Genomic DNA, 57518 nt, shown 5'->3' with positions numbered 1-57518 from the left:
ATATAACCCTCTTGACCTTTATGGCATGATGTAAATTAGATTCTTGTCAAACATTTATGGTAGCATTTTTTTTCTTTACCCTTACAGTGTGTGTGTGTGTGTGTGTGTGTGTGTGTGTGTGTGTGAAATTTATACGGCCTTCCAATCAAATCTCAGACTACCGAACCTTTTACGTTGATTGTTATTTACATTGTGACCTTGGTAAAAAAAAAAAAAAATCGTACAGCAACACAATACTAACAAAACTGTCAACATGGAGATATATATATATATATATATATATATATATATATATATATATATATATATATATATATATATATATTAATGGGGGAAGCATTTAGATTTGACAGTATGCTTCCCACAACCTCCTATAGTCTAAACGAAATCCTGATGAATTACACACACACACACACACACACACACACACACACACACAGCACAACCCTCTTCCCTCTATAAGATTTTAATGACTTCACGTGTATAGAATCAAAATTCTTATACGGCATTGTTGGTATAAATAATTATACTGTATTGAGTAGGCGAAGCCAGTGACATTTCGTTATCCTACTTCCGTATTTGATCCCTCTAATTTTAATGAAATTGATGAAGGAAATAAATAAGGAAAATTACAATACGGTTATGATACTGTGGTAGCTTACCAGACATAACAGATGACAATATGTTTAATAGCAACAGCAGCACAGCTGCGATGTGTTATTGCCAAACTCCGAACTTCCTTGGCGCCAAAATTCAGCTGCAGTCACGGGAGGAGAGGGTGGTTCTTTTCAAACTGATTTGGTTCTGTTAGCAAATTTTAGTGCTTTCTTTGTCAAACAGAAATGAATTCAAAGTAAAAGTAAATAATACGATACTGTTTCGTGGTAATGCTCATTATTCTATCAGTAAGAAGAAGAATTAGCCAATCAGCAACGAGTAGAGCTGGAAGTGGGCAGGGCATCAGCAGGGGACGGGACACATAACTCGAACAGTATAGCTGTAGTACGGAAATCTCAATTATTTTTTCTTTGTTTTCTATCTTCAATACAAGCCCAAAATATTCTTGGGGAAATATCAGTCATTATTATCCCGTATGATGACGTCTACTGAATCTTATTATTACTATCTCAATACGATTATAGTCAACTTAGTAAATACATCTATCATAATTTGGTTAATGAGCACTATATCTAATCTCTAACATCAGAACACTACCTAACTAAATTAACGCACCCAAACCTCTTTTAACGTCAAATGTAAATCGCAACTAGTCTGGATGGACACAACAGCTTTAATTCGTAAGTTTATCCTTCATGCTCTACCTGTGCACATTTTCTCTCACACACAATATACGTACGAGGCAAACTACTTCATATCGAGTTACGTGTGTGTGACTGAGATGGAAAGCATCGGTAAAATGTTGGTCGGAAGGAAGGAGAGGGCACAGGAATTAACAGGTGAAGAGGAGGTGAATGTCAGTGAAAGACAAAGGCGCGTGCAATCTATTCCACTTATAAACTCCAGGGGTGAAATATAAAGAAATGCTTGTGACAATTTTCCTTTCGCATCTAGTTTGTTTTCACGAAAAAAAAAAAAAAAATCAAGGGAACATTACACTCTCCTCTCTCAAGTGTCTTTGCTCCTGGTCCTCCTCGTAAACAATTTTTGGGCACAATTGGGAAACAATTATTTTCGTGCTCAAACTATAGTTCTTTCACTTTAACTATGGCCTGATTTCTGCCCCTTTGCTGCTAAGTTCCAGTAATTCAGGGACTGAAAAATATAATGTGCCTATTCTACATCCTTTCAATTCATGACTAGCATCGTAATCTAATATTAATCTACTGTTACAGCTTAGAATTTAAGAGGGGGACATGGTAGATACACTAAGCCTGAGTAAGACTGGGATATTTGTTTCAACAGGAAGAACATGCATGAGAATATTCTACACTTTTCTCCTCATGCCCTTGCTAAAAAATCATTATTCTAATTTCTTTTCCCCACCATAGGATCAGATGAGGAAGGGTCCAGAGAGAAAGGAACAAGAAAACACAAAGGCGAACAGTGGATGAAGTACGGTAGGGAAAAATGCAATGTACAACACTGCACTCCCTGTAATTACCTCAGCATATTATAATTAACCTACAGTAATATAGAAAATGTAAGGATAAGTAGAAGAAGTTACAGAATTATTGGCTACAGTTGCTTACCCCCTGGGGGTAGGGGGTTTTTCAAGAATACTCCCCCAGTATCCCTGCTTGTCGTAAAAGGCGACTAAAAGGGTTGGCGGAGGGTTAGTGCCCCTCCCCGGAAAACAACTAACTAAAAAAACAAACAAGAAGCCTCGGACAAGGACTGACCAAACGTTGACGACCCAGGACCGGACAAAGGACTTGGTAATGTGTACATGGAATGTAAGAGGAGCGAATGATGAGGTGAAAGAGAGAGAGATTGTCCAGGTGCTTGAGGATGCGAAAGTGGATGTATGTGGAATAACTGAAACAAAATGGAGAGGAGAAAGTGTGAGAGAATGGGAGTATGGATGGGGTATATGTGCAGGAGTAGATGAGAATGAGAGGGCAAAGGAAGGAGTGTGTATAGTTGTGAGTAAAAGATGGAAGAAGAGCATAAGACAGTATGGATCAGTTGGGTCAAGGATTGTGTGGGTAAAGTTGAAAGTTGGAATACAAATGTGGGCGATTGTGTGTGTGTATGCGCCAACGCAAGATCGTGCTAGAAGAGTGAGAGAAGAGTTCTGGACAAATGTGGAAGTGTGCATGGAAAAGTTTGGAAGGAATGAGAGAGTGTTTTTGATCGGTGATATGAATGGTAAAGTTGGTAATGTGAAGGTGGATGGAATAGTTGGTGAGTGGGGTGTGCCTGCTGAGATAGATGAGAATGGGAGTGCGTTAGTGGACATCTGTGCTGGGAGGGGGTTGGTAATAGCCAATACCCTCTTCAGGCATAAAATGATCCACAGGTATACATGGCGAGTGATGAGAAGGGTGGGTGGTGAACTGAATGAAAGGAAGGCAATGATTGATTATGTGTGTGGATGAAAGGATGCGAAGATGTATATTGGATGCAAGAGTTTATAGAGGTTGGGGGAGTGGCCTTTCTGACCACTACTTGGTGGTGGCTAGAATTAGGATGCAAGTAAGATGGAGGAATAGAAGAAGGGAAAGACGAGAGGAAGGAGTAGTTGCAAGGAGAGTGGAAAGGTTACAAGAGGATGAGAAAAAGGCAGAGTATAAGAGAGAAGTGGAGGAACGATTGGGCAAATATGAATTGGAGCAGATGGGAGACGTGGAAGGTGTGTGTAAGATATTTACAGAAGAAATATGTGCAGCATGTGATGTGGTGTGTGGAAGGAAGAGAAGACGGAGGGGGGTGCAAGGAACAGCGTGGTGGACTGAAGAGGTGAAACAGGCTGTGGCACAAAAGAAGAAAGCATACAATGAATGGATGAGAAATAGGGGCGTGGAAGAAGTTGAGAGGCAGAAGAGAGAGTTATATGTGGAAAGGAAGAGAGAGGTGAAAAGATTAGTAAGAGAGAGTAAGAAGAGAGTGGATCAGGAATTTGGAAGGAATTTGAGTGTAAAGTGGAGGGACTGTAAGAAAATGTTCTGGAGAGAAGTGAAAAGAGTAAGACAGGGTGGAAGTGAAGTTAGCAGGGGAGTGAAAGATAAACATGGTAGATTACTAGTGGAGAAGGGAGAAAAAGTGAGCAGATGGAGAGAACACTTTAAGGAATTGTTGAACGTAGAGGATGGAAGTAATGCGAGTATAAGTGGCTGGGGAATGGCTGGGAGAAGGAGGGAGGTGAGAAGACAGGTAGAAATCAGTAGGATAGAGGTTGTGGAAGCAATGAAGAAAGTTAAATCGGGGAAAGCCCCAGGAATTGATGGAGTGTGTGGTGAGATGCTGAAGCATGGGGGAGAGATAGTAGTAGAATGGATGTGGAAGATGTGCAGATTGGCCTGGGAGGAAGGTAGAGTCCCGGAGGATTGGAAGTCAGGTATAATTATTCCCTTGTACAAAGGAAAAGGGGAAAAAGAAGTGTGTGGTAATCATAGGGGCATTTGTCTTCTTAGTATAATAGGAAAAGTGTATGGTAGGATACTTATAGACAGAGTTAGAGAAAGAACAGAGAAATTAGTTGGAGAAGAACAGGGAGGCTTTAGGAAGGGAAGAGGTTGTGTAGATCAGATATTCATTCTTAGATCTTTAGTGGAAAAGTTTCTAGAGAAGGGAAAGAAGTTGTATGCGGCTTTCATGGATTTGGAGAAAGCATATGACAGGGTGGATAGACAAGGATTGTGGAAAGTGTTAAGAATATATGGAGTAGATGGGAAGTTGTTGAATGCTGTGAAGAGTATGTATGATGGTGCTAAGGCTGCAGTGCGTGTGGATGGTGAACTAAGTGAATTTTTCTCTTTGAAAGTTGGTTTGAAACAGGGATGTGTCATGTCTCCATGGTTGTTCAATCTGTACATGGATGGGGTAATAAAAGAGGTACAAGGTAGGGTAGTGGATGTTGGAGTGGCCCTGGTGAGAGAGGATAGTGTTTGGAAACTCCCTGTACTGTTGTTTGCAGATGATACTGTGTTGTTGAGTGAAGATGAAGGGGAGCTGCAAGGCTTGGTGGATGAGTTTGAGAGAGTGTGTAAGAAACGGAACCTAAAGGTGAATGTAGGGAAGAGTAAAGTGATGGTCTTTGAGAGAGGTGAAGTCAGTGAATGTATAGCGAGGTTGGATGGTGAGGAATTGGAAAATGTGAGTACGTTTAAGTATTTGGGTAGTGTGATGAGTAAGGATGGAGGTTTGGAGGGTGAAGTGCTTGAAAGGGTACAGCAGGGAAGAAAGGTTGCTGGTTCCTTGAAAGCAGTGATAAGAAACAGGGAAGTGAGCATGGAAGTAAAAAAGTTACTACATGACAGTATTGTGATACCAACTCTAATGTACGGAAGTGAAGCTTGGACGTTGTTGGAAGGACACAAGTCAAGAGTGAGAGCAGTGGAAATGAGTTATTTAAGAGGAGCTTGTGGAGTCACGTGGAGAGACAGGCTGACGAATGAGGATATAAAGGAGCGTTGTGGTGTTGATGTGGATGTGATAGGAAGCGTTGTGAGGAACACACTGAGGTGGTTTGGCCATGTGGAGAGGATGGAGGGTGAAAGACTGACGAAGAGAGTGTATGTGAGTGAGGTGGAGGGTGGAAGAGGGAGGGGGAGACCGAGGATGAGATGGAGGGATGGGGTGGAGAGGTATATGAGAGAGGGGGGTGTGAGTTGGGAGCAGGGTAGTGAAATGGCGGGGGACAGGGCGACTTGGAGGCGATTTGTTTGTGGCCACCCCAAACGGGATTGAGGCGTCTGGCAATAGATAGATAGATAGATAGTTGCTTGCCATCATGATATATTAGAGAGAGAGAATCATATGACTACTGGTGTTCCTCAAGTCTTCCCCCTCTACCCCTAGGCCTAACTTGACATGTGTTACACCCCTCTTCTCAGGTTCTTCACTTGTTTGGTTTCCATCTTAACTACTGTACATGGAAAAGTTTACTCACTATTACTCTGAATGAATTTCTAATGGGTACTAAAACTGTTATTGCAACTGCCGGCACCGCAACTAATTACAAGACATGTATGCTTATCAATGCACAATTTCCACAACCTACAGTAATATCCCATCAATCACAGCTGGGTCATTTCACACATAAACATTTGGATTTATATTTAAAAAAAAAAAAAAAAAAAAAAAAAAAGCAATCTGACAAACATCTGATTTAGTTGACAAGTAATATCATCCAAACTGAATATAATTAGTTATTTCACCAGGTCTATCTCCACAACGCCTCTGATTTGCTGTGGCTATGAGTACCCAGGGCACTTTACTATAGTGAGAACTGTTTACATCTCACATTAGTCACACTTGCACAAACAAGGAAGTGCTTCACAGACTAGTATACGAAATGCTATACAGTTACCTACGCACTATACAACATCACCAAAATCAAGGAGAAGCAGCAGAAAATAAGGGCATTTATCACTTAACCCATACAATAAGTACCATATCTTCTCCATTTTGTTTTTGCCACTTCCAGATGATATTCACTTAAAAGAAGATCACTTGTAGTGAAATGGTCACAAGCAATATCCAACTGCCCCTTCAGTATTATGGTATGTTTTTTTTATTCTTGATACCACCAGATATTACATTCAGCTCAAGCAAAACCTGTACTAAAGGGATTAATTTTAAAAAATCAAGATATATTGAACAAGGGAGTGATAGGAATACTGTAGTTCATCTGACTGCCAAACATGATCCACACACTCTGTTTCTACCTATCTCTCTATCTATAGCCAGACACCATAATCCCATATGGAGTGGCTGTTTGACTTTGAATTAGTTGCTTTACGGGGAGGTGCACTAACTCTCCATCAATCCACTTGTTGACACGTAGGGTACACCTATGTGTTGGTTATATGGTTACCACCCAGCACTGTAAATGGTTTCCTGGCTTACAATAAAACGATTTGGCTTGTCACTCAATGTAAAGCCTCCGGAAAAGTAAAGTAGAGTGAGAAATAGTGACAGGGAAGATGGAAGTAATAGGAAAAGAAGAGGGCAGACACACAAAAAGAATGATAAAGGTGAAGGAAAAAGCAGGCAGCACTACATCAAGTGGGTGGATGATGGTAACCACTAACTCCCAGTTTTCTTGGTAATACAACAGAAACCAAGCACAGGTGCATTCTCACTTTCAAAGACCAAGTACTGTAGTTCTGAAGAGTATGAAAGAAGTAGTCACGCAAGACACAGTTCTCACATGCATTTCATCACTTAATACTGTCTTAACTCCGAACCATCTAAGTAGGATCAGTCACCATGCATCCAGTTTCCTCCACAATACTATATTTGCTGATGTACTCCACTGTAATACTGCACTGTACTGCAATCTAACTTCTCAACTACAAAGAAAATTTATTACTGGTACTGTATGGAAAAATATGTTGCCAATGACTGCACTTCACTTCTTGTTCCATGTACCACATCCTTCCTTCTTACTCTCCTTCCTTATCTTCCTAATTTTTTGTTTCTGTTCATCTCCTTTATTCATCACTTATGCTTATTTTACTTTTTTTTCTTTTTTTTTTTTATACCTTGTCATTCCTGCCTCTGTCTCCTATTAATCACCTCTCTACTTTTACTTCTTTCACATTCAACAGCAAAAGAGGGAAGTAAATAAATATCTATAGAAAATCAGTTACCTTACTTTCCACTGTAGAGATAAGGGCACAAAGATGTCTTTTATATTTAATTCCTGCTGGTGTTTTGCTTGGTATCAGTAATATCTGAACAATCTGCATCAAAGTTGTGATGAGTGTCACACAAAACAAAGTTTACTGGCTCTGTAACGACACAAAAATAAGGCTTAGCTACACAAAATCTTCTGATTTCACATCACTGCTGCTGCCCACACCACAACCCACTACACTATATCATTCAAGTTGCCACACAAAGTGAACACATACAATCTACATTTAGCTATATCATCATCAACATAAACTTACTACCACTACCATTACAGAGTTAGTAAGACTCCAAAACATAAAAAAAGGCAAATGCACAAATGGGAGAATTATCATCACAGTGTCCAGTACATGTAAGCCATATCTACTTTTCCACATTATTCAAGATTTCAAAGCTTTCTGCTCTCCCTCAAGCTGAAACTCACTAACACTGTGTGTTTAATTAATCCACTCTTGCAACACCTGTGGTGTAGAGCCTATGTGTCAACTTCTGAAATAGCCCCTTTACTCTGATCAAAATTTTGCTTTTTATTCTTCCTTTTCTTTTATTCCCTTCTGTCAACTTCTAAGTTAACCTCTTTACTCTGATAAAATTTTTGCATTTTATTCTTGGCATTCTTTTATTCTTATTTTCTGCTTGGGAGGAATTTTTCAAAGTTGATGAGCTTGATATAGTCTTAGTTAAAGCCTTCACGACTACTGCTAAATAAATCACTGAACATAAATAAATAAAAAGTCTTACAAAGAGGGTGCCAGGTATCTGCAGTTCAAACGGTTCAAGATAACAAGAATTAAGGTAGGAGGGGGAGATCTGGACTCTCACAGTACCTTTAGTACAGTTATTTTCTATCTATCTATCTATTGCCAGACGCCACAATCCTGTAAGGGGTGGCCATTTGACTTTGAGTTAGTTGTTTTACGGGGAGGGGCACTAACTCTCCACCAACCCACTTGTTGACACGTAGGGAGCACGTATGGTTTGGTTATATGGTTACCACCCAGCACTGTAAATGGTTTCCTGGCTTAATTTTCTAGTGATAAACTAATTCATTCAAAAGAAACAGACCCTAACAAGTAAACACATAAAAATTATCAAAATTTACAGTTTCATGCAGTGAAAGCACTAATGGAGATATTTAACCCACTGAGCCCACGGACGTCTTTTTCATTACATTCTTACCATCTCCTAACAATTTCATTCGGCTTTATTGACTTTGTTATAAAAGAAGAACTATAAAAAGAGTACCTAGTATAATGTACAGGTACCATGTAATCATTAATTTGTTATGCAAGTCAGAAGTCATATTTTCTGCATCTGTCTTCAGGCTATACTAGTACTAAGTACAGTATACCCAAATTTCAGGCCCTCATTCAAACTGACTAACTAATTTAACTACACTACCTGATATTCTCTCAGCCATTCTGTTATAACCCATATTATGCCACTTGAAAGCAACTAGCACTGCTTGTCCATGGACACAGATTTCGTACGGTACCTGTACACTCACAGTCAACAATTTGTCCCTTCTCACACCCAATGGTAAGTGCTGTGGCTTGAATACTGAACCCAAGATCAAAGTTTTGTTAACAGGTAGTGAACTGGTAGCGACCAAAGCAGTTCCAAACTCATAGCTTGGATATGGATATGAGTAAGGAGGAACTTTTGCCCACTAGAGTATATACCCGGTACTGCATATCTTATCATATTTTTAGGTATTGGTCAAGTTAATTATGTAGTTCCATTTTCAGCTGAGAAAGCGATCCTATCATAATAAACCACTGCTTTCTCATATTACTGTATTTTACTACTTGGTGCATGACTCTTATGTACTTTATACCTTCTTGGTTTCACAGCAAGGTCAGGTTCCATTAGACTTGGTTTGCATATGGCTATAAATATACAAGACTGAAAATTATTCCCTCACTTTGCTCCTACTAGTATATGCTTCACTTATAAAAGAATGATGTTTTACTATGGGTGCAATAGATATCAGATGTTACAAAAAATCTGGTGTATTGTACAGTCTAAACATTTTTGGAAATCAGAAACAAAACACACACACAATATGCACCCTAGTAATTATCATGTGTGAATTAAAAAACTGGTAATGAATTCAGTAAATATCTAGAACAGCTCCCTTACAGATATCCCATGGAGAGGGGGGGGGGGAGAATACTGTACTTCCCCAGTATCCCTGCTTTGCGTATGAGGGGACTAAAAGGGACCTTTCAGTCTCCAGTCTTTCTCCTTACTCTCCTCCTCTGTCCTACCACTCTTCTTGATATTTCTGTGTTTATTTCGGCCTTTATTTTCCCTCTACTCCTACAGTGCCAAACACCCATGTTATTCCTTCCTGTAACGTACTGTATTTCTCAAACTAACAGGTTCTGAAAGTTACAGGAATATGTAAATTTGAAATTACCGGTAGCTATTAATTACGTACTGAACCTCTCAATTTTACACGTCAATCATGCCCAACACAACCTCACCTAAACGTGAAAGCAATGTTCTTTGGTCCATAACTTGGCATCATTTAGTCTTAATCTACAGAATTTTTGTACAAAAGAGATTTATACTACGATATATGAGCCTTATCATAAAATTTTCAACACCTACAAGAGGAAGCTCTCCCACATTTTGTCCAAGATTTTACTCTTTACTGCATACATTTCTCAACCTACATTTCACCCATGTGTGAAGTAGAGAGTTAAGGTATATCAATAGGCCTATTCATATAACAAAGTGATGCCCATTTGTCCAATGGTGCAGCTGCCTTTCACAGACAATAAAACACACCTTGAATGTATATAGCTAATACAGCAGCCAATAAGCATCCAGTGTATGATAGATATTGTTTCATTTTGTTTCATTTATAAAGGCTCCAACATGCATGCGTCGGCCCTGGTCACCTAATGGCGGCTCTCCATGCTGCTCGATTTCTGGCAGCCTCCCATTTATGATTAAATCATAGCTACCAGTACCACATACTAACTCTTTCACTATACATTTTGTATTACCTGATAATTATGGTACATAAAGCTTCAGAGACATTTCAAACTACAAGGGTTTCATAAACCCTTCCTGAATTCCTTCAGTAAATGAGGTCCCTACAGAGATTAATAAAATCATCTGGTGCACACACACACACACACACACACACACACACACACACACAAAATTCATTGGACTATATTGTAAATTTCTCCAAAATCACCACAAGGCCTAGGAGAAATATGAATAAAATTTTAGTCCCGCGACACAGCAGTTCCATATGTCTTATAATTCATGATACTAACTCAAATAATATTAGCTGATTATGTACCATAGCTACATAGTTGGCTACCTGTTGATTTTATACAACAAAAGGTGAAAAGGACAAATAGGCTATACTTATTCAAGGGGTATGTAAGGAAATTGCCTAGATGCCACTGGTAGCATGTTTACCGACAATTTTATCGACTGGGCACATCAGTGCACCAAACATACGCAAATGTGCGCAATTTAAAAAGCACAAAAAGTCATAGCTACACAACCTGACGCTCTAACCTACCCTGTCTTACGTTACCCTAACCTAGTTGGATGAGAGGGCTTCAATTCCCTAGAACAACTCCATGATTTTAACCCCTTATGACTGACACTAACCCTAACCCTAACCTTGAAAACCTCCCATCACCTATCAGGCCAGTTCTACCCAATTTCAGCTCTACCCAAACCTATCTTACTCTTCCCCAGTTAATCTAACTAATATCATAAGGACACTTGAATGCGGCTCCAAGAGCAAAACATTCATCATTAGAGTTTGGGAACAGGCTTAGCTGGAAAAAAGGTAGGCTACATGTGATACAGGTGTGGTAATTTATTTATTACTTATTTCAGAGGTAAAAATTTAAAAAAGCCAAGCACCTCTAGTAATCTATGAAACTGCAAAGAACCTGCAAAAGTAGTATTTCAATGGGAAATATGGGAGATTCACACCCGCATGGTAGAATATTTATGAAACACGTGTATTTATAACGTACTTACTGTACTGCACCACTGGATGTGCATGCCCATCTTCTAGTTAAATTGTACATACATACATATATACCAGTATATACTGTATAATACCACAGACTGAAAATACCCTGGTATCCTGCTGATACCTACAGTATTTCCGGCAATTAAAGAAAAAATATATATCCTAATTTCAAAATATACTGGTACTCTACTGATATACAGTACTCGTTTAATTAGAGTTTTAAAACCCATTATCCTGAGTTGAAAATAAACTGGCTTCCTGCTGATATAGCTGCTTTATTTCTTTATTTCTTTTTTTTTTAATCATTTTCCTTAGTTGAAAATATACTTGTACCCTGCTGATATATTTATTGAAATAAAGTATAATACGTAATTCAAAAATTGAAAATATACTTATAAACTGTTGATATATCTCTTTAATCTGGGTAAAAATAAAAATGAACAGAATCCTAAGGTGAAAATACACTAATGCCTTCTGATATTCTACTATAACTGGTTCCTGCTGACACAATGCTATCATCCATATTTAATTACCAAATTCCAAGTTACTACTGCCTTTACCGAATTCGTGTCAGAATGCTCCCTTAATTCCCCTGAGATACCTTTAATGAGGTGTAAGGGTTCGTAAGAAAACATAAATGGGGCTTATTGGAAAACGCATCTAAACCTATCAAATCAGCTATGACATCCAACTTGGTGAATTAAATGCAACTGATGAGGGCCAAACGAGTTCATTTCCGCGTCCAATGCCTAGGGTAAGGGTCAGGTTTTGGCAGGGATATGGTGCCAGTACTAGTGTCTTGGCTCCCCTATCTAAGGAGTCCACCGCAAACAACACCATTTTACACCACCCAGGCCAAAAGTCACCACCAACCTTATATATTTGCAGAGAAAATGTGCTGCCTGATTCTCGATCGTCCCAGAATGGCACCTTGGCAAACGTTAATATGTGGGTAATAACGTAGTAATAGGAAGAGATTATTGACAAACACAGAATAAAAACATGGCCGACTAGTCTCTACATTCACGATTGGAGGAAATGGTTTGTTTAGCCTATAGCTAGCATATTTTTAGATACATATTGCATACAGCCAAACATTGTGACCTCATAATCCTGAAATTAGTAAAATATTTAAACAAATTAAGTTGTTCAATGAATGACAAGAACATAAACAATCATCCCAAGCGTCCTCATAGATACGCTCGTAGACTAGAGTGTCCCGTGTCCACTGCATGTACGGTAGGTCATTATCACGAGACGATCCAAAGGAGCATATATTAATAAAGTGCAGAATCACGAACCATGTGATTCTGCACTTTATTACGACTGTCAAACTTAATATGTATACCTTATTTACATTCAGCTCATAATTATTTAACGATCTTCATTACCTCGTCCAACATGCCTAACTCCTGCAATAATATTTTAAAGGCTCAAGATGCAGTCCGTTCAATAAGGCATAGAACAGTGGTTCTAAACCTCGGGGGCGTGAGCAATTTCTATGGGAAGCGCGATGTCTCGGAGGAAAAGTAGTGCCCTGAAACAAGTGTGTAATTCACGGGGTCTGTCGGGATAACGTAATGGTTGTGATCATCAGAGTTTTACCCTCCCGGAAGAGAGCTGAGAGCTCATATAGTCCGATCTATGGGCAAAGCCTTGACCCTCACACACCCATCCTCTTGCTCATGGGGGACAGTACCCACACGCTTCGCCAGTGAAACTTTTGGCATCCAGAGCAAGGCACTAACCCCTATCTTAGCAGATGCTAGGAGAGAGCATTACCACTGAGCCGGCGCGCGCGCTCGCACGTGTGTGTTTGTGTGTGTGTGTGTGTGTGTGTGTGTGTGTGTGTGTGTGTGTGTGCGCACCTAATGCTTCAGTTTTCTCACTGGAGTGCTCTGGTTAAACACTGTCTCGTAAGCCATCCATTGCGGAGAAATCAGTAAAAAATAATTTCTTCGGTGGCGGTTTGATCACTGGGTAATTCTGATGATGGGTTGATGACCTTGAGGGGTGGTGGGTTGATGACCTTAAGAGATGGTGGGTTGATGATCTCAAGGGGTGGTGGGTCAATGACCTCAAGAGGTGGTGGGTTGATGACCTCGAAGAGTGGTAGGTTGATGACAAGGGGTGGTGGGTTGATGACCTCAAGAGGTGGTAGGTTGATGGCCTCAAGAGATGGTGGTTTGATGACCTCAAGAGATGGTGGATTGATGACCTCAAAGGCTGGTGGGTTAATGACCAAGCTGGGTCTTCCGGGGGGAAAAAACGATATAGCTTTGTAGTATTTGGAATAAGCTTAAAATTAATTTTTTTTACATTGGAATGAGAGAGAGAGAGAGAGAGTACAATGAACTGGGAAACAGTTTTGGAGATTTTTGTGTGTTCATATGTGTGTCACATACGATTATATTAGTATTTTGCTACGTGTTTGAGGGTGAACTTCTTGTCCTCTGAACACGAGCTACTGAACTGGGGTTCCCCTCGAGCCCGGGTCTAGAGCATGCAACTAGAGGAACAGGGCATAAATACTCTGGTCAACCAACCTTACACGTATATTACCTTAGTTACACCTCAAGAATGAATACAATATTAATATTAAACACTGAACAGGTAAGAGTCACAATAGGACGGGTGGACTCTGATTCAGGCTGCTATTTACTTGGGCTACTCACAGGTTTCGTCCGGGTGTGGGAGGAATCTCATCAGGTGTGCCCTTCCGCAGGAGGCATGGGACCACTGCCAGGGGCTGGGGCATCTGGAGTGGGCTGCCGGGCGGCATGGAGGGGGGCCCTTCCCTAGTGGGGCCTTGGTGGGGAAGGCGGCCCTCAGGATTCGGTCCGAACAGGGCGAGCAGGCGCACTTGTCTACGCCCGCCCTTGGAGGAGGACTGCTTGCCAATGGGGCTGGGGAGGTCACGCCCCAGAGTCCTGGGGACACCCCTGGGTGACTGGGGGCTGCGGCCTCGCTCTAGTCGAGTCGCAGTCAGGGGCTGCCTGCAGCGTCCCTTCCTCCTGGAGTCCGACAGTGAGGGGTGTTGCCGGGGCACTGGCTGCAGGGCACAGACTCCCAGACTCACCATGAGGACTCGCTAGATCTCCTCCAGCTGCAACTCTGCCTGGGAACTGCCTCTGTGGGGATAGAGAGAAGGGTGTCCCGCTCAACCTCTGGGTGGGTGGTGAGGCAAGCAAGGGACGTCCTCCGTGAGGGTAGTCACAAGGGCAGCAGACGAGGGATGTACGGTGGCCGATCCCTTCCCAGTGTGGACAGTGGCCATCGCTGCGGTTCCATGTGCCCCTGGGACAGCAGGTGAAGGGCGTACGGTGGCTGACCCTTCCCCTGCGTGGACGGTGGCTGTCGCTGCGGTCCTGCTCCCTGAGGAGGTGGCAGATGAAGGTCAGACTGTGGCCGATCCTTCCCCGGCACGGATGGTGGCCTTCGCAGCGGTTCTGCCCTTCTCTGGGGCCACAGCAGGGAGACGTACAGTGGTCAATCTCCCCTTGGTGTGGACAGTGGCCGTCACCGTGATGCTGTTCCCAGGAATGGCTGCATGTGAAGGGCGTATGGTGGCCATCCCTTCCTCAGTGTGGATGGTGGCTGTCACTGTGGTCCTGCAGGGGGTAGCAGCTGAAGAGCGTATGGTGGCCGATTCTTCCCCGACACAGATCGTGGCTGTCGTCGCGGTGCTGCCTGGGACTGTATCTCTACAAGTCCCACCCCGATCCTGGCGAGTGCTGGCCCGGTTGGAAAGTAGTCTGCCAGGGTAGTGTTCCTGCATCTGGCTACGTTGACGGGAAGAGGGGCGCAAGGTTGTAGGGGATATAGGCCCGTCTTGAGTGGGCCCTTCGCGTGCCCTATGCGCCTCCCTGTGGTCTCCCCTTGGGATTGGTGTTGCGACACCCTGTCTGTGGCTCCTCCGTGGGGTGGGTGTTGCGCCACCCCTTCCGTGGTCTCCTGTTGGGGTGGATATTTCATTCAGTATCCCTCTCAGCTAAATAATTTTCAGGATTATATTATGATTTCCTAACTTTGATCAAATTATTAATGAGTATTATCAGCCAGGGCAGGATTAAGGCAAAGGCAAGGTAGATCATATGGGCCACTCACCCAGAGGGAGCCCCACTCTCTGTACTCGTAGGGCCAGTTCAGTCACACACTCTTGGAGTCCCCAGTCTGGCCAACTTCTTTTCTGGTTACAAGTTACTCCTGCTTACAGTAAGGGTTTCTACTTCTGTTTGTTTCTTTGTCCAAGAAGCTCTCATCTTACGTATACATATTTCTCAGCATAACCTAGCCCTCATCTCTGTTGTTGTTGCTTGTTCCAGGCTTATCTGAATATAAACATGGTGGACTGCAGGGATGAACTTGCTCTTCATTTGGAGCACCCCACCCTCCTCTCTAGAGACCCTATCTCCTCTCAGGGGATAGGGAGAGAATTGAGGTCTGCTGCCTAGATATATTGGTGCCATCATGTGACAGCATCCCTTTTCAGCACCAGCCCTCATCTCTAAATGTCATCATCATCATCGTGGCCTCTTTGCCCACATTATGATGGAAAAGGCAGGATCCAGAAACAAAGGGAAGTACAGTACTGGACAAGAGTTGGTGTACCCACCTCACGAACCTAACCATCTGCACTGTTTTATTTGTACTTTCCTTTACAGATGCACGTAAGATGCTGGTACAACACAAAAAATACTTGTTACTGTATGATCAGGTTAGAAAAAAATAAAAATAAAAAGCATTCCTATGGCAGTTTATTATTTCCTAAACCTTAATCTCCTTTCCAATCTACCTAGCTGTTATGCAGTTTAATTGGTCCCATAACAATTCTCTTGCTTCATCAGTTTCTTCTGTGCTGTATTTTTCACCTTCCACCTTTCCAGCCTCTATCTACTTCTTCTATAGCTCACCCACCTTAACTTAGCACAAATTTTTGCCCTTTTGCAGAAAACATAACTAAGGCTATACATCTTCTTACAAACACCTTTTCACAACTAACATCACATACAGTATTTGTCTTAATCCCTTGTATCAGTTCAATATTTAAGATAAGATGTTAATATTAGGCCAAATTAAAGTGGATACAGTATAGTAGAGTGCTGTACTTGGCTTGAAAAAAAAAAAAAAAACTATTAGTCCACAAAAGTATTACTGTGGAATTCAAAGGTAATTTTACACTACCTGTGGGAAATAAAACACATTCATTTGATTCACAATATATTTACACTGAAAATAAAAGATCATTATCACAGAAAAGTAAACAAAATAATGCAGTATATTGGTCTTTTCTTTCTATTAAAATAAAAAAAAGGAAAAAAATGTGTGTGATCTCAGTTCAGTACAGCAGAAGTCACAGCATTATACATTACTCCCCACATGACAAGTTACAATAGACTCTTGGATATCTGTGTGTATTCAGTTCTCATATACGCATGGTATATTGCCCCAGTCAGTAGGATGATGTATTTTTATTTTTGTTACAGCCATATGATAATTTTTCATCTTACAGAGACCCTTCATAGTGAGGTTAGAAACATTTCCATTAACTTCACTATGATTATGTCTTTTATTTTTCATTTTGTATGTTTCTTCACACTGCAACACCACCAAGATGATATTATTCTGCAGACTTCCTCGCAGTGAAAGAGTTAGGAACAATTTCCACTAACCCCTTCACCATGATAAAACATTTTTTATAACATTCTTGACATCACCAGATAATTTTATTCAGCATAACACAGACTCGTTGTACAGTACACAAAGCAACTACAGTACAGCCAAATGAAGAGAGGTGTCCAGTCTACAAATGACCTCAATCACGGCATAATATAAATTCTCTTCGGTTAATTATAGTATACATTTTCTGTTACAAAGAGTACAATTTAGGTCAATACCAAATGAATATGATTTCAGTTCTAAGAATAATTTCAAAGGTTATTGCGTCTCGGGATACAGATAGCTTTTGGGCTGAGGGCACATGAAAAAGGTTGCAGCCCTTTGACCTGGCAATCAATGAACTGGCTCTTCCTCAAAGCTGTCATGAAAGTGACATAATGAAGTTATGTGCGGAATGTACTGCTTGTGAAATGGGGTGGAGAATTTCCCAGGATCAAACAGAAATAGAATTAACAAACTCATTTAACTGGGCACTCTGCTGATGGCTTCCTCTGCATCTTCCTTTTCCTCATTTTGGATCCTACCCATCCAGCAGAGGTAGTGAGAAACTGGATTTGAATGATGATGATATGTAATGCTAAAATGTCCCTCATACAAAAAAAATAATTTATTGTCAAAAATATCTTAAATTTTCTTATTTATTTTTTGGTGTATTCATTTTAAACAAGTACAAACTTTCCTCCAATACAGTACATTGCAACAGGAGAATATTCATATATGGAAAATTAATGATTCTGGCTAATGCAAACTTTACAGTATTCTCAAGAAAGATTCCATTCAGCCATAATGCTTTCAGCTCCTAATCTTACTGGATTCTACAAACCTAAATACCAATGTGAAACAGCTGTACTCATTATTCACTAACTGGTGCTTGTAACTTAAAGGTACTGTACTGCATCTCTTTTTCCTATTGCATAACTATGACCTACCAAATTTCATGCAACAACTCTGCACTGTACTTAAGTTATGGGAATGGCACAGCTCTGTTACATAAAAACAAGCTTACTATAGCACTCAACCCAATTAATGTACAATACAATGTAAGACACCAGTAGTACAAATTCTTTACCAGACAAGTATCATGAAATGGCAAAAACAAAACCCAGATATCCAAGGTTCTACCAAAAGAAACAGCCAGAACTTATGATTGCCTGAATACTCTAACCTGCATACTCAAACTTGCAGTCAACCAGTGTGTTTATGTTATTGTAAACTGCACAGCAACACTATCTTCCATAACAGCCAACATTACATACATCAAAACTATTTCACATTTAAACAATCTTTCATAAAATGTTCAGGGAAGTATGCAGACATATTGGTACTAATAAATAAATTACCATAATTTCCCTTGAAATACACTTTTCTCCAATTATAATTAAGAAAAAAGTTTTGACATTAATACAGCACTAAACATCCGATGCCTTTGCTCAGTAGTCAACACACTCCTGTCAAAGTAAGTACGTACAGGTAACCCAAACACTCAGTCATATTTACTCCTTCAATCCTATTATGTGTATTATATATTTTTTTCCCATTCCAGATTGTTTTATTCAACTTTGGGGAGACCTCTTGTACTGAAGGGGGGTAAATAAGGGCTATATCTAACCCCTCCAATTCAAAACATCTCTCCAAAGCTGAAAAATAATTGTTATAGATAGCAAGAATAAAGTAAAAAAAATACCTGTACATCACTGGCTTCAAGGGATTAAAACAGAGGGGAAACTGTAGCCAGGTCACCAATTTATGACATTCGTTTATGGAACATCTGTGAGCATTTGATGTGATTAGCCTGCATACATATATAACAGAATGCACATAGCAGTGAAATAGGAAGATTTCCAATTTCATACAATGGTAATTCTTCTGAAATACAATGAAGAGTGGTAAAAGCTTATTCAGACGCCTAAAGCTGTTCAATATGGTTTCGTCACTTGCAATAGGGAACAGTGCTACTAATACATTGCATGATACAATGCATTCAAACATCGTAAACTGATTTGCAGCATTGTACAAATGCACAAAAGTGAGGTGGAATCTCCTAAGTCATGTGGGCCCAAATAGCGGATTCATAATACACAGCAACATTGCAACAGTTTGCGCTACCAGTAATTCATGGAAAATACATGAAATTTGTGAATGTGGCCTCAAAAATGACGCTTTTTCCTGTGCCTCATGGAATACGTGCCACCATTACCTCAAACCTGCACGTCTAGCCAGACGTAAACCAATCGTGGTTAAGCATGGCAATTACTAAACCAATCACATTCAAGTATAACACTTATTACAAGTTAATCACAGTGCTTTCCTCCCACGGCAAGCATGAAGAACATGTGTGCTTGACACCTCAGAGCCCAGCTCAGTGCACTGTCTCCTCTCCGTTCTTAGTGTGTGGCCCACGAGAGGATTTTTAATTTCCTCCGTCCTTCCTGTGCCTGTCCAGTGTTACCAAGGCTGATCATAGCCCTCTTAGGCCTTCAACTTCTTCGAGGAAGGGGAAAAAGATGATGCCAAAGTTAATATACACCCAAAAGTTAAATGTAATAAGGATGATTGACAGTGGTGAGAAAAAAGCCAAAGTTGCCCACTGTTCCGGACTGAACGAGATAATTCATTACCAAACGGGTGCAGCAAGTCCACCTATAACAAACTCACAATCTCAAGTTAAGTAATTTTGGTACATATGCAACAGAGAGAGAGAACTGTTGAATTATGATTGCAAGAAGTGAATGGCATATATATATATATATATATATATATATATACAGTAATATATATATATATATATATATATATATATATATATATAATATATTACTGTATATATATATATATATATATATATATATATATATATATATATATATATATATACAGTAATATATATAATATATTACTGTATATATATATATATATATATATATATATATATATATATATATATATATATATATATATATATATATAAACCTACTTTGGGGTATTTAAGGAAGTGGGCAGGTCGCCCACAGCAGTGTTTACTGACGATCTCTCCAACTGGCCGCGGTGTTTACCAACCACCGCTCCAACTGGATGTGTCAGTATATCGCGCATTCTAAATTCTCATTTATATCTTTCAGAGGAAAGTTAAGAAAATGCCCAGTTGCTGTCGTAATCCAGGAATAATAACAAGTAACCTGTGAGACTCATTTCAATAGAAAATATGGAAAGGCCGCCCCTGCTTGGTAAAGAATTAATCTAAGCAAATCGACAACTCTTATGACAACACAGAGGCAGCTGAGGACGACGACAACACCACTTCTGTCTCCATGCTGAACTCGGGGGTTCCCAAGGGAGGTTGATGAGGAGGAAGCGGCACTGAGGTGGCATCATAAGGTAGCAGCACACTTGCCTCGTGCTGAGAGGCCATAGTTAACCTCATGCCTTAGAACCCCTCCCCCCTCCCCCATCCATTCAAGCAATGTCATCAGTCAGAGTCAGGCAAGAATCTTATAGTATTGTTCATTCCTATTAAATATGCTATACTAATTTCTTTCCCAGGTTGTTGGCTTTTGCTGGTGACCAATTTGATGTAGGTTTGGGGGTAAGGGAGGCAACTTTTCCAAGATGACAGACCCATAAGTAATTTTCCCCATAAGTTTAGTTCCAGTATTTCTAATTCACGGAATTCTAAAATAGTGGCATGTGCTCATTCCCATAAAGTCGCAGTTTAGGAGAGTCCACTATACATGGTTGTGTTGTATATAGCATACATGTTAAACACTTTGAAAAATAAAATAATATAATAACTTACAATACAGAGATAGCTTGAAAAATACAGGTACTGTTATGTCTAAAAGAAAACTGCTTAACTACAGGAGTTACAAACATGTATATACAGTGTGTAGTTGCTGCAATAAACAGAAAAGTGTACAATAAAGGACAAAAATTTGCCTACTATTCCACTGCATCTACTTCACATTTGGGGTATATTTATTACTTTCCTCTCTGTTGCATCATATCCAACACATATATGGGCAAAGAAACATAATCCCTCAGCTAAGGAATATCAGCCAACTGAAAAGTCAGAAGAAAGGAAACATTAGTCAAACTTTTGTCCTCAGCTATACATAAACAAATCATACACTGATTAAATATCATGTTATGGGACCGACAGACTAATCCATTTTTTATAACTTGTGTAATATAGTATCTCAGTTTTATAGCTAGCCTTTGTGCAAATAATATGAAAATGTGAAATGATATAAAATATTTGTGACCTTCAAAAGTTATTCTTACTGGCTATGAAGTGTCATAGCATATGATAAAAATTATTTTCTTCATTTCAATGCATTTAATACAGTGCTGTATTTTCACCAGTATGCCACAAGTAATACTGTATTTCGCTGTTACTGCAGTACATTATACTTCATGTAAATGAAGTAGCAACCTTTAACATATGCTAGAGTTCTCAATTTTTTGTAAGTTCCAGGCATGATAAATCCATTATTCATAAATATAGGTCACTGGTATTTGCAGTAAATAATAATCTGACCAATGTCACTTTGTACTGAACTGACTTTATGCCAAACTCCAATATGGATTACAATAATAGCATACCAAGAACTATCTCTCAAGGTATCTTTATAATAGTATGGCATCTGACTCATCAACCCTTTCAGTACGAAGACGTCTTTTTCATTTCGTTTTAGTTACTTTCACTTGGTTTCACTCAGTTTTGGACAGCTCTCTCATGATGAATGATTTAAGCAATTTCTATTAGCCCTTCCAGTACTTTATTCTTTTCACTTCAGCTCAGATTTCTTGAGCTGAAGGCTAATGGCTGTAAATATTGAAACTGAGTGCACGAAGGTGTCAGCAAGCTGCTAATTCATGTCTATCATTATTATAACACCTGTGAGGATAGCAGTAGTAGTAGTAGTAGTAGTTGCCTAAAGTTCATCTATAACATGAACCTAGTGTGCTGCAGGTTGAAGCTGCACTTCTCCAGCAGTCCACAGTCTTCCTTTAGGAGGACAGGGAGGGAGATGAATGAATAATGAGAAAAGCTAGCAATAAGCCTAGAGAGGCTATGTGGCATTAAGGTAGCAAAGCAGGAAGGACAATTAGATTTAGATGCAAACTACAGAGAGTAGAAAGAAAAGCAATAATATTAGAAATAGAAAATGTGAGAGAGTCATGAAGGAAATCAGTAAGCAATGAGGGAAGGGGTAATAATGAAAGGAAGGGAAAAGCAGAGCAACGGACATGGAGTATGAACGGGCAGTCGGGAAAAAGGTGTCAGATATCCAGGGGGCAGTTACAACATGAACAAAGTGGCAGGGGGTCACCGTGTGGAGGGAGATGACAGATGTATAACTGAGCAATAAATCCCCCCCCTCCCCACCTTATATCAGTGCCACCACAAGAAGGCATCTCTTTCCATCACTTGTGAAGGTAGGGAATGGATATACTTCATTTCCCTTTACATAATACAATCAGCAAGAGGGGACAAGGGTGAAGCTTTTATATTCCCCATCATGTGTCTTAATAACAATGTCAATAACTTTGAATCTGCTTTCCCCTTCACATTCTCAGGCTTGCTAATACAACCCTAAGACAAACCCTATTAGCTCTTCCAGTACCAATGACATCATCCATACTATTTTTACTCAAACTAGGCCCATATTTTCATCCTTTTGCAGATTGTTTCATGTAGCTGTGTTGACGAGACAATGCTATTACTGTACTGTTCTTTTAAAACTCTTCTTTGTGAAAAGCATCATAATCTAGTGTCAAACTTTTCTTCCATCTCAGCATTCAGGGTGACAAGATGGCAATTGTAAGCCAAGTTCGAGTAAAAAGAGTACAGTAATAGTTTATTCCTGCCACCTTCAGGCAACTCCAAAAAGACCTCTTGTATGGAAGGGTCAGAGTCAGTGCAGGAGGAAGCCCAGTCTACAGGGTGTTGTAAGTTCAGTTACATAGTTTCCCTCTCTCTCTGTTTTCCTTATCTGCTGTCTCTATCACCTCTCCCTTCAAGGCAGGAGAAATAAGAGAGAGGGACACACAAAATACAGTATACATTATCTGTGTCTGTGCCTATCTAACTTTAGCTGCATGCCTAATTCCCAGAGAGGTGGCTATTAATAAACCACCTCAACATTGCCCTGTCCGATAAATTCAGGCAGTCCTCACTCCATCGTACACAACTATCATACATAATACTCTCCGCCCTGTTTTTCCACCTCATCCTCAGCCTCCCTCTCTCCCTCCATCTCCCTCATATACACTCCATAATCCTTTTGCTTAAACTTGCCCAGATTTGTGTCCTTTTGCAGCTTATTTCATGCAGCTCAGTGGCAGACTAGGACAATACTAATGCTCAACAACCTTTCCATAGCACTTCATCATGACTAACGCCATACTCGTTTTAACCTACAAGTACAGCACGGCATTCAAGATAGAGAGAGGGTAATTTTAGGCCAAGTAAGAGTAAAATGAGTTAGTCATTCTCTCACTCCTCCTTCCAGTATATTCACAGTACAGTATCTAAGTAACTGAACTCAAGACACCCTTTGGTGTCGCGTAGGATATATGGCACGCCTCCAGTTTAAAGTGGGGGCAGTGTGAGCAACCAGAAGAAAGGTGCAGGGGCCCAAGGCTAGGCTAAAGTGGTCCAGTACATTTTAAGGGTAGATGACCAGCATACTTCCCTTGGTGGCATAAACTGGCTGGAAAATGAAAAAAAAGTTACCTCTCGGGAAATGAACACAAGACTGCCACTCTGACTGGGGCATTCTAACCACTAGACCACCAGGAAAAGGATGATGAGAAAATTTTGAAAAGCTGTGCAAAAATGAGACACAAATGCAGTGTCGTGGTTGGCTGTGAGAAATGCCTGGTTCATATTAGACCGGAGGGCCGTACCCTTGTATGATTATGAGGTTCTCTAGCCCCTCTTTCTCAGTGATATATTTTGCATATTATATCTCAGTTCTCTCATGGTCAAGGCAGCTTGAGCATTCTAATCCAGCTAACACCAGGCAATATTACAGTGTTCAGATGAGTGAACATTAATATTGGTACATTAATACTGGTACCATTAATCCTATCATGGTTGGCAGCAGGTCAGTTTTTTACTACCAAACAACTGATTCAGCAGAGAGTAAGCCATAGGAGTCTAAGTGCTAACAATTTCTTGCATATCATTTACATATTACCAGCACAGACTATATTTATCCAAGAATATTAATGTACCATATACTGTACAGTAGTAGACTATTAACCCTCACATGACAAAGGCAACTTGCTGTGGATATTTTGTTCCAGGTAATGCCATGACAATTCTATTCAACTGAAACTGAGTATGTATGGGCACCTAAGAGTGTTAATACTGTCCCCTTTAATCATCTCTTAGTCACAACAACACAGGTTTTCTATTCCAGCGTATTCTGCTGTGCAGTGAGTCAAGGTAGCCCCTAGAGAGTTAAGGTATCATATGCAAAAATAAACTGATTAGGATGAGGTGCTACTGAGCCTCCAAACTGACAGGAATACAAGCCAGACTGAGGTAGAGGAATGATTGTGTTTAGTATGAAGCATGTTAAGGGGTTTTTATGACAAAGAGATATGTATGGTTGTACAAGTCTGGGAAAAGGGCTGTACAGAATGACAAATACAGTAAATGCAATACAATGCAGACATTAAACCTGAAAAAGTTGTAAGCCATAAAGCAGTATTTCTAAGTACAGCACTTACATAAAATTTGATTGATACCTCAGAAATGATCATACAGTAATACTATAGCTATCAAACTAATTGTAATTTCATTCAACATGCAAGAATACATAGTGCCTGTAGACTTCTGTGATATTCCTCTTTAATAGGACAGACAAAACAAGGCTCAGAACTTCCAATTTGCTTCACATATTCTTGATGTACAGACAATCCACAGGACAAAATATGCCTTCACAGTATCCATCACATCAGACAGACCCCATCATTCATAAAGTAATGGAATGCTATTAACACCTTTATTCCAAAGACGTACTTCTGCTTTATTATTGCCAACAACATGCAATTACAGTCAGCTAAGGAGAGATTTTTCATACTGGTGGGATTTGACACAGCTATCAATAATCCCTTCACTACTAGACATCTCCCATAAACTGGTGGGATACCTGTATTTAAAAAAAAAAAAAAAAAAAAAAAAAAAAAAAAAAGTCACTATCAGAAATCTCCCCTAAACTGCAAAAATCATCTGTAATCAACAATCAAGTAAATACAGTAATAAATCATCTGACTGATGCACCTCAAGAAAAAACAACAGGGTATAATACAACAGAATTCAATTATCCACATCTACGCAGTCCCCAGTACAGATAAGGTATGAGTTCCTGTCATTACTTTTTACATGCAGTTCCAATTGTCAGCTCAATAAATTGCTATATCAACCTGCCAGATAGCACTGCAGTTTTAACCTCTTCAATCTGATTACCTGTTTTATTTTCTGTGTAGTTTCTAGATAATTTTACTCACACCATGATAGTCTTTTCAGGCTGAAAAGGTTGGACGTAACCTTCATTATCCTCTCCAATACAAGGAGACTTTACGAAGCTAAATCCAAGTGTGTAAGGTGGGTCTGATTAAAATGAAAAGTATTTGTCACTGGACTGAAAGAGATAACAGGCAATTTTTCTTTAATTTACTGAGGACTCAAAAAAAAAAAAAAAGAAAAAAAAAAAAAAAAAAAAATGTAATAAAAGAATATTTAAAATGAGGACTGTGTAAAAACACCACTATACTTATGGTGCATAAAACTACTGCATATACTGGACTCAAGGTCTAACACACTCTTTGGTCATACCTAGAGAGCAGGAATCTCTTGACACTACACAGAAAATGTATCTATGTGTAACTAAATGTTTGAACTGCATGACAATGAATACACGAATAAACATCATTCAAAATCATGCATTTAACCCCTTCACTCTGAAGATGATGGTAATTGTTTATGCCTGCTACCTCCATATTATTTTACTCATCTCAGAAAGGACCTTTAGTAATGAATGGGGTTACTGAAAGCTATATCTGTCCTCTCCAGCCTGAAAGGCCTCCCAACACACCCTAAACAAGAAGAATCACTATTACCATGTTATGACTGACTTCTGAAATTTTCTAGCTATAACCTCAGAGGATTTTCATATAAAGACTTTTTGAGAGATAGGTAATGTCAACACCTGCTCATGGAACAGAAAATATCAATGTCAGCTGAACTCTTTTGTTGTGCCTGGTGCACAAGGGTATTTTATTCAAGCTAATGACAGAAGATTTTGATCAACTGAGAAAAATTACAGCAGTCAGAGACTTGACAAATTATCTCGAGCCATGCTTCCCCCTCTACTGATTACATCCAAGAATCTACTTAGGCCAACACCAGCTGATGCTACTGAGAGAAATTCAAGCAATCAGAGTGTAAAGCTGCAGATGTATTCAACGGCAAAGAATATACTACTTTGGGACTTAAGTGGTATTTGTATTTAGATGTGTTTTCAGCTGTGATCTTTCAAGTTTTCCTCACTTTCTTACATGCTCATAAATCATATTCATCAAGGGGGCAGCTAGTGTGTACATAGCACCTGATATGAAGATGAGAGTCTGGAGGTAACAATAATACTGTAATAATAGAATACATAAATAAATAAATAAATGGATCCAAGGGTTAAATCCAGCCTTTTCGTAAAGTCACAACTCAAGGTGTAACTGTAAGAGGCAAGGACAAGGGAAAACATTTTGCACTGGAAATCCAGAAGGGCTGAGAAGAAAAATACTGTAGGTTGTTGAAGAGCACTGGTTATGTAGTACAAAGTGATGAACATTCATACATCATCTCTATTTCTGAGAAGCACCAGTATTTAATTTTTAACTCAGTGAGCCAGGGACATTTTTCATATTATTCTTGCCATTTTCTGACAATTTTATTCAGCTCAGGACAGACTTTTCCAACTGGAGGAGTTAGATATATCAAACCCCTACAATACGTGAGGCCTTTCATACGCTGAATAAAATCATCTACTGTTATGGCGGCAAGAATAAGTTCAAATCAATGTCAGTTGAACTAACTGGCTGACAGTACTGACAACAGCATTAATTTCCTTTTCTAGTACTGTATTACATATTAAGTAAAACATATGTCTGTCCAAAGCTATGGTATTCAGTCAGAGTGAATAGTAATAATGCAGTATAGTAAACTCTCAATTATCCATTGTAATTCAACCAAGCCCAACACTTGTTAAAGCAAAATGCTGGATGTTGCATATCTGGCGCATCATTCAGCTTTGGGCTTTCAGCCGGATACTGTGATTCTATCCATCTTGACCTGCTATCCTCAAACCTTTATCACGAGTAAATGATGAAAACTATGCATATAAAAACAACACAGTAATGATACAGTACAGTAATACAGTACTGTACACAGCATACTAGTGTATGTACCCACCAAGCGTTGGCATCAATTGGAAGAAACAGTACTGGGGGGTTCGCATATGTAAACAGCACAGTACACAATACAGCACAGGGGTAGATTAACAATCACAATAGAGTGATAGGGCATGAGCACTGACGGGTAATTAGCTTTGTAATACAATACAGTACAGTAGCTTGAACTCAGGATGCCATAGAGTTAGTCAGAGCACCAGGGTGTTGTGACTGCATCGTCAGAGGAGCAGGAACACGCAGACACATCTTGACTCTATGACATCCACAGGTGAGAATGAGAGCGTGGGGGTATTCTTGGCTGGCCGGACAAGCCACGACCATTACGGATTCTAACTGGCTGGCATGTAGAGGGTGTTTTCACAAGCTCCTGAGTTTTGGGATTTCCCCTGGCGCCAGTTGGCTACCATTTACAAGCCGGTTGAGACACCTCAACGCTGGATATTGCATTGGACTGCTGATTATGTCCCAGTTTGGCTCCGGATGTTGTATAAAAATTACTGGATATTGCTTTAATAAAGCCAAGAGCTGCACCGAATGTTGTGATGACGGATTATTGAGAGTTTACTGTACATCATTCCCATAAATTACTGCACTTGAGTTCTAGGTTATAGTTTATTCCCACACAGATGACTAGAGTCAGAATACATCTTCATTAACAGTTGTACTACGGACATACTCTATTCTTAAAATTAACAAGATAAAACTGTTGTTAAATATTGAAAGACTAAGTGATGAATACATGGTAAAGGAATTCACACTGTTAACTGAAACAATTTTCTGTGACTGAACAAATCAAAGAGAGTGTATTGAAATGGTATGGTTATGTGGAAAGAATGGATAACAATGGAGTGGTGAAAAAGGTACATCTGAGCGAACCTGAAGGAGGGAGGAGGCGAGGCACGCCAAGGAGAAAGACAGATATGGTGGATAAGTGTGTGAGGAAGAGAAGTATGGAAGTCGGTAAGGCTGGGGATTGACAAAAGATCGAGCTGGCTGGATGAATGTCATGAGAAGAAGTGCATGATCAGGGATTTGGCACCCCTTTTTAAAATGACAGCGTCCGGACTGACTCTACCGGATATGTTTACGTGAAGCTACAGAATGTGGTGAATGTTTTTGGCGCATCAGACAGAGCCAGGATTCCAGCAGCTTGAATGATGAGTGAATGGAAGTGTGGCCCACTGGACTGGGCAAACTTGGGCCATCTGGACATTGCTACTCCTCACCTTGCCCTACGGTGGGAAAGGAGGTCCAGATGATGATGATGACTGAACAAATTTCCAAAAGAATCTCATTCAACAAGCAAGTCACAAAACTTTACTGTCATCAAGAATAAGAATTACATCAGAAGCAAACTATACCCAGAGTAACTGCACTCAATTCTTCACTTTTTAGATACTGACTTTATGAAAATATCACTGAATATGTATCAGGCACTTCATAAAACTTTGTAGTTATACACAATGAATCACTGGCAGCCTATGAGTATAAAGAATATAATGAAAGTAATACCATAACAGAATGCTCTAAATGCAACAATAAATGCCTCAGTTAAAGATTTATGAATGGAATGTATATAGCATATTTAATAATTTCTAAACAGGAAAACTATATTTGGTCAGGGGTGATATATACCATTACTATACCGGTATATCTCTTATTTTTTAACAAGAGTACTCTGTTGGATACATGTACACTGAAATGATAAACTCTCATAATATCTACTAGACTAACTGATCTTGTGTTGATTTCCTCAACCCTCTGGCAGATGAGGAGCAACCTGACTCTCTCACCTGTAACAATAGCCTCACACAGCCACCCAAAAGAGTCACAGTTTCTCATTCAATAAATCAAAGGGATTAAATACTAAACTAAATACTAAACTGAACAAGACAGTACATCCAACAATTATACTAAATTAAATCTTAAAGCACTATAATATATTTGGTTAAACTTAAAAGAGTATCGTCAATATAACTTTGGAATTGTGTCAGTAACTAAATGAGCAATCAATACTTTATCAAATCATTAATTCAATTAAGAGAATACCCAATTTGTCAAAAGGTAATGCACCCGATGGAAATATTTACATTGGCAATGAAAGCTTTGTACTGCCTCATCCTTAGCAATATATTTTCCAACTTAGTTCTTATTACTTTCCATCCTACTTTCCCTTGTATGTCTTATATATCTGCATATCCCTTTGGTTTTCATTTATCTACTTTTCATTTTATTCCAGACAATGCTAAACAATTTTACTCTGTTCAGGAGAAAACATGGGCATTAAAACTTTTTTTTTTTTTTTTTTTAATAACAATGTTCCAACTGAGAATGAAGAACTTTGTAATTTCTTGCAGCTTATGACTGACAATTTTATTCATCCTTTAGAAACTCACTGCAGTCACAAAGTGAAAACTGACATGGTCTGCATCACACACATACAGTACGATTTACTGAGCAGTAATGTGGAAGAAAAATTGCTGAGGAAGAGGTGTTTCAAGTTTCTTCTAAGCCAACTACATATAAGACCACTGGAGGCCAACCTCCTATTCTAGTTGGATCCCAGTAGATAGAGGGTCGAATCCCAATTGTTACAGGAGGTTTCATAGCACCTTTTCTTCAACTATTTATTTTGCATATTACACCTTGATAATCTCTTTTATGTCATTTATATAATTTGAAGACTAACACACCTTACAGCAATAAAATACAGGAGGCTATTGAGGCATAACGTGCAGAATAAATTGCTGAGGAACAAGAATTATGAAATCTCCAAAATCACTTACATTATGACCCAGAGACCAACACCACTGACTGTGTGAATGCCACACACCTAAAAAAAAAATATTCAGTATATTAAAAAATACAATCATTCCTCCTACAACAATAATTTCTCATGCAAAATCTTGGTATTTTGTGTCTCCCTTGTAAAATAGACAATATATTTTTCTACAATGCCAAGAAAAAAAAAAAAATCTGTTTACTCTATCTGTACACACCATACATATACTCACTTTAACCCCTTAAATCTAGTGACATTTTTAAGTTAACTGTATCCTTGCTATTTCCAGATGATTTCATTCAGCTTTGGAGGGATACTTTTTCAACTGGGAAAGGGGAGATACAGATATTATAAGCCCCTTTCACTAATGCAGATCCTTTCTAAGTTCAGCAAAACAATCTGGAGATAGAAAGAATTAAAAAAAAATAAAAATACATCACTGGACTGAAAGGGTTAATGTAAACAAGCATGCCAAATTATACATTTCGCTGCATTGATAAGATATGCAACATGCCTAAGACTGATTGCTTCCAACTTGAGTCATGAGGTACTGAAGCTGCCTGTGACAACAGGCAAGATAAATCCACTAAGATCCCATCCCACTCCACTTTTCTGTTTTAAAGTTAGTTCTGATGGTGACATGCTTTTCTAAACTTCAATGACAAATGAGAAGGCAAGCCACCAAACTGTGACACCACGAACAGGAACAATAGTGTCGCTTTTGTTAAGCTATTTTATGGCATAACAGGGACAGATCTCTGGTCTCCCTGTATCATTGCTGACTGTTGTTAGATGCTGACTGACAGTATCTAATAACCAAAATCAGTGCATGAATAGCCACCAAAAAAAAAAAAAAAAAATAAGGGCTTGCCTATCCCAGTGCAATTTAAGTTATAAGCATATGACCACGAGCCTACTAACCCTTTCTCTGGATTACCGACGTATACTGAAATCTGAGGTACTTTGTATCCTTCTGTGTGATATCAATAATTATGTATATTATTTTATATTTTTTATTTACAGTAGCCAGCATACTTTATTCAATTTTTATTAAGCAGATGTTTGTCTATTTTACCTCTTCATCCTGGGACATCTCTTGCTGTTTTATTCTTGCTATCTTCAGATGATTTAATGAAGTTCAGGAAATAGTATTAAAAGAGAAGGGGCTAGATTCAGCCTTCATTAACCATTTCAATGCCATGATACCTCCCCAAGATTTATAAAATCATCCAGTAACAGCAAGAATAAAATCAAAAGCACATCACAGGACTGAAGGAGCTAATTTATTTTGAAAACTACTCAATGAGCAGATTTTCCAATGTATAATTTGGCTTGTATAGCACAACTTATTGTATATAATATGGTGCACAATATTAAATACTCTATACATATATATTATATATATATATTTATATTTATATATCATATATGTTTCTAAATCCAAGAGCTCATTATATATTGCTAAGAGGTACTAGCTGTGTGACAATAAAGACTAGAGTACATTTTACATATATACACCACAGTATACATCCATGTTTTGGATTGTGTTGATTCTCTCATGATGATGAACTTAAATTTACTAAACATCACTATCCTACTTTGTACATAATGTTTCTATCACACCAGACTCTATGGCAAGAGGATATAAAACAATATGGCATACAATACTCCCACAACACAAACTCAGCCATCCAATATGTTACTTGAGAAGAACAAGTGTTTCCTCAAAAACATTCATCAAGCTCCAGCATAGACACTAATGTCGTTGTTGCTGAATGTGAACCAAGTAGACTGCGGGCAGAAATTGCCGTTTTGTTACAATCTACCCTCTTTCTTTTGGGGGGACAGGTAGGAAGCTGAGGCATGTTTGTATAACCGGGCACCAGATCCACACAGCTACATTGATGCCACCATGTGAAGGCATCCCTCTCCACCACCAGCACAGACACTGCAAAGCAGAGGCTAAACAATACACCAACTCTATACCATCTACATACAAGCCTCAATTTGCAAAAAATTAAACCTACATATTGAGAGGTATACTCAAAATATACAACAGTTCTAGCCAGACTTGGATCCTCCAAATGAAGTCAAGTTGATACTGTTTGTATCTTCTGAATAAACAACTTTTCCATTTATGGTCATAACTTTTCCATCTGAAAAATTCATGGCACCGTGCAATCAAGACACAAGCCTCCAGTTGTTCAGTGTGTCAAAAATGATTCCAAAGTCTTCATTTGTACAGACAGTGAACTGTATTGGTACAGATTTCTTCACTTACTGGTATTTAAACAGTGAACAGCTACTGATCTCAAAATATAAATCACCTAGGACAAATTCTTTAAATTTAACTCTATTCATCTCAGTCAGTATCTAATCTTTCAATCTGCTGTATACAGTAATCCGATCTCTTATTGCCCCATAAGCAACAAAAGGGCCCAGGCCTAGCCTACTGAGACCTGACATTTTAGGGATGGGTGACCGGCCCCTTGCCCCCCCAGTGGCACTACGTGTGCTATACACCCAAACTGCTCCTTGAACTCAAAAGTATGGGCCACATCCAATTGGAGCACCTTTACCTCCTTAGACCACCAATAATTAAGGGGCACAGCAATTCTTAGCTTCATAAATTTTGCATACATAAACAGCCGGCAAACAAAAGTATTCCAGACAATCTAAACAAGCACAAAATGTAATCTGACATTTATAATTCATTAACTGCCCATGTGACAGATCACAGACTGAAACCTGAATAAGGACCATCTCTGAATTATGATCACACTTCAACAAGTCAATGAAAAGAGGGATACGGGTAAAGATACTAATACTGGGAAGCACAAAAATCATTACGATTCTTTGTCCTTTCTTTTTCTTCTTTTTAATATCTTAGCACAAACACAGGCATTGAAACATTTAAATCAATAGGGAAACTGGACTCTTAGCAACACCCTTCCCCTGTTGCTGAGGTAATCAAATAATTACTGAAAAATGGTATAATGTTCTCATCTTCAAAAAATGCTTGTAATAGTGAAGTAAAATTTAGTTAATGAAAGTGCTGTCCTGTGCTTATGACATAATTTCATGACCCTTCAGTGCTGAGAACAAAAGATTATATGTGTGTAACCGGGTCTTACACTAATAAACTTAACCTTTTCAATCCAATGACAATTTTTTTTTTAAATTCTTGCTATCTCCATATTCTATCCAGCTTAGAGGGAATGTTGTAAACTGACCGGTTACCTACAGCCTTACCTAGCCCATTCACTACTATGGATCCTTTTTAAAACTGTATAAACTGTCAGCAGACAGAAGACCATAGTATAAAAATTCGTCATTCAATTGAAGGCATTTATAAACCTTTAGTACTACATTCTTTTCAAGTACTACCACCATTAGAGCCGCCAATAATTTGTTCAGAAAAATATTTCCATAAATACGAAAGCTAAGAACAGTACTTCAATAACTATCAAGGTATATTCATCAGGAATCCACCAGAACAATCTGTATGTGGCCATAACCTTCAAATGACACACACACAGGTATCATGCACCAAATACTGTTGCATAAATGTCAAGGCAATTTGGCAGGGTGCTGTGACATCAAACAATAATGCATATTTTCTAACCTGACAAATATCCCTAACCCTTTTCAGCTCGGATGATGGCCAAGCGTACTTGGATTGGGGCAGTGATTTGACCAGTAACCAGTGAAACTCATCCCTCCCTCATATTTTTGGCTCATCGAATTTTATGCAACTATAACTTTATCTCCAAGCTGTGAAAGTGACACAATGCTGTCAGGCAAAAGTAAATCGACAGTAATTCAAGCTATAAATCAAATATCAAGTCTGAATGAAGCATGTTGCAATATGACTTAATCAGTTGTAAGACTATTAAAATCACACTGAACTTGGCACTTCTGTATGAGCTATCAGGAATGACATATGTAAAATACATTCCATCGACCCATCCAGCACAATGATGTCATATTTTAGTTTATTTTTGTTACCTCAAGACAACTGCATTTCATTTGGAAAAGACCTCTTGCACAGAAGGCGGGAATAAAGGCAACACCAAACCTTTCTAATTCAGAAAGTCCCTCCTAGACAAAAGAATATCATTTGGAAACAGCCTCTGCAGAATAAAAAAACAACGTCCATAACAAATGAGCTAACAATTTCAGCTTTTTTGTCGTACCATAAATGTAAATGACAAAAAGCTATGGTGACGTGGCCAATATATATCCCTTTTCCCTAAGTAATTTCACTTCAATGAATATTATTTGCCTAAGTGCGCCTGGATATAAGACAAACACACTTGGTTGGATGAACACAGCTGTAGTTGCTGTAGTTCATACCAGTACATCTGAACCTGACGGCAATTTTTCATCTTTATGCAGCTTATTTCCTGTAACTCAATGGTACACATGACAATATTACAACTCTTCATTCTTTCCATAATACTTCTTTGTGACTAGCACCATATTCTTGCACTGACTTCTTGGTACGGCTGGAAAAAAAAAAAAAAAAAGGCAATTTCAGGCTATATGTCACAAACAATTAATACTTATTTGCCTGAATGGCTTAAATGTCAAAAGAATACTGTAACTCAAACTGATTTTAAAATGTTCTAAACATTTTCCATAATTACATGTCATGGACTCAAACTTTCCATACAAAATAATGATTTAAATCACAATATCTTTTTCCCTTATACAGTGCTGTGTTACCTATGACTTGCTCTTCAGAGTAAAAGGCTTCTGCTAAATTGCATAGTTATGGGATTTTTGGCAAATTAAAAACTGGGTTCCTGAAGTGCTACTCTGTAAACCATTAAGTAGATAAGAATTATAAAATCACCAAACTTAAATGCTATACATGTTATACTACACCTTAAGAAACAAAACAATTTTGTATAATCACAAACAAAAGTTCACTGGAAATCCCCAGCCAACACTGTGTTCTGTCTTCCATACTGAATTTCTCATTTCTCCCTGAACATCAGTGAGTATCCATTTTTCTCACACTCTTTAGTTGTCTGCTTCAGATTACTATCATTAAAAAATTAATATTTTATGTAACACCTTCCACTGGCACAGCCAACAGGGAAGTAAAGGTAAACTTCTGATAGTGATAATACATTCCCACTTGACTCTGGATTGGTGTCAAAAACTTCATACTAACCTTGCCTGCAAGGTTCTACTTCCTCTACATGTATCACTGTTACAGATCTGGTTGCATATACAGAAGACCTTGGAAAATGAAGCATATTGCTCTGTAAGTTCCAGCTTATCACTCAAAGACCTTTTACTGTAAACATAAATATCAGGGCAGCACAATACAGGTAATGAACTACGGGAGAGCAGTTAGGAGTATTAATGATAAGTTATGAGTACATGCCAAACTTGCAAATATTTTACAAACAATAACCACATAAAAAGTGAGCTAGAACTGATAATCTACAAGTATCTCAGGTGGGGAGGGCCAAGCTGAAGAGGGTGGTTAAAAGTGAGAAATTGCTAAATAAAATTATGATTATGGTAACTACGGAAAACGGAAGACAAGCCACGATAAATCTGCACTGAAAAAATATCTTTAAATGATTACAACAGCTGTTTACTTCCACATATTTAAAAGACTGCAAGTATTATCATTTTGTAACTAACTTGCTGGGTGCAATATAGTATTATCATTGTTCATATTTTTTACCATCAATATCATACTGCCTGGTACTATACACATCAAAAATCAATAAGAAAATAATAAACAATACCCTGTGTCAATTAAACGAAGAAAAAATTTCAAGTTCAAGCTACTGTTATTAGCAATCAAAAATAATTCAAGCACTAATAATGCAAGACATTAACAACACTGATGCAAAATGTCAAATGATGATATGGTTTAATAATTTCAAACCAACATATGGCTGTTTTATGTTCATGCATCTAATAAGTCTTCAAAAATATATCACCAAGCTAACTGTAGAACAGCAATTAATTTTAAACAGCTCTCAGGATGCACAGCTGAAGGCTAGGATACAGATGGTATGAATGTGTAAGGACTCTAAGATTAAAACCAGAGTACAGTCAATTCAATAATTAAAGTCTAAGATGTGTGCAGGTACAACAATAATTTAAATGAAACAACTTATAGGTGAAACATCTTTTTGGTTCAGCTGAAAATGATGTCACTGGGGAAAGAGTTATGGTAATAACAAAAAACCTTAAATGGAGTAACTTAAAACAAGAACTAACTACTGAACAATGCAGTATGGAGATTTTGAGAGAGCAACCAGTGTCATGACTCAAGGTGTAGCAGCTGAGGGTGGGAGAAGCTGGGCCGCTATTAGGTCAAGGAGGTGAAGGGCGAGGTCAGCCATGAGGGCCGGGTGCTGCAGTGAATCCACTGCTCGTCCTACCCCCGTCTCCACCACACCTGCCAAAAAAATAAATAAACACATGTCTGGGGGCAAGGGTGGGAGAAACTGAGCTTCTACTAGGTTAAGGTAAGGAGATGGAAAATGCATGGTCAACTGTGAGGGTCGGGTGTTGCAGAAAGTCCATTGCTCATTCTACCCCTGCCTCTACCACATCTACCACAAAACCATTCATTCATTCATCCATCATTCATCATCCAATCCTACGTTGCCCCATGAAAAGCGTAGGGGCCCGGAGCTAGGCTAGTAGGTCCTGACATTTAAGATGAGAGTGACCAGCCTCACTCATCCCTGAGTGGCATTACGTGAGCAATAAACCCAAACCACCCCTTGGATATAAACCTACACAGGCTCAATCCGATTGCAGCACTGTAATTACCCACTAAACCACCAGGCACTGCCACAAAACCAACACACATAAAAATTATACTACGCTTTTCATTAAGGAATCTCCATAGTGAGGTTGGCCATGGTACAAATGATGTTCTGTGTGGACTTAAAGCTAAACCAAGTGCTAAAACCAGCTACAGTATTTACTAACAACTGTTGGAAGCTGTTGCATAAAAGAAATAAAAATGTGTAGTATGATCTGTGAAAATGTGAAAGCTTTTGACTGAAAGGTTCCTGCCTAGGAGTGATGACAGTCTGGCTACTCATCAAGCTTGTAGACATATTTCACACTCATGGCAATACTGTACCTCCCATGGTCAACAGCAGCCACCCAACTACTGTCTAATGCAACAAAAGCAGCCCACTATAATCACTGCAACAAAAGCAGCCCACTATAATCATTAATGTCACCATTGTCCTCAACACTGTTATTATTATCATCAACACTACCATCAATGTTGTCACTGTCATCATCATCATTACCATTATACGTGTTCTCTGCCCCACCCTACGATTGACCTAATGTCCTACTGAACAGCAAATCATTTGTCTAACCAACCACCTGACCTTCACCTACCCCTACTCCAATAACAAGCTCCTTCAGAAATGACCTCATAGGCTATGAGGTCAATCAGTGCCTTGTGTAAATGATCCTAGATGTGAAGCTTGACAGATGAACATATATACTGTATACAGTAATCACACATCATACCTATTCCACTTAAACTCATACCTATCCATATTGTGGTTGTTGTTTTTGCTGTTGTACCTCGAGGCTCATTAGTATGTGGACATGGTTGACTACAAGCTGAGGCTGCCCTTTTCCCGCAGTCCAGCATCTTTCTTTCAGGAGATGAGGAGGGAGCTAAGGGGTGCTCGTATAGGCAGGAAAGGGAAGTATCTGGTTATATCAGTGCCACCACATGAAATATCCCTCTCCAGCACCCACCCTATCTACTTACAAAAATCAACCAATCAATAAAACAACTATCCGAAACAGACCAGGTATGAATTCCATCAGTGCCTGGTGTAGTTTGGCCCTGGACTGCTGTATCTCTGCAGGTGAAGGTGGAGGTGAGGGCTGTGGTGGGGGTGGTGCTAACACAGCCTCTCGCAGTATCTGGATGTACTCCGCTGTGTTGGCCTCACTGAACATGCGCTCAAGCTCCGTCTGGGGGTAAACATCACATTAACATATGGAGAACAATGGTGAGAAAGAGAGAGAGAGAGTTTTATACAGTATATTAATGCATATATATACAAATACATATTAAAATTTAATCCTTTCTGCCCAAAGACGTATATTGCAGTTTTTTCTAATGCCAGCTAATTCTACTCAGATTAGTTAGAGACTTTTGGATTACAAGGGTTAAGCACAATCTCTATTAATCCCTTCCGTTCATAAAAATACTGTACATGTATAATCTATTATACTCTGGCAAAAGCTAAACAATTTCAATCAGCTTAGGAAAAACCCTTGAAGCTAAATGGGTTAACAAAAAAATAAACAGCATATTTTCATTTTTCATCCATCCATCCATCATCCAATCCTACATTGCCCCATGAGGAGCGTAGGAGCCTGGGGCTAGGCAGTTGGTCCCGATATTTAAGATGAGAGTGAATTTACTTTCACTTTATCAATATCACCATCATGACCCTTTCCCCTGCCTAAGTTTTGGGATGAGACAGGATCCAGAAACAAGGAAAAGAATGTAAAAAGGAGAAATATCAACAGCTTGCCAAGAGACATGGGATACACAAATATTTACACACCATTCACACACCTGGAATCACTGCTCCACCTTATAGTTTATTTTCCCTTGACATCATCATCATCATCATCACTATCATCATCACCATCAACTTGACTTTTCCCACGTAAGGATGGGGAGAGATAGAGTTCCGAAAGCAAGAAAAAAGAAAATCATAACGGAAGGAGAACACATCCAAATCTTGCAATGAAAGAGAAAGAGAGAGAGAGAGAAAAAAAAGACTACAGTATATAATCACTAACCTTGAGCCACTTGTGTGTGATGGAGGCAAACGTGAGAGCAATAAGCGTGACACAGGGCTGGCGGGTGAGAGGGTGGTCAGGGGGTGCCAGAACTTCCACTGCTACATCAAGGAGACTCAAGGCCAATGGACAGTCCTCCCACAGCCCACCTCCTTCCTCTCCTACACCAGATCAAGTTCCATTTTCATCATCAGTGTCAGTGTTACCACCATCTCCAGAATCATCATAACTCAGCTCATCTCCTTCCTCTCTTACACCACGTCAGGAATCATCATAATTCTTCTCTTGAACCATACCAAAATACCACCACCACCACCATCATCATAACTTAATTTAGAACTGCATACTAGGGTTTGAAAAGTAAATATAGTAGACTGCAAACATCCTGTGAGTTACACGTGACTTTCTGCTGAGGTTATACTGAACTGCGTACATCTGGATTGAGGTGTACAAGGTAAGTAAATGTACTGTGGTGTAAAGGGCAGCATGACGGAGAGAGCACAGTACTCTAAAATTATACGAAGTCCTCATTATATTTCAGGGATGTATTAAACAACAAAACTATTCCCATATACAGTAACTGGTACTGTAAACAGGTGAAAACTGACATCAACTTTATAAGCAGAAACGGATGATGGTGATAATGTCTGTAATTTACCGCAGACTTATGACAAAATTCTAAAAATACAAAATAACAATTGGCAACATGACGAACTACACTGTATTGTTATATGTCACTGATAAGTTTCAAAATATCACAATGCTTCCATGCAACTGGGGTTCTTAACTGGGGAGAAACAAGTGAATCAGCTTTATAGACAATAATGTAACTTAATATGCAATTTTTCTGTAAATTACTATTGACTTCAGAGCAATAAATGAATATTAAAAAGAGTGTCATTTAACAAGGAATTTCTGTACTTACCACTGAGACTGTCCTGATTACTACTACGTCGAGATAGTGCCTCTCCATCACACCCATCCCCCTGGAGGCGAGGTCCAGGAGGGGGCAGACAAGGATAAGCACTGCCTACCCCTCCGCCACCTATCCCTCCACTGCCCTCACCACTATAATGGCTCCACCCCAGCACTACTGAATGTTGGTGATGCTGTTGTTGTTTCTGCTCCGGTTGCTGCTGGTACTGTGCATGCAGCTGTGAGTACGACAGTGGGGCCTGGGTTCCGCTGCGTGTTTCCTTGGCTTCGTATGCAGTGTCTATGCTTTCATCCACAGAGCCTCCACCTGACACCTCCCGGACCAAAGCCTCTTCTATCTGGCACTCCTACAACATAAAAGGTAAATACTGATACTAACATGAGCACAGCTGAACAATACAGATGATAAGGTATAGTTTTTTCACCTCAACTTGGTCTAAATTTTCATCCATTTGCAGCTTAGTTCACACAGTTCATGTTGCAGAAAAAGCAGATTATAAGGCTCTTCATCCTTCCCATAGCTTTTCTCCATAACTACCACTGTATTCTAGAACAGCACAGTCTAGTGTTACAACTTAATATTCAAAATAAACAGAATGCAAATTTTGGGCCTTGCAAGATTTTACAGCATATACAGTAGTTAATTTTCATCCCATTATCTTTATGTAGGTGGGGGCGCTCACCATCCACTCACTCGATGTAGTGCTGCTGTCGGGTGTCTGCCCTTTCCTCTCCTCCATCCTTCTTTCCTTCCATCCTCTTCTGTCTTCCTTTACTTCATTCTTTCCTTGTCCTTCTGCCTACGGGTAACTATACACTTCCTCTTCTGTCTTTCTTTCCTTCATTCTTTCCTCTTCCTTCTGCCTGTGGGTGACTCTATACTGAGTGACAAGCCAAATGGCTTCCAGTACACCAGGAAACCATTTACTATGCTGGGTGGTAACCATATAACCAAATTTTGGCGCCTGGTGGTTTAGTGAGGAATTACTGCGCTCCAGTCGGATTGAACCGGTGAAGGTTTATATCCAAGGGGTGGTTGGGGTTGATTGCTCATGTAATGCCACTCAGGGATGAGTGAGGCTGGTCACTCTCATCTTAAATGCCAGGACCAACTGCTTAGCCCCGGGCTTCTACGCTCCTCATGGGGCAATGTAGGATTGGATGATGGATGGATGGATGGATGGATCTTTATCATCATGATCATCACTATCCTGACCTTTTTTCCCACCCAGGGATTAGGATAGGTTGGATCCAGAAAACCAAGAGAAAAAAATAATTAATGAGGTACTATCAACTGTACAATAATATGTATTCTGTATTCCCAATATCAAGAGGGATAAAAACTAAATAACAGCGTGCATTCAAAGTCGGTATATAAACCAAAGTACTGTACTGTAGCATGCAGCTGACTTTCTAAATAAGGTTTAAGATATTCATAATTATCAGTGGTTAATGGTTCTTCAAAATGCTACACTTAACATTATCACATTAACTGTATAGTCAATGCACATGTCCCGGTTACCTCTGGGATACTCCCTTCTAAAAGTATAGGAATGGGAAAAGCCAGTCCCAAATTACTCTCACTAATATAACTTCTTGAATCCATTTATGTTTTTAGTTTATTTTTCCCCCCCCTATACAATTTCATCAACTATGGAGAGATCATTTGTAGAGAGTAGGTTAGAAACATCTCCACCAATCATTTGACAAACCGATTTCTCTCCCTACAATTGTCCGACGGTAGGAAGAAAATAATACACAAAGTCACCAAACTTAAAGAGTTAAGGCCAGGTTACTGTAGATACAAAATTTTTCTGGGTTGAAGACTGATCTACATCTCTAGTAGTAGAATATGTTATAAAAGTAAGCGATAATCAAAACAACGATAAAAACTTCAGTCACCACTTAAAAATAAATAAATACAGTAGCTGCTTACCTCATCCTCAGCAGTTATATCTAATTTCAGCTCATATTCTCCTTTTGTGGTGCTAGAGAGGAAAGCTGCCAGTTTGTTGCGTTCAATGAGTGCTCCACCAGATGGTTTACCCTTGTCACCACCAGATGCTGGGCCCACCCCACCTGCACTAGCCTGACCCTCAGCAGTGCTGCCTTGGCTATCAGAGGACTCAAAACTAGGCAGAGCAGTCTTCAGGCTATGAAAAACACCTGACACAGTCTTGGCCAACAGCTGAAACAAGAAATAAATAAATAAAAACACTGTGCTTCCTTTTAAAGAATCCCCATAATGAGGTTGGCCATGGTACAGCAGATACTTTCGATGGATATGGAGCTAATCCAAGTACAGAAGCAGATAATTACTGCCACAGTGCTGAGATCTAACAAGTGTAATAAGAGCTGTGACAATGAGTGAGATTCAGCTGACTCCATTTACCTGTGGTTGAGTTTCCTGCCTAAAAGTGATTACTGTGTTGCTGGTTACCAATCCTGTAGCTACTCTCCACCCTTTTGGTCATACCTCTCAGCTGATGAATAATACTGAATGTCCCTTGAGAGACGCAGATTCACTAAGGCAGGTTGCTACCTCAAATCGAAGGGAAAGCACAAGAAACATGCTGCCTATGGTTCACTGCATCAAATTACATTCCTTTAAAAAATATATTAATCTTTCTTATTTGAAACTAATTTTATTTTAGCATCTCACTCAACTGTCAAGATATTGGAAGCATTCTGCCATGCCAGACAATGACGAGACTTCAGCAACCAAAGTACTGTACTTAAAGTAATGACACACTAACCTTGTCAAGGCGAGGTACATGCAGTTCTAGAGGTTTCTTCACGAAGGAAACAGACGAATCCAATCCATAAGCCAAAAACTCCTTCACAGGGTTTGATATATTGACTTCAGGCCGCTGAATGACAGACTGTTGGCAGATACAGATTTTATGAGAAGATACCTAAAGACAAATATCATCATCATTCATCATCCTAACACTGTTTCAGACTAAAGCAATTCATACATGTTCCCTCAGTTTGTTCACCTTGAATTCTGAGTATCTTTATTATCATTCTTGTTATCTTCAAGTCTGCTGTTTCTATCTGATTTCTTCACATTAAACACCATCGTCCTGACCTATTTTTCTTCCTAAGGATGGGGTGAGGTAGGATCCAGAAAACATGGAAAGACAAAGAATAAATATGGAAGCATAATGTGCTATTTTCCTTTAGCTCTGAAAGCTAACTATAAGCACAGTATTCATGGTTTTCCTGGCTGCTATTTCTAATGCCATTTTACTTGATAATCAAGTGAAGTTATTATTATGGTAAGGGTGGTAGGTGGGGGCGCCCATCATCCACTCACTCAGTGTAATGCTGCCTTATGGTCTCTACACTGAGTAACAAGCTGAATGGTTTCCTATCACCTAGGAAACCATTTACTACACTGGGTGGTAATCTATAACACCTGACACCTGACGGTTTAGTGAGTAATTAAGGTACTCCAATTGGATTGAGTCTGTGCATGTTTACATCCAAGGGATGGTTGGGGTTTATTGCTCATGTAATGCCACTCAAGGATTAGTGAAGCTGGTCACTCTCATCTTAAATGTCAGGACCAACATACCTAGCCCCAGGCTCCCACACTCCTCATGGGGAAACACAGGATTAGATGATGAATGAATGAATGAATGTTTATTATTTTTATCTGCTTCATTCACATACTGAAAAGTACTTAATAGGTATTTTGAAATAGCTAACTTCTGGTACCTTATCTTTTAAAGTTATATGGAACTTCCTCCAGATCAATCTATATATTTCTTAGGAGATCTACTACTGTCTAAAACCTCACTACTCTAAGATCATTTCCTATAATCAATTTAATTGCATATCATTTTACTGCAGGTGACTACATACTTTCTATGGTATTATAAATGATAGCTAAGTAAATGATAGCTAAGTACCACACCATTCCAAAAGGACTAAAAAATTAGAAAGTAAACTTAATTCAACAAAAACAGAATGCCCTCTACAGAATTACACATCATCATCATCCGGACCTCCTTTCCCACACAAGGCCAGCAATATAATTGTCAGAAAAGTAGCCCCTTGTGATATTTAGTACACTATGGTCCATTACAGTATTTTAATCAGTCCACTATATGATAATTTTACTCTGCTCAGGAGAAATCTTTCCTTAGTTGAACAAAACTGTTGGGAGGCAGCAAGAATAAATCGCACAAGACATCAACGTACTCAGGGGATTAAGCTCACACCTGCAGGTACTTCTCGAGGAACTGCTTCCGGGTGGCAATGGTGGTGGAGTCAAGCTTACTGAAAGGCAGATTCAGCCACTTGTTAGGTCCCTTGACGCCCTTCATGGCAGCACGTAATCTAGTGTCTTCTTCTAAGGCAGCGTGAAGCCTCAAAAACTCTCGGAATCTGAAATAAAACAAAAGTACAGTGATCAGCACTGAACACTGCAGACATGTCCCTAAAAACTATTAGGCTTTAGCAATTGCTTTACACAGGGGTTATGTTTCAGTATGAGTAAGTTTTCAAGAATTAATTAATCATATTCACGGTTGCAAATAAGAAAAAAAAAAAAAGTATATTCCATATTGTGACTGGGGCCAAAGGCAATTTAATGAAGCAATATACTGAGATGAATGCTAGTGTAAGCTATATTAACCCTGAACCTTCACCTTAAAGCTTGTGTTATGTGAAAAAAGTTCATCGACATCTTGATAGTGAAAAACATGTTTAGTGACGTTAACTGAGGAATTACTGTACAGTACCCACTGCAACAAGCTTACCAGTATAATGCAGTCACAATTTATGGATGCACATACCTTCTCTTGACGCAGTTAGTCTGAAGGACCATGCGTGGCTCAGGAGGAGGAGGCTCAGCACTGCCTTCCTCACCAGTCTCACTTGTCGCGGCTATGGTGGTGGGGCTCTCACACAGGTAGATGGCATCATACTGAAAGAATATGGAGTCTTAGTTGCAATTTCCTCTTCCCCCCCCCCCCAATACCTGACAAAGTGACTGAAGTGTATACAAGACGAAAAGTTCCCCAAGACTGCATGTGCTCCATAATCTATAAATGAATTTGCTGACTGCCCAGGTCAATTAAGGTTTTAGTAAACATAATGCTGGGGAAGCAAGTCCTCGCTGGTGCCAAAGTAACCTCTGAAGGGATGAAAAATACATGGCATACCTGTATTTAGTGTGTAAATTCATCATTCACTGAAAGTACCGTACCCCAACCACTAACTAACCTGAATTGTGTAGAGCGTGTACTGAGTACCTCCTGGCTCTGTTTGTACTTCTGTTTGTGGTACTGACACATTGAGGAATACACGGCCATCTAAGGGTATTTCCGCAGCCTCAAGTGGCTCTTCATCTGTGATACCATTCCCACATGATTCTAAACTTGACACAGATTTCACCGATGCTGTTGAAAATATACATACTGTATTAGAACAACTAGATACTGCAAACATTCACTACCACCATCAGAGAATGTTCACTTACATACCGGTATATTGTACAGTAAAATGTAGTGAGTCCTTCTTATATGACATCATCTTATTCCTATACACTAAACATTATCATACATACAGCACAGTACTAACCCAGTGAGCCTGAGCTATCCTTATGGGTGAAGGTGAAACGAGACTTCTCCAAATTGTACCTTCCAGGGTCAGACTGAGCAGATTTTGGTTCACTATCACTTGAACCATATGAGCTCAAACTGCCAAGGCTATGCTGACTTTCCCTCTCAGTCAGTAGCGATCTGTAAATAGCCATTCATTATTACATGTACTCTTCCATCCAAATTAAGTATAGTACCAGCAGTTACATTTATATCCAACAAACCATCAGCATCATCGTACATCAGAGTGTACACATGAGGGGGGGGGGAAGTATGTGGTCCTGGGGTTTGATAAATATGAAGACAGGCTAATTCCCCATAAACATGTGGATCTATTAAGATGGTATTTGGACTACAGCATACAGTATATAAAATCCTCCATACCATTTTATGCAACTTAGGGCCAAAGGCTACTACTGTATTTGCAATGACGATACAGGCCCTCTCCTCTCTTTCTTCCTTCCTCATCTTTCTTTCCTTCATTCTTTCCTCTTCCTTCTGCCTACGGGTGACTTTACACTCCCTCTTTTGTCTTTCTTTCCCTCATTCCTTCCTTTTCCTTCTGCCTATAGGTGACTTTAAACTGAGTGACAAGCCAAATGGTTTCCTGTACACCAGGAAACCATTTACAGTATTGTACTATGCTGGATGGTAACCATATAACCAAATTATGGCACCTGGTGGTTAAGTGAGTAATTAAGGTGCTCCAATCAGACTGAGCTGGTGCAGGTTTATATCCAAGGGATAGTTGGGGTTTCTTGCTCACGTAATGCCACTCAGGGATGGGTGAGGCTGGTCACTCTCATCTTAAATGTCAGGACCAACATGCCTAGCCCCAGGCTCCTATGTTCCTCATGGGGAAACACAGGATTGGATGATGGATGGACAATACAGGATGGCCCATATATCACAATGATTCAGTAATTTATCACAATGTTAAAAGTGCAATACGTGAAGTAATACTTTAACATGAGTAAAAACATAAAACATTAACTCAACAACATGATACCACACAAGAAGACAGCTTAATAATACAGTATATACTGTATATAAATGTTTCACATGTAAAAGTACAGCAGCAAACTAAAAGATTTATTACTACTGTACATGAAATATAAAGTAATAAATACAAAACACAATAAAGTATGCAATAAAGCCACTCTCATTTTATGCTCTTCACACAGTATGGGCCAGAGACAAGGCTACAATGTCAGCAGCTGTATTATGACCACACAGGAAACTAGAGATAAAGGCAGAGACAGGACACAAGCCACTGAAGAACTATTCACACACTAAAAATCTCCACCAGGCTTGGTTAAAAACTTTCACAACATCATGCACAAATCAAATGCCTCTGAGCCCCATTTTTCAAAGGGGGATGACCTGGAATCTGAAAGTACTGTAAGACTGCCAGTGACGTCCTCCTGAAATAACTCACACTGAAACTGAGAAAAGCTATAAGAAGTAGGCTAAGTAGCTTCAAAAACTTCCTGTCAAGTCATCATCATCATCATCATTCAGACCTCCTTTCCCACCCTAGGGCAGGGTGAGGAGTAGCAACGTCCAGACAGCCCAAGTTTGCCCAATCCAACGAGCCTTGCTTCCATTCACTCATCATTCAAGCCCCCAGAATCCTGGCTCCATATGATGCACCAAAAAACTTTCACCATGTTCTGTAGCTTCACATGAACGTATCTGACAGAGTCAAACCAGACGCTGTCACGTTGAAAAAGGGAGCCAAATCCCTGATCATGCACTTCTTGTCACAACATTCATCCAGCCAGCTCAATCTCTTGTCAGTTCCCTAGCCTCACCAACTTCCATACCTCTCTTCCTCACACACTCATCCACTATATCCCTCCACCTTCTTCTTGGCCTACCTCGCCTCCTCCCTCCTTCAAATTCACTCAGATGTATCTTTTTCACCACTCCATTGTTTTCCATTCTCTTCACAGACCATATCATCTTAGTACACACTCTCTGATTCTGTTGTCCACAGACTTCCAAGCTCCAGATCTTTCACATATCACATTATTCCGTATCCTGTCCACAATCTGTACTCCACATACATTCCTCCATTCCTCAGCAGTCCCATCTCCACTACTCTCACTCATGACTTATCATTTTCATGCCACACCATAGTCTCACATCCATATGTTAAAGTTAGCACTAACACTCCTTCATGTAAGCCTCACAAAGCTGCAACACTCAAGCCTCTGTTTCTGATCAAGGCCTTCATAGCACCAGCTACCGTACTTTCTTTTCTTGTGTCATGCTACTTTCCACTTCTTTTGCATATTTTCCTCTCTCTTCTATCACTGTACCCAGGTATTTGAACTCTCTCACCAATTCCAGTCTCTCTCCATTCACTTAACATCACACTGGGAGTCACCTTCTCTCTTGATTACCATCACTTTACTCATTTCTATTGTTGCTCTCATGGCACGACGCTCACAGACATCAGCAAAACTCTGCATTAGTCTACCAAGTTCTTGTCTGGTATTTGCAAGCAGTACCGCATCATCAGCGTACAACAAATTTGAGATATTCCATTCATCACCATTCATTACCAATGCCATCCCTCTCTCCATTACTCATGTTTTTATTTCCCTCATCACCCCATCCATATATACATTGAACAACCACGGGGGCACACAACCTTGTTGCACACCCACACTGATGGTGAACCATTCACTTAGATGCCCATTTACCCTTACACATGCCTCACTACCATCATAAAAACTCTTGATGGCAACCAGCAGCTTACCATCTACACTGTACATGTGCAAAACCTTCCACAATCCTTCTGTCTACTTTATTGTATGCTTTTTCCAGATCCATAAATGCCATAAACACCTTATGGTCTTTCTCATAAGCCTTCTCCATTCTCTGTTTCACTGCAAATATTTGATCCACACATCCTCTGTCACTCCTAAAGCCACTCTGTTCATCACTCACTAGGACTTACGATATCTCTCCCTTGCTTTCTCAATAATAATCCTTCCATATACCTCCACTACAACACTCAATAAACTTATGCCACGATAATTCTTGCACTCACCTCGCTCACCTTCATTTTTGTACAGGAGTACAATCACAGCCTTTTTCCACTATGCTGACACAGTTTCACTCATTTATGCCTTCTTACATATCTCCACCAAGCACTTCACGCCGCTCTCTCCACTACACTTAATCATCTCTTCATACACCTCATGAACCCCAGCTGCTTTCCCATTTTTCAGCCACTTCACAGCGCTCTTCATGTGTGCGAGTGTCATGTTTCCTGGCACTGCATTCCTTCTCTGCACACCCCCAGAACCAATCATGATTACAGCAGCTCTGTTATCTCTATTCCCATTCATCAAGCTTTCAAAATATTCTTTCCATCTGGTCCTTACATCATCCCCATAGGTTAATAATCTACCACTTACATTCTTCACACTTTCACATTTCTTTCCGCTGTCATTTCTACATCACCACATCTCTTTCCAGAATAACTTCCTATTTTCAGAGTAATTTGCATTCATTTTTCTTCCTAGATCATCATTTACCCTCTTCTTTTTCCTCTTCACTAGTCTCTTCACATGCTTCTTGTACTCAGTATGGTCAGTTCTTATTTCAATTGAACCCCTGTTCTGTAACCGCTCTAGCCACTTCTTCCTCTTTTCCTCCACTGCTCTCTTAACCTATTCATCCCACCATGTCGTACCTTTCTTCTCTGTTGTTACTCTTGCCACACCATACACCGCTTTAGCATTCCTAGCTATGCAATCCCTATATGGATTCCACAGGTTGTCCAGATCCATTTCACTCCAGTTCACTGACTCCAACTTTTCCCCTACTTAGGTCCTGTATTCATTTGCCATTTCTTTGATCCTCAGCTTCTCAACTTTCAGTCTTTCTCCCTGACTGCTCCTCTCTCTCATGGTCCACCTCACTCCTCTCAGCTTGATCTTGCATACCACAATCATATGATCTGACAGACCCCCAGATCATCTTCTCACAGCCCTCGTATCGACAACCATTACCGGCACTGACCTCTCGACGAACACATAATCAGACTCCTTTCAACACGATCCCCATTCCATCTATGCCACGCATACTTATGTTTGAAATACGAGTTACAAATGCACAACCTCCTTTCCTGACATATGTCCTTCAGTTGCTTCCCATTATTATTATCTCCTGGTACTCCATTACAGCCCATTATGTCATCCTCAGGACCAGTGCCTACTCTTCCATTCATATCGCCCATTACAATCACTTTATGGCCCCTGGGCATTTCTCCCATTGCTTCATCCAGCTCATCCCAAAACCTGTCTTTCTCTCTCTCACTCCCGTCATCACCAGGTGCATACGCAACAATCACTGCCACTTTCACCTTCTCAAACTTGAATTTGGCATACAGTACATACATGTCCAGCTGACACATTTGTAATCTCTCATTGCTGTTTGGGGAAAAAAGGTAAACTCTGGAAACACACAAGATTATGGCAACTGAGCAACAACTAGAGGGTTGGCAACAGTCACCAATCTTTGGGACAGGCTGAATAAGAGCAATATCTGAATATAAGAAATAATGTGCTTAATAACATCCGTTAATTCATCATCCAGTCTTCTGCTGCCCCATAAATGATTAATAGTATGACTGCTAAAGCAGAGTATGAGTCAGCCCCATTCAATAGCTACTACACCCTTCATTACTACACCCAAGGGTATGCTACCACAGTCCAGTATATTAAAGTGTGGATAACTAGCTTATTCCCCTTGGTACTTGACTGAAATACCGTACTTCTAGTCACTCCTTGATGATCAAATCCTTCCATGTAAGGCATGGATGTCAATTCAAAATCTAGAGTTCTAACCACAACACAACCAGTCATCTTTCAATACAGAGCTAGTAAATATAACAAAACTTTAATATACTGGGCAAAGATATTTTACATGGAACAAACTTATACCTTAGTTTTGCTATAGATGATGCCAAATCTTCACTCTCCTCATATATTGGTGATAGATCAGGGTTTTCCCATCCAAATCCAGCATTACCCAGGGGAGGCGAACTTGGAATTTCCAGTGTGCTAGGATGTTCCAGGTCGGATTTGTTTTCTGCTGAGGGCTCTGTGCTGGTGGGTTGGTCTTGTTCTGTGCTCGTAGAGTCCTGAGAAGTGGCTTCCTGAGGTTGGTTCCCTTGTAACCATTCACTTTGATTATCTTTGGCTATGCTCTCATCTTTGGCATCCAGCACACTGTTTTCTATGGAAGCCTCATCTATCCCATCATTTTTGTCAAATGACAGCATTTTCACTAAATGCCCCTTTTCTTTTCTACTACCAATATCATCACACTTAACATCATCTGAGGCATCCGTTGACCAAGTGTTCTGATCTTCTGGTTGGTCTAACTTGGTAAGTGATGAATGCAAAGACTTTGACTCAGCTGTATGAGATTTACCAGTACTAGTTTCAACAACAGCTAGATTTCCACAGCTCTTGCTGCGAATAATGTCCCCTATACTCGGCACTAAAAAAGACTTATTACTATCTTTCTTTACACACTCACTGTCTTCAATCTTTATTTCTATACTCTTACTAGCTTCACTTAACTTTGGCACTATGGAACATTCAGCAACTGAAGCTGGACTAGTAGGACTCAGTTTAGTTTTGTCATCTTTGGCAATATAATACATTAGTTTGTACTCCTCCTCTTTCATGCCTTCCACCACACTACGAGAGAAGGGGTTCTTTTTCTTCTTAACTGTTGCAATGTCAACAAAACATTTGTCCTCTACTGGGCTTTCCCACATCTTGTTGACAAGAGGATGAAATGGCGGGGAAGAGGCATCGGGAAGAAGTGGGCCAGCAGTAGTTGAGATCAGGGTTCCAAGAGCAGACGACACACTCCGATAATCCTCCTCCTCACTGCTCTCCTTTTTCTCCAGACTTGAGCTCCTAACATATTCAACAAGCTCCTCAGCATTCTCAAACTTCTTCTCTTCCACCTTGTCCCTGCATGTGTCAAGTTGCTGAGGACTGGTGTTTCCAAGAGGTGCAGGTTGAGTGGACTGTGGACTGGCTGGATCTAACAGCTGCAGATCAGATAGAGTCTCCTCTTCTATTGAGGGTAGATTTGAATGCATCACTTTCTCTTCAAGTAAAATTTGAAGAGCATTTTTAATTTCACTTACAGGCTTGGAGGCTTGAGTATTTTCTTCCTTTCTCTGGCTGCACTTTTGAGGCTCTGCCCAGTCTGCTGTATCTTCAATCACTCCTGAGAGTATTTCTGCTAGTTTTGTATTAAGCCACTGAGTATCACAAAGAAGGTCCACAAAGGCCTGCAATACATTTTGAGCAAAGAGATCTCTCAGTGAGATCAGAATGAGGTCACAATGAGTTACTTCAACAGGCAGATAGTGTTGCAAGAGAATTTGTGCAAGTTTCCGATAATACAATTTCAAGGTTTCAGGGTTTTTGAGGGCAGGGTGTAGGGCCTTATATTTGGCTTGTATTTCCTGTGAACTAGTTTTGCTTACTGATTCAATATCCTTGTGTTTCTTGGAAGCCTGAAAAATAAAAAAATAGCAGGAAAACAACATTAATGGTACTGTATATAAATTGAATACTACTCTAGTGTACTACACTAAATATATCTTGGGTACATGAAAGACAGAAACCTAAAAGGAAACTCATTATTACCATAATAAAGCCAAGGAAATGCCTAACAGCTGTTTATTACATGAACCAGCTTCCCTTCTGCGGAAAGAATTCAAATATCTGAAAATATTTCCAGTAATACTATCCAGTATATTCTATTGGCCTATTATCAATACTGACTATGACTCAAACATACAGGCTCCATTCACCTTTCAACACACATGTACTTCAGCTTGTCTCAACAAGAAACTCTCCAGAACAATGACCAGTCATGAAGAGCACCTGAATAATGTTGCCAATGAACATCACTGTCACTGCAGATGTAACCGAACCCCACACATTACTTCATGCACAGCTATGGAAGGCTTTTGGTGTATAGGGTGAGAAGTGCATATGGAAATCTGGTGTTGGAATGGCTGTGTTTATGATGTCAGCAAATATGTAGTAGTAGTAAAAACAACTCTAACCCTGACCTTCTTGAGAGCACGTTGGTATTGACGGTAGTGCTGTAGGTAAAGCTGCACAATGCCTGCTGCCAACCGAGTGACATTACCTGCCTCCTGCACCCGGTGGAACATGTTGGTCAGCATTTCCTCCAGCACGTCCTTGATCTGGAGGAGAAAAGTAATGAAAATGGTGACCAACAACCTTGTTAACATTTTTGTAATAGACTTATATTTTTCAACATGAAATATGCTTACAAATTGCTCAGGATTCCACAAAATGTTTTTCTTAGTAAATAAATGAATATGAATTCTTTCTTTGTTCTCTGAGTTGTTACATCACTTACCGTACGGTATTAAGGTATGTGGAGTAACGTACTATCCATTTTAGTACCAATACCAAACACATCTTACACGCAATCCATTCTAAGAGTATCTCCCCTATAATGCTGCCCATGACATCATGGGTATTTACTCATATCAAGCACCTAACTTGCACAATACTAACAAACCATCAAACACGATATTAACAACAGATTCTCTGGTGTTTCCAGCTCATGCATCCAGATGTTTGCAGCCATGTCATATTAATGTCTAGTTGAGCGTCTGCCACAAAAACAATTGGAAACAACGAAAACAATATGGAATTTTTATTCTAAAAACTAATGCTACCACCAGATGATTTTTATCCACCTTAGGAGAGACTTTTCAAAATGAAGGAGTTTCATACAGCCTTCATTAACTTCTCCACTACTGGCTCTCCTAAACTAAACATAATTATCTGGTAGTAGCTGGAATGAATAAAGATATATCAGATGCAAGGATTTACTTAACTCCTTCACTCTCAGGGGGTTCTCCTAAACTGAACTGCAGCACGAGTAAACTAAAAACACAACCCCATATTCAAGGGGTTGGTAATTGTACCTGATATGAAAAGTGTGTGTCAGGTGAAACTTTGGAGTACCAAGGGAGGATCAGGAAAGAGTGTAGGGAGCCGGCTGATGCCACCACTTCCTGCAGAATGAGCTCATAACTGGTGCCAACACTGCGTCGCTCTGGGCTGCCCATGACTGCCTTGGTGGTGCCAGGTTTGTGGGGGCGAGGGGAGTCGTGTGGGACTGCGTGGGATGTCTGACCCCGCTCAACAAAACGCTCAAGCACTCTGAAGCACCTGCACACCACACCATGTAGGATTAATACAAACATGTCCTCGTTATTAGTCTGGGATAGGTTCCAAAATACCAAATCACATTTTCACAGGATTAATATAAGGAAGTCCTAATTAAAAGTAAGGGATATGTTCCAAAATACAACACCATTTTCTCACATAGGCAGTACAGTACTTTAAATTAGGAAAAAACCGGCAATCACCTTTAACATAGCCTTATTTCTTAAACAGGGAATATTCCTGTAATCTAGTGTGGGCTTACAAAAGAAACATCAAAAACAAAATAGCCAACTTACAACGAGCGCTTATTGTATGAGGTAAGGATAAAGGAATATGATCCCAGAATGAGTTTACATGAGAATGTGAGGCGCATCATAACTTACTTGGCAAAGAGTGGGTATGAGTGTGGTCCATGACGAAGGAGGTTATTGAACACAGTCCAAGTGGTGTAACCGGAACCCAGTGTGACAGTAACTAAGCCAACAGCACACGCACACACCCACCACGCCCCACCCCCACTCAGGCACACACACACCGGGCACCACACCACACATGATCCTGCCGCCCACATGGCATATCGCGCCCATCTGGAAAGTCATTGGAGAAATTAAAAAGTGAAATATTAACAATCTCTAGTTATTGTGCCCCCAGGCTCATATGAATGTAAACTCAGCAGACTGCCAGCTGAAGCGACCCTTCCATAATCCATCCTCCTCCTTTTGGAGAAGCAAGGAGGGAGAGGTGCTTGTATAACAGACAGCCAGGCTACGTAGTTATATCAGTGCCTCTCATTCCCCTAGTATCCCTCACTGCAACGATCTGGATGGTCACGGGAGGAATGAGGAAGAAAAACAACATCAACCACTGAAAGTGTTAGGCACACATGTGAAAATGATGTTTAATAAGAACACACAACAGTTTTGGCCCACCCTAGACCCCTAAAAAGGTTCAAGTCACAATATAACTGTTGTATCTTCCCAATAAACACTTCCATATATGAGTATGAATCTTCCGTCTGAACTCTTTCAAGCACCGATATTAAGGCACAGTAACAGCCAATCCCCCGTGAAGTGTACAAGCCCGAAGTCAGGTTCCCACAGTCCAGAACCATACATATTTTTCTGACTACTAAAATTTCTTTCAAATGCACATAATCACCTGGTGTTAGCCCATCTACAAAACCTCAACTGCACCAATGGTAAAGAAAGGGTTACTAGTGATAGTTTCTGAGGACTGACTGTTACTGGCAAGTTTCTGAAACCCTAATTTACAAACTCATTAGCTATGTCGATAGATACAGATGTTTCTTGAAGATTTACATTACTGGATATCTTAGTGTTCTATACAAAGTGGCTATACTGTACAGGGTATATGGAATAAAATTACTGAACATCAGTAACATATCAACGTGTGCGTATCAGTACAGAAATTGTCTTTACAAACCTCGACATGTTGGCGAAGGACTTGAATGTTTGTCAGGGAATCATTCTTATTTTCTGGTTTATTTTATTTCTTGATACTGGAACCATCTGAAAATGAACAAGAGGCACACACATATTAACACTACATTTTCTAGGAATTACATCTGGTAAATCCCAATTTCCAATGCCCTGGGAATGAGGAAGAGAGGAAAAAAAAAAAAATCCACTGCTTCCCGGCATATCATAAAAGGTAATGATAAAAAATTATAATAATAATAATTAAAAAAAAAATGCTTTGAACCATACTCTATAAATCTTAACGTGGCCTAAAACTGCCATCTAGCTATCATGAATGCTGAGCTGTAACACAAGGCTAACATTAGAATATGGTGCTAGTAATGAAAAAATACCACAGAAAGGGTGATGACCTATACTATTGTCTATTCTGCCACTTAGCAACATGAAATAAGGTACAAAAGGACAAACACATCCGCCAAGTTGAGGTAGATGAACTACAGTATATAACACAGGTATATGGTGGCCCCACTACCAAGCACTTGTGTTGAACGGGATAATACCACAAGACATAAATGAAAAGGATGAGGAACAGAAGAGTAAACCTGACCTTTCTCCACTGATTCATATCCTCAATGAGGTCTATGTGTCACGCTTCCAATCTTTCCACCCCATCCCTCACTAACTTCCTATCGGCCCTCCTAACCAGAAAATAATCTACCTGACTGCTATTTCCCCCAGACTCATACGTAATTAACCTACTGTCCCTTTTCCTAAAATATGTGTTGCACACAATCATGTCCGTTGCCCCCCCAAACTCGAGTATCCTTTCCCCTTCTGCATTCCTTAGACCATACGCACATCCCCCATGCACTCCTTCATAACCTTGTGCTGCTTCACCTACATGACCATTTAAGTCCCCTCCCAAAATCACTATCTCATCATCCCGCATACCACCCACTACACGTATTAAATCATCCCAAAATCTATCCTGCAACCTTTTTAACTTTGAGTTGTAGTAGCTGACTGAATAACTGGTGCAGAAGAGGGATGCCTTCATGTAAGGGCACTGATATGACTGGGTGGTGGTGCTGTCTGCTAGTTCAAATGTCCCTCACCTCCCTCCCTATCCCCCTGAAAGGAGGATGGTGGGCTGTAGGAGAAGGCAACTTTAGCCTGCAAAACACTGGGCACACATTTAGAAGAACCTGGGGTTACAACTACAGTACTATTACTACTACTGAATGGCTACTGATATATTTTTCCATGCATCAGTATGGCACATCTAAAAGTAAAAATGAAACAGCTACATGCAAATGACTTTTATGTGTGACGAGGAGCCAGGATACAGATGACTTTAGCTGTGGAAATTACTGTACTATGTGGACAATTCAACTTGGCACTGTTAATAACTCTCCTACTTTTGTGCTTCTCTTTGTTGTCTTTTTTTATCTTACCTTACACCATTTTACAGTGAGTATTTGGGTGAAGATGATGACTGATAAATAAAACCTAGTCAAGAGTACAGAAGGTACATTTGGGAAGGCTTTACACCCTCCTTTACTTGTCCTTGCTGCAAAACCCCCCAAATAGTCCACAATAATTTTCCTCTAATTATTAGTCTACCATTTCTTTTTGCAGAGAGAATATGGGATATAGGAAGATTATAATCTTGGCCCTCCCTAATAAAAAAATAAATATATAAATATAAAGAACTGATTGTAAGTTTGTGAATCTTGGCCCTGAATTTTGGCAGGTTTGGATACAGTTTGGCTAAACTCTGGATCAAAGGATGTGGTTTTTATGGTTATGTCCTGTTGGGATTATTGTGTTGACAATTTCATACTCTTTTCCAGAAAAAATAGATATTTGTAGTAAACCCTGCATAGGACTCCTCAACTAGTTTTGACACAATTACTACTGTTATCAATAATGCACTTTTTATATAATTCTTACTACCTGTCAAAAATTTTATTTCATTTGGGAGAGACTTTCAAACTAAATGGGCTAGACAGCTTTTTCATTGCTTTGTTTTCTGTAAGCCAAGAAACCATTTACAATGCTGGGTGGTAACCATATAACCAACCTACCCAAACATGATTCCTACATGTCAACAAGTGGGTTGACAGAGGGTCAGTGCCCCTTCCCATAAAA

At 39.7% G+C, this 57518-nt stretch overlaps 1 protein-coding gene across 1 annotated transcript; it reads right to left on the bottom strand.

The window, feature by feature from the left end:
* Window positions 1–36580: 36580 nt before the first annotated feature.
* Window positions 36581–55379, bottom strand: LOC145406176 (uncharacterized). The gene is made up of 15 exons (XM_080277374.1): window positions 55372–55379; window positions 54312–54521; window positions 53685–53931; window positions 52791–52928; window positions 50626–52226; window positions 45645–45805; window positions 45288–45463; window positions 44858–44988; window positions 44282–44447; window positions 42809–42934; window positions 41989–42240; window positions 40042–40399; window positions 39117–39277; window positions 38105–38273; window positions 36581–36711 (listed from the first exon to the last, which is right to left on the bottom strand). Exons 1-15 carry the CDS (start codon window positions 55377–55379, stop codon window positions 36581–36583), a joined length of 4035 nt encoding a protein of 1344 aa, XP_080133500.1.
* Between the last annotated feature and the right edge of the window lie 2139 nt (window positions 55380–57518).

This window comes from Coenobita brevimanus, chromosome 69 (genome assembly GCF_032717465.1).
Source record: "Coenobita brevimanus isolate Jiangsu-jjx chromosome 69, ASM3271746v2, whole genome shotgun sequence".
Classification (NCBI taxonomy): domain Eukaryota; kingdom Metazoa; phylum Arthropoda; class Malacostraca; order Decapoda; family Coenobitidae; genus Coenobita; species Coenobita brevimanus.
This window is presented reverse-complemented; position numbering and strand designations above follow the sequence as displayed.

Bases quoted from the DNA above. Each gene is read 5' to 3' on its own strand.
- LOC145406176 (XM_080277374.1), bottom strand. The intron at 52,929-53,684 runs GTACAATTACCA...TTTCTCCTCCAG, and splicing joins ACACACACTTTTCATATCAG to ATCAAGGACGTGCTGGAGGA. The intron at 42,935-44,281 runs GTGTGAGCTTAA...ATCTGCCAACAG, and splicing joins TCCTCGAGAAGTACCTGCAG to TCTGTCATTCAGCGGCCTGA.